At 38.8% G+C, this 51,250-nt stretch overlaps 6 protein-coding genes and 1 long non-coding RNA gene across 10 annotated transcripts; 2 read left to right on the top strand and 5 right to left on the bottom strand.

Moving 5' to 3' along the window:
* Positions 1-6,138: 6,138 nt before the first annotated feature.
* LOC119075327 (carboxypeptidase Q-like) lies at positions 6,139-8,163 on the bottom strand. Its single transcript, XM_037181751.1, has 5 exons — positions 7,768-8,163; positions 7,556-7,703; positions 7,177-7,352; positions 7,040-7,119; positions 6,139-6,977 (listed from the first exon to the last, which is right to left on the bottom strand). The coding sequence occupies exons 1-5, from the start codon at positions 8,091-8,093 to the stop codon at positions 6,193-6,195; spliced, it is 1,515 nt and encodes a 504-aa protein (XP_037037646.1). The 5' UTR covers positions 8,094-8,163; the 3' UTR covers positions 6,139-6,192.
* Positions 8,164-9,712: 1,549 nt separating this feature from the next.
* On the bottom strand, positions 9,713-11,896 carry LOC119075323 (carboxypeptidase Q-like). 2 transcript variants are annotated; one of them, XM_037181746.1, is made up of 6 exons: positions 11,793-11,882; positions 11,383-11,761; positions 11,176-11,323; positions 10,957-11,113; positions 10,800-10,898; positions 9,713-10,737 (listed from the first exon to the last, which is right to left on the bottom strand). In XM_037181746.1, exons 1-6 carry the CDS (start codon positions 11,800-11,802, stop codon positions 9,953-9,955), a joined length of 1,578 nt encoding a protein of 525 aa, XP_037037641.1. In that variant the 5' UTR covers positions 11,803-11,882; the 3' UTR covers positions 9,713-9,952. The 2 variants fall into 2 exon arrangements, with proteins under 2 accessions (XP_037037641.1, XP_037037642.1); XM_037181747.1 differs by having other exon boundaries at positions 11,383-11,896.
* Positions 11,897-15,672: 3,776 nt separating this feature from the next.
* LOC119075353 lies at positions 15,673-16,588 on the top strand. 2 transcript variants are annotated; one of them, XM_037181783.1, is made up of 2 exons: positions 15,673-16,074; positions 16,151-16,588. In XM_037181783.1, exons 1-2 carry the CDS (start codon positions 15,837-15,839, stop codon positions 16,540-16,542), a joined length of 630 nt encoding a protein of 209 aa, XP_037037678.1. In that variant the 5' UTR covers positions 15,673-15,836; the 3' UTR covers positions 16,543-16,588. The 2 variants fall into 2 exon arrangements, with proteins under 2 accessions (XP_037037678.1, XP_037037677.1); XM_037181782.1 differs by having other exon boundaries at positions 15,673-16,086.
* Positions 16,589-21,497: 4,909 nt separating this feature from the next.
* Positions 21,498-22,414, top strand: LOC119075354. Of its 2 annotated transcripts, none has more exons than XM_037181786.1 (2): positions 21,498-21,904; positions 21,981-22,414. In XM_037181786.1, exons 1-2 carry the CDS (start codon positions 21,667-21,669, stop codon positions 22,370-22,372), a joined length of 630 nt encoding a protein of 209 aa, XP_037037681.1. In that variant the 5' UTR covers positions 21,498-21,666; the 3' UTR covers positions 22,373-22,414. The 2 variants fall into 2 exon arrangements, with proteins under 2 accessions (XP_037037681.1, XP_037037679.1); XM_037181784.1 differs by having other exon boundaries at positions 21,498-21,916.
* Positions 22,415-22,853: 439 nt separating this feature from the next.
* Positions 22,854-27,580, bottom strand: LOC119075370. Its single transcript, XR_005087380.1, has 3 exons — positions 27,570-27,580; positions 26,167-26,171; positions 22,854-22,889 (listed from the first exon to the last, which is right to left on the bottom strand). It is a non-coding gene; the product is annotated as an uncharacterized LOC119075370 (long non-coding RNA).
* Positions 26,682-27,541, bottom strand: LOC119075355. Its single transcript, XM_037181787.1, has 2 exons — positions 27,184-27,541; positions 26,682-27,119 (listed from the first exon to the last, which is right to left on the bottom strand). Exons 1-2 carry the CDS (start codon positions 27,419-27,421, stop codon positions 26,728-26,730), a joined length of 630 nt encoding a protein of 209 aa, XP_037037682.1. The 5' UTR covers positions 27,422-27,541; the 3' UTR covers positions 26,682-26,727.
* Positions 27,581-33,047: 5,467 nt separating the features above from the next.
* LOC119075352 lies at positions 33,048-33,945 on the bottom strand. Its single transcript, XM_037181781.1, has 2 exons — positions 33,567-33,945; positions 33,048-33,500 (listed from the first exon to the last, which is right to left on the bottom strand). Exons 1-2 carry the CDS (start codon positions 33,826-33,828, stop codon positions 33,097-33,099), a joined length of 666 nt encoding a protein of 221 aa, XP_037037676.1. The 5' UTR covers positions 33,829-33,945; the 3' UTR covers positions 33,048-33,096.
* Between the last annotated feature and the right edge of the window lie 17,305 nt (positions 33,946-51,250).

Below are 51,250 nucleotides of genomic sequence, written 5' to 3'. Positions count from 1 at the left end.
CACTTGGTGGCAGTGATCAATAGAGAATTTGAATCGGTTTGTCAATCGAGTCAACACACTCCTAGCAATGTACAGTCCATTTCATTGAATGTCGATCATTTACGGGGAATAAAAAAAGAGTAGCCACCAGACAGAACAACATCTAACTCGTTCTGACTCGCTCCACAATTTTTGTAAAATTTTGTAAATTGAACGATAGCAGCGATTTCCACAACAACATTGTTTATCACAACCGTGCCTTAGGAGTCGTTCATAAATTACGTATCGGAGAGAGTTGCGGGAAGGGGTAAAATTTTCTAGAATTTAAATTCTTGAAAATTCTTAAATCTTCGAACTTCAAGTATTTAAAGAACTCCGAGAATTTTCATATTACCTGCGTAACGGTCCATACATTTTTTATTGGAAATTCGCGCACACTTTAAGTGACGATGGGTCTTGAATATCCCAATTTTTGCGTTACGTAATTTAATGAACGACACTTACAAATCCTCCACCTCCTCAATGGTTTAAAACACGACAGAGTTAAGTCAACAGATCAGTGCAGGTCATTTTTAGAAAGTCAACTTAGGAAACTAGTAGAGGAAAAATTGACTCTACAGAACGAAGATGGTACATTTGACGCACATTCGATGTTCGTAGCCAACCCGTTTTAAATTCAAACGTCTTGCTGATCTTGCTACTAAAACAAATTGTCATTTGTAAACATCTGCACTCAATACCCAAATTCAAACTTCGAGTGCATGGAGGACCTCTAAAGTAAGAAGTTTTTAAGAGCTTGGCAGTTATAAGTAGTTGAGAAGTAGGAGTCCTCGAGACTACAATTGTTTGAGACTCTCATGCTGAGAGTTACGTATCCATGTCTTGAATACGGAATACGTAATTGACGAAAGCAAGACCATTTTGAAAGCTTTTCGTAGGTTGTGTTACCGTTCATAAAATAGTGAGTTGGAGTTTACGGTTCTGTAATCTTTTTATGGGAAAGTTATGAACGATGCTACTAAATTGCTAGGGGTGTGTTGCACTAGTTCACAAGACAATCACACTTACTTATTTTGCGAATATATTTCCATCAAATTTACTTAAAAAGAAATAAACACGAAACACTACCAGTGTAGTGCAGTCCATCGAATTTCTTTGAATTTGTCACTTCTTTGCTCACTCATTTCATTTTCGTTTTCATAATTCTTTGTTTTTTGTGTGATTGTCAAATATTTAAGTGACTTAAACGCGTAAATGTTCCTTGACGATCAATTTTTTATTTGATTTTTTGACAAATAATTTATTTTCGTTGTGTGTCAATATAATATGCGAAAACTCGTCATAGTTTAACGTGGATAGACTTAAGGCCGTGCTAAGTGGTGTAAGGAGAAAGCGTAGAAAATGGAACTTATATATGCAAATTTAACCAGTCGACTATTTTGCCATAAATTGAATTAAATTTAAATCGCCATGCGATTGGAATTTTATATCGCTAAACGTTTGATTTGTTCTTTTTTGCGGGAAAATAAAAAATAAAAAACTTTTCGGATGATGTTGCACGCGCAATGTAGTGGACAATTATTATTTTCCGATTCTTTTATTTATTTTATATTAAAAGACAAATTTATTTCTTAGTTCCGTTTGATCGACAGATTTTAGCTGATCATTTGAATTAAATAACAAAAGAAAAGTGAACGCAAAAAACACAAATTGGAGAAAAAGGAATAGTTTTGTTAAAGAAATTACGAAAATAATTTTTATTCTGTAAATATAACAAAAAAAATGAAAGGAAACGACAGTAAAACACAAACAATTTAGATTTAAGTTTTGTAAATACAAACAAAAAATATTTTAGAGAAAAATTATGATTTTAATTAAATTAAATTAAAATAAAGAAGAAAATTTAAAAAAATAGTAACGAAAATTTCTTGTTTTTTTTTTTAAATCAGACCCGCAACCAGTGTGGAGTGTGAGCCAAATCTCATCTGCTATTTAATGTGCCATCTAACTCTACGATAGCCAATGACATAATAGTGGGATAGACAGTAATTGCTATTATGTCTTTGACGATAGCTATTTTCCAGAGAAATGATAGGAAAGGTTGGTACGCTTGTATCCGGATACACTGCGAATTTGAGTGAGAGTTGGGTCGATTGGTAGAGCGTGGACTCAATTTTCTATGAGATTCTCTCGCATTTCTCTCCCATGGAACCCAGAAGTTATTCATATACGCATTCTACCCGAGCACGGGTGTACCAACTTATCATTTCTCTGACGTTCCACTTCAAATCTTCTTCTTCACTTTTTCGATGGTCGATAGATCATAAAAAAATTTCCTAGTCGCTGAATTATTAAAAAATAAATATTTTAATGATGAGACCATTTTTTTGGTGGGACTTTTTTCCTCAATTTATTCTACACGTTCCGTATAGAAACGATAAGTTGCTATACTCATGTAGCAGGGTAGAAAAGACATATGAGTGACAGTCGGGTCCAATGGGAGAGAATGGACCCAATTTGGTATGAGATCCTCTCGCATTCTGTTCCATAGAACTGAGCTGTCAATACGCATTCTGCCCGGCCTTCATAACATGTGCCTTACCGTAGTTTCACACAACGACGTACACGTATCGATTTTCTTTTGTTCTATTTCAAATATGACTTTTAGAACAAAAAAAATTTCCAATAGAAGATGCGTCCAATTTCTGTCTTCTGTTTTTCAGAAGAATCCCTCCGTACGTCGCTGTGTGTACGGCCAGTTAGAATGACTAGTAGTCGAAAAATGTTGAAAAATGATTTCTTTTGAAGCAGATAACTTTTTTCGATTAGCAACTGTAAGAAGAATGGGTATAGTTTAATCCGCCTCTGACCAGTCATTCTCACTTCGAGGACCAATGACTTCGAGGATCTATGGATTTATTTAACCGATTTTAATAAACGTTTTGCCTTGGTTTGTATGACTGATGTTTATTCATGTAACGAGTTTACAATAAGTAAAGTAGGTAAGAAAGCAAGTAAGTACAAATATCACAGTCACAATCCACAGCAATTTTTAATATTCATCTTTAATTCTTCACGAGAGATACTAGCCAAAATATTTCGATGAGAAATTCAGAACCTTTTACTTTGTCAAATTGACCTAATGTGCCTAAATTGAACCATGACAGATGCGACACTGTACCTTAAGTTTACCTTAAGTTACGTTAGCTCAATCAGACATTGTTATCGCGTTCGCACTACTTAGCACAATCTGAACTTTCTACTGACGTGAAAAGGTATTTCACAAAAAAATGTTAGAGTATCTATTTTGGACGATTGATTCTAGGCATTTTCGGAAACAACTCGCAAAATTGCCTAAAATCAATCATCCAAAATAGATACTCTAAAATTTCTTTGTAATATACCGTTTCACGTCAATAGAAAGTTCAGATTGTGCTAAAGTATATAAGGCACACCATTTTTGTGACACAAGTAGAACTTAAGAAACGCTTCTGATATCGACAAAATATTTTCGCAAACAACAAAATATCTGAAGTGTCGTTTTCCTCAGAGTGCCTGAAATGTGTACAGAAGACGGTAGTTTAATATTGGCTCAAGGGTCGTTTACCTTTAACAAACTCCATGAATACTGCATTCCTTTACTTCTTTTGTTTAAAGCGAGGGGGAAACTACTCTTTTTTATTGATGTGATTAACATGATTAACGTGATTAACCAGTGATTAACATGACGATGAGTTGGTGATTTACCAGCATTTGACCGGGGGAATCGTCGCAAAACTACAAATAAACGTGAAATATAGCGGTTAATCGATGTTATTCACCGACTAACCGTTGGGATTCACAAAACTTATGTTTCTGAATAACAGATTAACTGATTAACCATGTTAATCACAAAATAGTGGTTTCCCACTCGGTTTAAAGTATTTCCTAGTTTATGCTGAAAAATCTTTCACTTAATTTGTTATAGCGCAATGAATTATATAAAAAGACACTACGCAGAGTCTGCCGTTTACTTATGTTGTCATTATAAATAACAGATGACCATTTGTTAGAAGAGTTCGCACTGTGTGTCATCGAACAAAGGACACTCCATGTTATCTTTCGTCAATTGCAAATGTTACGGGCGTTTCAACTCCGACACTGCAAAAATGCTCTATTTTATACCTCAGTCGTGCGATCTCACCTAGAATTCGCCTGCCCGGTTTGGTTGCCCCGGCACGATGTTCACATCCAAACGTTTGAAAGCGTACAAAGGCAGTTTGTTTTGTACGCCAACACCGACCGATACATCGCTTCGAGTGATAGAAACCGCCATCTACGTCCATATACGTTGATAGATGCTATGAACTGCACTTACAATCACTAGCAAGACTACGTGTTAACGCAGCAGGTTTCTTCATCCACGATGTGTTGACTGGGAAAGTTAACTCTCAACCACTTCGAGATCGTATTGAGTTGTACAGCGGATCCAGGGCATTACGCAGCCCTCACCGATTCGCTTAGCAACATACAGACGTGAATACCTCCTGACGAACTCTCCGTTTAATTTTGCATGTCGTCTGTTCAACTTTGCTGCCACCTATGTTAGCCCAACATTACCTTCACGAGAGTTTCGCCGAAATTTTATCGAACTTGACGATTCAAAGTTTGGTTCATTTTCATCCTGCTAAATGCTGTTTGCTTCTTTTGACTTGATTCCTGGACGACAAATTTTTCGATTTTTTCATTTGTTCTTTTTGAGGACACCGTTTTGGTGATTTAATTTGGCCAGCTTTAATCGACTCCATCCAGATACACGTGATTAATGTAAGAATTGCTTCAAATAACTTAAACCACTTATTTATGAAGAATGCATAACCATTCCACTCATTCTAAAGGAACGGGCACTAGAAGATAGATAGTAAATTGAAAATTTCGTCGTAGGGTGATCTTGTCGCAAACAAAATGTCGTAACAGATACTTGTTGTAAGGCTAGTATGGCAAGTGTGATCTCATTGTAAAGCTTAGACTGCAGGCTGATCAGGCATTCTTGTTTTGTTGCAGACAGGGTCAACCTGCGTATTACAGATGAGTCCAAGTTTTTCCGAGGATGGTGAAAATATACTTTTTCAAATATCGTACAATTCAGACAAATTTTGTAAAATACGTTCTCGGCGTTTAATAGTGCATGGAATCCTCTACCAATATCGCCATTCAAAGAGTTTCAAACTTTCGTTGTCTTTCATTCAAAGATGTCGAATTTTCGACTTTAGCTGGCTGTAGCTACGTGGTCAAGTTGTCAAGGGAAGCTATTTCAATACGAATTAGCTTAGAATGAGTCTCTCTATCCGTTGCAATAACAATCTGTATTCATATTGACTCGTCCGTCCCGCACGGCCATGAGTGCCGGATCTCTGAAACGGATGGATGGATCCGCGAACTGAATGTGGTTCTGTATAGTACTCGAGTCCCTTAATAAGTACATGCAAAAAAAATCAGAGGCGGTGTCGCGACCCCACCGTGCACCTTTCTGGTGATTCAATTTGATAACTAGGTCATTTGACAGTGCATACCACCTTGGTGGACTTTTGATTGTTATTGATTTTCGTTGCTTGTTTATGTTTCTCCTTATCTTTTTGCTTTGTGATCCTTTTTCTTGCATTTAAATGATTAATTTCTTACGCTTAATTTGATTTATTGAATTTATTTATGTTTATATCTTTGATATACTTATAGCCTTGTACTCGGCTAGCGAATAGTAGAGAATAAAATTATTATTCATTCATTCATTCATTCATTCACTTGATTATTTATTTATCGTATGGTTACATCTCAATCATCGCAAAATTTCTTCTTCATTTCACTCAAAAACCAGAAACATAGAGAAACAGCAAAAAATGTTGAAACTCATTAACAAGAAAAACCACTCGATTGACCCGTCATCCAACCGGTTTAAGTTAGGTAGATGCAATGGTACTCATCTTTAATTTACCGCCCTTATGTGGGCACACCCACAGGTGCATTTGAATAAAGAATTGTCGACCGACCCAAATCACTGTCAAGCACCGAAGCTGTCTTTGACATCACTCAATTAGAAGGCCAAAAACACACCTGTTGACCATTAAAAAAAAAATTGATAGCCATTATGCTTCGGTGCTTGACAGTGCTTTGACCGACCTCTTCGCTAATATTTACGAAACATTTATTGAACGAAAAATGGATCTACACGTCACCTCATGTGTACAGAGCGTATTTCATAAAAGTAACTAAAAGTGAAACAATCGGAAAGATAACCGCTGAAGTTGTAAGATTGGCTGCATTCGGATCTGATGTATCCGCACGACTTATTAAATTTTGACTTAAGTCAGCAATGACATACACACTAGCTGCATAAACGGCCAGACATTGATCCAATTCATCGGTGTCCATTGCAGACATTGTGTCCGATTCGGCATGATGGTACCAAAAATATTTTTCGTTGTCCGTGACGAAGTTAAAGGTTGGTACATTTCGATCGGATAAGTAACTGATATCCGAACCGACTCTGGTGCCTCTCTCAAATCTGGTAAAATTGTATGCGTCAAACAATTTCAAAATCTCTTGGACGATACAGGCACCCAGATCGGTACCAGCAAAATCGTATCCAAGTGGAACGAATAAACCGCTGTCAGATTCGAAAGCTGCGGCAATTTGGCCGGCATTGATTTCGTCCAGATGTTGATCGATGTAACGTTGAATTCCAACGAGTCCATTTTCTTCCGATGTCCATCCCACCGCTTGAATGCTTCGCCTTGGAGTCAGTTCTAAATGTTTCAACAAACTTATTACAAGGGCAGCCATTACGACGGCACCGCCATCATCTTGAGCTCCTTGGCCAACGTCCCAACTGTCAATATGTCCTGAAATGATAACTTTTTCGTCGGGAAAGACGGATCCAGTCAATTGACCGAACGTGTTCCGCGAAACTGTGTTTCCGGGGTGTACGTTTTCCATGTAAAGCCTTAGTCGTATTGGGTTTCCTATTGAAAATTTAAATCGATAAGCAACGGAACCCGTTCGCAATAACTTATTTCGCTCTTGCCTCTTCGGTGCATACGCCCCAACATTCGAGCACTGTCCACACTTATGGATGCCATTGGTATCTTTGGGATGGTTTCATCACTAGAAGATCATTGAACTTATGAACGTCTCGAAACGTTGAACATAACGCGATTTTACCTAGAATACGCCATTCCACCGGTGTGTGGTAAATCCATTGCCGCATTTGAAACGGCCGCTACAAGTACGGCAACAGCACCTCGCTTCGCTGCCTCTATAGCTCCAGAATTTCTGTACAGTGTGCTGTACGAGTAAGTGACAAAGGTGTGGTCATAGACGACTATCTTTCCGCGCACCTGCATGAAATACTGTATGTAGCAACGGGCTCAAAGATGACTGTCCTTACGATCTAATTATATGAAAACTGATTTTGCAACTGATTTTCCACCTCAACTGATTTTCGGACTAACCCGATTTTCGACCTTAACTGATTTTCGACCGTGAACTAAACCGCTAGTTCATTATCACAAAAATTTTTGAAAACAATCTTGATTCATACCTCATCAGCTCGCTGTTCCAACTCAGTGTAGTCTCTAACGACTATAATTTCAGCAGTTAATGGTCCTGACGTTGAAACGGATCTGCCATATCCTAAGATACTAAGCTTTTGATACCTCGGTTCAATCATCTCCAAAGATTCATTGACTCTGAAAATGGTGGTGTCATGAATGCATCTTACCGTTCCGATCTGCCTGGTTAAATTTTATTTACCGTATCCAATTCGGGGTAATAATCTCTTCGCCATGCACATCGTCAAAACCCTGTTGACTCATCCAGTTCAGCATATAATCTATGCCTTTGTCTAAGCCCTGCGATCCAACCACTCTAGACCCAACGGTATCAACGAATTCGGCTGTATCGTTGAAAAGTTTCCCTTTAAAACTTCCGCTGAGGACAGTATCGACGATTCGTCTAACCCTGGCTTCATAGTTTTTGATCTCTTGCACAAGGGGTGCATCTAAGGCGCATTGGGAGTTTGCCGATTGAATAGAGCATCCTGCGAGAAGCAGTGCGAAAATGGCTGAGAAATTCGCCATTTTTATTATACTTTCGGACGAGTAAACCAATCGCAATCGGCGTATTAATGAAACTGATGTTCGTTACTTGTTGGGTTACAAGTGGTTTCAAGTGATCATAAAAGTTTATAACAATTGAACATAGTCGTCTAGTCATTAGGTACATCTCTAACTGACGTCAGAGTAGATAATTTGAAGGACCTGAAGAAAGGTGTTTTTTGTGCTTATCCATTTAATGTTTTACTCGTACGGTCACTGTAAAAATTATGAAAAGAATTCCCACCCACTATCTCACTATCTCATAGAGAAATAATAAGTTGGTGCGCCAATTTAGTAAAGCTAAATTTTTTTTAAGGACCTCGGGCGCCATTTTCTTCTGCTCCACTTCGGGCGCCCCGGGCATTTGCCCATTTGGCCCAATTGTTTTGTAAAAAGTTCCTTGAAAGAAACTAGCCTTAGGACCATTTTGTTGCCAATTCGATTATTCGTGAATTCAGAAGGAGAACCCCTAAAATACCGACAACTCGGGCTACTAGCAAGTTTTCTATTGAACTTGCCGATGATGGAAAATTGACCTACTGTATTAAACAAAGAAAAAACGAAAAAACTTTAATCAAAATTTGCCTGGAAACCTCATTGGTAAGTTCGATTCTTTAATGCCAAATTAGTAATCTTATAATAATTATCATCACACTTCAGTTCGACCTTCTGCAATGATAAAGTGTCGATTCTTGCTAGACAGATTCGATAAAGCCTTTGTGCCCTGATTTCCATTTTAATTGTCATGGAATTAAAATAAAAACTGCTTAGACACTCAGAGAAGCGAAAGCCGGTCAGTCGTTTATTATGGATAATGACAACAAAAATAAACGCTGCGTACAGTGCTTATAGCAAAATGAATGTTAAAATAAATGAAGTAAAAGATTTGGTATGAGAAACAGTGGGCCATACTTTAAACAACAGAAGTAACAGATTATGCAGTGACAGAGTTTACTAGTTGCAATTTTATAAATAAATCAAGAAAGGGTTCAAAATCAATTCGCATAATGAATTGACCTGAATGGAAGGCAACGACGCTAGCGTAGCAAAGTCATTCATAAACCCATAAACTATTTTATCTTGAATTATTAAATGTCCAATAAATGAAGTACCGGCGAACTGTTGTATTGATAGAATGGTAAATAATTTTTTTTATTTTTTTTATTGAAACGCTTCGATATTAAAACTGAATGGAATGTAAGCCCCCAGGGCCATAGCTAGAAGAAAGTCGGAAAGGTGTGTTCAACTGCTATAAATTGTTATAAAAAGCGATTTAGAATTTTTTCGAACAGTTACCGTTTTTTCAGAAAATGTCTTTTTAGGCATGAATAAGGTATGCTAATATAAGAATCTTTTAGGGCTTACAAGATACATAACAGATTATTGTTGATATTACGCTATCAAGACGGCATCAGCCTCCTGACATGAGCCAAAAGAAACTTGATTCTAAAAGAGCATGCAAGATTGCAAGATGCAACAGATTATGGGAATTATTCTAGTCACACCTGAGAAAATCAGTGATGGTACTGCAAGCGAGTCGGTCTTTTGATCTTCTAAATGCAATCATTTGTGATCGAAAAAAATTGAAACGAGCGACTGGCCACTAATTCTCTCCTTTTCGTTTTATTTATTAAAAATCGTCGGCATAGCGTTCTACCATTTGAATAACTTAGTTAGAAAGAGGACATGTCACACCTGCAAATTATAAGAAGAATGAGGTGAAGGATTCCTCAGTCTAACTCCGTTTCGACGAAACGAATGAAATTTCATTTTTCTTATGATTCACTAATGTAGCATGTCCCCATTCTGCATTTAGCTATTCATTTAGAGCTACAGGGCATCTACCCAACGAAAAGACGCAAAAATGCCACAGTAGCTACAATTATGACTGGAAATACAGTTGCAGGTGTGGTCAGAGTACCAGCGTTAGGATTTGGATCCGGAATACTTCTCATCAAATTCTGACTCAAATCAGCGACAACATAAGCACTAGCTGCATAAACGGCCAGACATTCATCCAACTCATCTGCATCCATTGCTGTCATTGTGTCCGACTCGGCATGGTGATACCAGAAATATTTGTCGCCACCAGTTTGGAAATTGAAAGTAGGCACGGACAAATCGGATAAATATGCAACGTCAGATCCGACTCGGTTGCCTCGGCTGAAACGAGTGAAATTTGTGTGCTGGAACAATGTCATAATCTCTTGAACGACGCATGCTCCATGATCGGTTCCCGCAAAACTGTAACCAGTCGGCACAAACAATCCGCCGTCAGATTCAAAGGCTGCAGCAATTTTTCCGGCATTAATTTCCTCGATATGCTGTTCGATGTATCGTTGAACGCCAACCAGTCCATTTTCCTCCGACGTCCATCCCACAGCTTGAATACTTCGCTTGGGAGTCAATCCTAAACTTTTCAGCAAAGTTATGACAAGGGCAGACATTACTACGGCACCACCATCATCTTGAGCTCCTTGACCGACGTCCCAACTGTCAATGTGTCCTGAAACAATAACTTTTTCGTCGGGATAGACGGATCCCGTCAATTGGCCGAATGTATTTCTGGACGTGATATTTCCTGGTAGCACGTCGTCCATGCTGAGCCTTAATACGATGCGACTTCCTAATTTTCGGACGATCGATTAACAACTAATGTACTTTCAGCGGTCATACTAAACTATTCACCTCTTCGCTGCATTCGACCTAACATTTGAGCGCTATCGATACTTATTGATGCCAAAGGTATCCGTGGTATGGTTTCATCGTCGTCATAGCTCATTTGACCTGATGTAATCCAACTGTAATATTGATCGGTTCGGTATCCAAATACAAGTCTACCTACCAGTATGTGGAAGACCCATAGCTATATTCGAAACTGCCGCCACTAGTGCAGCTACGGCCCCTCGTTTCGCAGCTTCAATCGCTCCAGAATATCTGTACATTGTACTGGTTCCATAATTGATGTATTTGTGGTCATAAACGACAATTTTCCCGGGAACCTGGAATCAATGAGAAATTTTGCCGTTTCCGTTTGGCTTACATACACTTCTAAATCACGGACCTCGTCCGAGCGCTGCTCTAATTCAGCATAATCCTTCACAACAATGATTTCTGCCTCGATCGGTTGTTGTGTTCCCACTGATTTTCCGAATCCCAAAATGCTGAGCGATTGATACCGTGGCTGAAGCATTTCTAATTTTTCGTTTCCTCTGCAATTTTGATAAGAAAATTAGTCGGGCGAAGCAAATCGAATTTTTAACAATTTTACCGTATCCAATTTGGCGTAGTAATTGCTTCACCATGAACTTCATTGAACCCCTGTTCAGTCATCCAGTCCAGCATATAATCTATGCCATTGTCTAGACCTGGCGATCCAACCACTCTAGCTCCTACGGTATCGACAAACGCAGCTGTGTCATCGAAAAGTTTCCCTTTGAAGCTGCCACTGACAACAGTGTCAATGATTCGCTTAACAACTGTGTCGTAACTTCTAATCTCTTGTAATAGGGACTCGTCTAGTGAACATTGTTGAGAGTTGACCAGTTGAATGGACCAACCAGCAAAAAGAGCCGCAAAAACGATGGCAAATTTCTTCATTTTACTACAATACCGACACTTGTTCCGTTGCGATAAATTGACGAAATTATGAATTGACACTAAGTGCTAGCTCTGGCGTTTACACACTCATCAGCAACGTTTATTGGCAGATAATGGACAATTAAGCGGCTATCACCTCTTCTGTTTTGAAACATTTATCTCGTGCGATGATTGATTGGTCTCTGGAAATACATTCGCCAAACAGCAACTCTATTCTATAGCACTGAGACAACGTCTCGTTGATATGAATGAATAAACTGATAGCGACTTCTCGATTACCATTGTCCTGATAAAGCTAAGACGCATTGTTTAGCTGCTCACGAAATTTTCTATCTGTCTTGGAGTATCAATATTTGGACGTGCTACACAATCTACTTTATAAATGCAGTCGGTGTCCGAAAACTGTTTTTTTTTTCAGTTATAGACTTAAAGGAAGCGATAACATGCTAGAAATTAGGGTACCCACCCAGACAAACATTTGGAAGTGAAGAAATTTACGTTTTCAGCGTATTTTGTCAATTTTACACAAAATCCACCTCAAAGTTGTTGAAAGATGTTCAAGAAAGTTAAAGGGGTGTTTAATCTCCATTAAAAGATCCCGTCACGCCTGAGGTCTCATTAATTCATTTCCTCAACGTCATCAAACAGTAAGCCTCAGTGACAGTAGTTTTGTCTCTCATAAATAAAATTTCTTTAACATGAGAATTTCACTGCAACTGTTACCCGCTTCATCGAGGCTGTTTAGATTCAATGAATTCGGTTATTAGCTCAATCTTGGTGAGTGCTCGAAGTGAACTCGTTCGAAAATAGAAGGGAACATTTAGCATCAGTGACCTGAATACAACTTTAAATAGAACAATTTTAGTTTTCGTAAAAAGCTTGGATTTTCTGTTTATGAATGGGTAGAAAATTCGTATGTATTTTTGTGTTTTTTCGATAACGTTGTTAATGTGATTGGTGAACAATAGTTTCTTGTCTAAAATAATATCGAGGTACTTAACTTGTGTAACCCAATCTATCTCAGTACCATTCATATTCAGCTTTTGATTGGGTAGGAATTGTGGCTTTCTTCTTCGAGTGAAAAATATGGATTGCGATTTCTCAGGGTTGACCTTCAGTCTACAATTAGTGAAATACGAATGAATTACGTGCAATGCGTGTTGCAGTCGTGATTGTATTAGTGTACGGTTAGTTGATCGGAAGGTCATCTGCGAAAAATGCAATGATAATGTTAGCAATTTCCGGAAAGTCGCTTAGAAACAAGCTGTGACACTGAGAACAGTGTCAATGATTCGCTTAACAACTGTGTCGTAACTTCAAATCTCTTGTAACAGGGACTCGTCTAGTAAACATTGTTGAGAGTTGACCAGTTGAATGGACCAACCAGCAAGAAGAACCGCAGAAACGATGGCAAATTTATTCATTTTACTAATCCCGATCCCGGCAAAAACTCTTTCAGAGCAAAGTTGGACGCAGTCTACAGTCTATATGTGTGATAACTTCTTTGTTTTTGTTGGTTTGTTGACATGGGTGATCGGCATACACAGAAGAAAAACAATTTTTATTTTCGCAATATTTCGCTCATTTAATGGGAGCTTCTTCAGGCTGTAATTGTATAAAATAAAACTTTGAGTTACTCTACAAAAATATCACAAACAACTTCGTTAAATTACTGTTTAAACTACTTAAAAACTAAAGAGAACATGAAAAATATATCACAGAGTCATTGCAAATGATAAACAGATTATTGACACTTCAACTTCTTATTCTTCCAGTCCGATCATTATTGACTAGATTTCATTTCGTCCAGATAATTGCAGCGTTGCCATTAATCACTTTGTATTTGGATGCTTTTTAAAAATATTAGAGTACGATGCGTGAATGTTGTTGCAGTCTCTTCTATAATTAACTGAGTCCGGTTCTTTCAAAATGTGAATAGCCTCTGCAGTTATCCTCTGCCAATATTTGTCGAAGTGTTCTAACACTTCAACGTTTTCCAAGTCGAATTGGTGATTGTTCATGAGAGCGTGTTGTGTTAGCATCGATGATTATTCTAATTTTCCGTTTCTAATGTCCAGGTCGTGCTTGTAAGTTCTATTCTATAGCCTCTGTTTAGTGTGACCAATGTATTTGCCAGGACAATTCTCACATTTAGCTCTGTACACGACTTTCGATTTCTTCGGTGTTGCGATTTTGTACTTTACCCGAGTGAGAACGTTGTTGACTTTGTTGACAGTTTTCGTTGAGAGAATGATGATTGTCCTGAAATTTCGACGACATGAGTATCGGCGACTTCCTGAAGAAACGGCGAGTAGTCGCCGTTTCTTCAGGAAGTCGCTGTTTCTTCAGGAAGTCACCGTTTCTTCAGGAACTCGCCGTTTCTTCTCGTCGTTTCTTCAGAAAGTCACAGTTTCTTCAGGATGTCGCCGTTTTATGTAAAAAGCGGTGACTTTCTGTGAAAACGATGACTTCTTGAACAAACGACGAGAAGAAACGGTGAATTCATAAGAAATAACAAGTTCCTGAAGAAACGGCGACGGAAGGTTCTAATCGTTTTTTCAGGAAATTACCATTTCTTCTCATCGTTTCTTCGGGAAGTCAACGTTTCTTCATAAGGCCAAAAACCAAATTCTATCGTCTCTATACATGAAGTGCAAATTCTATCGTCTCTATACAGAAAGTCGATAATAAGCGATTTGGCGGTATCTTTTTGGCAGTAACTTTTTGGTTGTTGAATAGTATTGCTGTAATAATCTTTCTGTATTGAATACCAACCATAAGGAAGTAATCCCTTTACGAATTTTCATTGTACATAAACAGCGTTTTAACACGCCGAGCGATCCGGCTCATTGCCCCGGAGCGAAGCGGAGGGCCGCAATGCGAGCCGGGCGCCGGAACGGTGTCAGTAACTTAGGAGTTATTTTTTTTTCTCTCGCATCGTGTCATAATTAGTCACATAAAAGTGTTTTAAGACGCCGAGCGATATGTTTCTGTGTTGTACTTGAGTTTTTTGATTTCTCCATATAAAAATGTTTGTAAAATTAAGAAAAAGGCAGTAAAGCACAAAACAGAAAGGGATTACTTCCTTATGGTTGGTATTCAATACAGAAAGATTATTACAGCAATACTATTCAACAACCAAAAAGTTACTGCCAAAAAGATACCGCCAAATCGCTTATTATCGACTTTCTGTATAGAGACGATAGAATTTGCACTTCATGTATAGAGACGATAGAATTTGGTTTTTGGCCTTATGAAGAAACGTTGACTTCCCGAAGAAACGATGAGAAGAAATGGTAATTTCCTGAAAAAACGATTAGAACCTTCCGTCGCCGTTTCTTCAGGAACTTGTTATTTCTTATGAATTCACCGTTTCTTCTCGTCGTTTGTTCAAGAAGTCATCGTTTTCACAGAAAGTCACCGCTTTTTACATAAAACGGCGACATCCTGAAGAAACTGTGACTTTCTGAAGAAACGACGAGAAGAAACGGCGAGTTCCTGAAGAAACGGTGACTTCCTGAAGAAACAGCGACTTCCTGAAGAAACGGCGACTACTCGCCGTTTCTTCAGGAAGTCGCCGATACTCATGTCGTCGAAATTTCAGGACAATGAAAGTTTTGATGTGGTTTGACTCTTATAACAATGTAAACACAGCAATTCCGTCGTACGATAAAAACGAATTTTGACAGGCCGAAAACAGCCGACCGTCATCCACAGAAGCAAACATAACCGCAACTTATAAAAAATTTGTTCGTTAAAACTTCAAAGTGAGATTGTGTTGGCTTCTCTGTGTATGACGAAACCTATATAGCCTTAGTTGCATGTATTTTCGTTTCGCATTGAACTGTCAAGTGTCATAGTTCGGTGACAGATGGAATTCGCCTCTCATGTCAACTTCGAATGTAAAAGTTTTTCTGCTCACTCGAATGTAAACACAGCAATATGGCCGCCTTTCGATGTCTTTTCATTTTCATCCGGTGAACTGTCATAATTCGGCATGTAATCCATTTTGCGACGCTGCTACACGTGAGATACATACTGGTTCCTCTTCATTCATTATCAATTTGGACATCAAAGGAAGAACAACTGTTGAAAACGAAGAAATTTTCGAAATTTTTATCCAAGATGTTTGTAAATGATTCAAATGTATTTGATCGTGACGGTAGTGACAGTGAAATAAGTTGGTTAGGTGAACCCGTTACCAGTAATGAAACAAAAAACTATTTTAAAGTTAATGTTATCAGCAATGGCGACGAGTCAATTTTCATGATTAAAGATTTGAAGCAATTTTCATATCTCCAGACTGAAATATCGCAGCGATATCCTGACCGAAATCAAGAAGACCTTACCGTCAAGTTTTTGGGTAATTTCCCTGGTAATTTCACTCGGACTGCGTCTACTCGAATCAAAATAATTCTTTTCTTTTTTCGAAATTACAGATAAGAATTTCAATTTCGTGCTGATCGAGTGTGAGGAAGACTTCCAAATTTTCATGAGAAAGTGCAATGATCAGAATTTATATGTGTCATGGGTGAAGGAAAATTCGACGCCCATAAATGAACCGGCAAATTCAAACGACATTCCAATGGATATATCATTCATGGCTCTACTCCTCTTCATCCTGTTCTTGGTCATTGCAATATTTTTCGTAGGAGCTCGTAAAGAAACGGCTGAAACTGTTTGTGAAAGTCGAGTGGACCACTGGTCGGGACATAAAAAAATTATTCGAGAATTTTGCGAGCAATATCCTTCAACGGAAGAATGTCAGCACATAATTGTGGAGTTTCTCTCCTTTATGGCTTTAGATTCTTTAATAGGAGCAAGTGTATAAATAACAGATAAATTTGCAAATAAAACGTGCCTGTTCACAGAACGTGACGTCATTTTGTTTTTTCACTTCATTTCATATATTCCCCAGTTTTGTTTCTCCATTTTCCTCCATTGACCTCTCATGAGAGTTGAGTTTGTTTATATGAAATCGCTATGTCCTCTGGTTTGTATGAACAGACCATGCCTGGTTTATACTTTCATTGAGAAAGTTTTGATGTGGTTTGGCTCTTATAACAATGTAAACATAGCCTCCATACAGGCGAATGTTGAAGATGAAGAAAATTCTGAAAATTTTCTTCAAAATGGCTTTTTTGAATTGTGTTGCGGGAAGTGTGACTTCCAATAAATCGATCATATGTTCGGACATATTAACCTTTCAGAAACAGACTTTTATGAGTAATTGTGGTAACTTTTTCAGTAATCGACGACGATGACAAAAATATATGCTCTGAGGGTATTGGCTTGATAATTTGGCAAACTTTCAACTTCTGAGACACTTGGTTTTTTTACAATAAAATCTCACTTGACAATTGAATTTTCATCAAATTAGATTTAAAACCCCGGTGTCCTGATGTCTGTGAAGTACCTGCGAACTTGAACCTGCGAATTCTACATTATAGTCCGGTCGTTACGACGATCATTTTACATGACTTTTTAGTGATTTTAGGAATTGCAAAAAATTCGCAGGTTAGAAACTGCGAAATAAAAAATTCGCAGGTTTGAAACAGCGAAAAAAAATTCGCAGCTTTGAACCTACTAAAAACCATAGTGAAATTGGGAGTTTTGGATAAAAATTCATACGTTCCAAATTCGCAGGTTTGAACCTGCGAAAAAATCGCTCGTTCAAATCTGAGAAAAACAAAAACACAAAATTTGCAGGTTCAAACCTGCGAAAAAAACCAACTCAATTCCTAACTTTCTTCTCCCCGCAAAAGCGTGTTGTTGGTTCCCAGGGAATTCATCCTTTAACGAAATGTAACGTAATGGAGTATAATTCGACCATACAGAAGTCATCTTATTACGAAATGGATGCCAATTTCCATTGCCTATAAAAAGCGTTTTAACATGCCGAGCGATCCGGCCCATTGTCCCGGAGCGAAGCGGAGGGCCGCAATGCGAGCCGGGCGCCGGAACGGTGTCAGTAACTTAGGAGTTATTTTTTTTCTCGCATCGTCTAATAATTAGTCTGTGTCATTTTTAGCCCCGTACGAAGTACTGGGGGCTTATAAGATTAATAGAGAACGTTAGCAAATCACACAATAACGACAAAACCAATAATTTCCAACAATAACGAAAACGATATTGACACGGAAAAATTTTATCATTGTGAATGAGGCGGGATGGGTAAATATGTTCACAAATCATGGTGTGTTATGTGGTGGCAGAATTCAAAATACTTATGAAGTACTTTAACAGAAATTAAATTGAAGTAGAAAAATATAATTTGTGCACCGGACAACTATCTTAAAAGCAGATATTCAGCTTTAAAAAATGTATCTACCTAGGTGAAATAATAGCAGTTTAGCAGTGAAAAAGTGCTATTATTTCGTCTGGGATGAATATACACATGGTTTGAAAGGTCTTTGCCAGTAGACCTCAAAACAGGCATCACACAGTCTCGAGCTACACTTGGTTCCTGGCTGAAGATATCCGAAGATGGAAAAAGGGTGTTTTTAACCTAATTTTTTGGCGATCGTTCCGGGTGAGAGTGGGCTCATTATAAAGCTGAGTTCAACTACTTTCGGGGAATGTCTAGATTCATTAGATTCATTGATAGATGTTGTAAAAAATGTACAACAAAAATTTTCAAAATCTGTGGGAACTTTTGACAGGTCTGGGCTGGTACTGATGACGCTTAATGTGAACCTAATATGCTAGTTATAAGCTTATGATTTGTGAACATATTTACCCATCCCGCCTCATTCACAATGATAAAATTTTTCCATGTCAATATCGTTTTCGTTATTGTTGGAAATTATTGGTTTTGTCGTTATTGTGTGATTTGCTAAAGTTCTCTAATATGCCGTTTGTAACACGTCGAATTGGAAGCAGACAGTAAGGGCAAAGCATTTGGTTATGTTCATAGATGACGAATCCGTAATAAAAAAAATGTCCGTCCGTCCGTCCGTGACCCCTCTAGCTTGAGTAAATCACAACCTTTTTTCAAAATTCTTTTTGTCCCCGATTGATATCGACAAAAGTAAGGTCAAGTTCGAAAATGGGCATGGTAGGGTCGGCCCTTCCAGAGCTAGGGCCCTATAGGTGTTTTTCAGTCTTTCGACGATATCTACCGAAATACGCACGCAATAGCTGCTTGTGATATATCAAATGTATTGACGAGTAGAACAAAAATGCTGAACATTGTTTTTGGGTAAGATGCAACGCGGGCTTGTTGGGAGGGCTCAAAGGTCGTTACTCGGCCCTAAGTGTTTTCTGCGCATAAATCGAGTAAATCTCATCCGATTTTGCTAGATTTTGTTTCATTTGAGAGATAATTGAATGCCTAATAGAATGACGGCAAAAAAAGTTTCAAATTTGGGCCCTTGGACTAAGGCCGCTACTCGGCCCCAAGTGTTTTTTGCACATAAATCGAGTAAATCTCATCCGATTTTGCTAGATTTAGTTTTTTATGGAAGGTAATTGAATACCGAAAAGAACGTGGCGAAAAAAGTTTCAAATTTGGGCCCTTGGACTAAGGCCGCTACTCGGCCCTAAGTGTTTTTTGCACATAAATCGAATAAATCTCATCCGATTTTGCTAGTTTTTGTTTCATTTGAGAGGTAATTGAATACCCAATGGAAAGTTGGCAAAAAATTTTGGGTTTCTAAAATAATGTCGTAAATTGTTGGTTTTATTTGAGAGGTACTTCGTACGGGCTTTCGTAATTGCGCTATGCGCAATTTTAAAAATGAACAGTTTCAGTAAATTTGACAATGCCCAACTTGACTTGCATTTTGGTAACAGACGCATTAGAGGGTTGTAGACGTATTAGGGTTCCGGGCTTATTAGGGCTACGGACGTATTATGGTTGCTGACGAAATACGATTACGGGTTGTACGGGGCTAAGTCGCAGCAAACGCTCCGACTGTTCTGATGCCTTGTTTGTCTTTGGCGTGGACGGCTCCTTACTGTTCGACGGCTGTGTTGTTTTTGAAAGACATCCTTGAAGGTGTGTTCCACTGACAAATCGGAGGCCGAGGTACCACTGTGTTTAAAGTAAAGAAGTCTGCCACACCGTATCTTGGGGCGCATTCGGAGAACTTTTTCGTTGACCTGTCGTTTTAGAAAGACACCCTAGCGGGTTCGGTCCACTGATTCATCGGGTAGTCCTTGGTGCACCGAGGTGACCCGTAGTGCAACGAGGTGAAGCGTGGTGCACCGAGATGAAGCGTGGCGCACCGAGGTGAAGCGTGGTGCACCGAGGTGAAGCGCGGTGCACCGAGGTGAAGCGTGGTGCACCGAGGTGAAGCGTGGTGCACCGAGGTGAAGCGTGGTGCACCGAGGTGAGATGAGAACATTCATAGAATTATGTAGCAATGAAGCTACCAACAAACTCTCCTTTTGGTCTTGCGATTTTTTTTTCGCAGGTTCAAACCTACGAATTTTATTTTTCGTATGTTTTAACTGCGAATTCTTTCAAATGTGTGAACACGTACGAATTTTTTCCGAAGGTTTCAACCTGCGATATTTCATTCAAATCTACCAATTTCCATTTTTAACCTGCGATTTTTTAACTAAACCTTCCAACTTCCCTTTTGGTCTTGCGATGGTTTTTTGGCAGATTTGAAGCTGCGAATTTAAACCTGCGAATTTTTTTCCGCAGGTTGAAACCTACAAATTTTATTTTTCGCAGGTTTGAACCCGCGAATTTTTTTTTGGCAGGTTTGGCATATAAAATGATAGTCACAACGACTGGACTATAATGTAGAATTCGCAGGTTCAAGTTCGCAGGTACTTCACAGACATGGTGAAGAAATTTTGTGAATTTTAGAAGAAACGTCGAGTTCTAGAAGAAAAAAAAACGGCGAGTTTTAGAAGCAATAACAGATTCTAGAAGAAACGATGTATTTTTTACTCATTTTTCGAAAGTAGACGTTTCTTTCAAATTTTGCGGCTTTGAAATTGGCTACTTTTTTGGTAAAAATTCTCTTCCTCTTATACAACTTTTCAACTCCAACCTCAAAGCTAAACCAAATAGAAACTTTCTACCGTGAAGTAACAGTTTTGACATTGACATTTTTGACATCTAAAAAACTTCGTCATAACCTCAACTGAAAACATGAACTGCACACAAACTTGTCTTTAAGCAATTAATTTTGAACAATATTATCGTAAATATTACAATAAGGCTTACTTTAACACTGTACTATTATTCAAAATTAATTGTTTAAGGACAAGTTTTGTGTGCAATTTAGGTTTTCAGTTGAGGTTATGCAAATTTTTAAGATGACAAATATGATAACGTCAAAAATGTCAATGTCAAAACTGTCACTTCACGACAGAAAGTTCAATGAACGTCAACACAAGTTATGGTTGAATGTCAAACTTTGTATGTAGCGGAAGACATTGCGATTTCATATACACAAATACCTGGTTTATACTTTCATTGAGAAAGTTTTGATGTGGTTTGACTCTTATAACAATGTAAACACAGCAATTCCGTCGTACGGTAAAAACGAATTTTGACAGGCCGAAAACAGCCGACCGTCATCCACAGAAGCAAACATAACCGCAACTTATAAAAAATTTGTTCGTTAAAACTTCAAAGTGAGATTGTGTTGGCTTCTCTGTGTATGACGAAACCTATATAGCCTTAGTTGCATGTATTTTCGTTTCGCATTGAACTGTCAAGTGTCATAGTTCGGTGACAGATGGAATTCGCCTCTCATGTCAACTTCGAATGTAAAAGTTTTTCTGCTCACTCGAATGTAAACACAGCAATATGGCCGCCTTTCGATGTCTTTTCATTTTCATCCGGTGAACTGTCATAATTCGGCATGTAATCCATTTTGCGACGCTGCTACACGTGAGATACATACTGGTTCCTCTTCATTCATTATCAATTTGGACATCAAAGGAAGAACAACTGTTGAAAACGAAGAAATTTTCGAAATTTTTATCCAAGATGTTTGTAAATGATTCAAATGTATTTGATCGTGACTGTAGTGACAGTGAAATAAGTTGGTTAGGTGAACCCGTTACCAGTAATGAAACAAAAAAAAATTTTAAAGTTAATGTTATCAGCAATGGCGACGAGTCAATTTTCATGATTAAAGATTTGAAGCAATTTTCATATCTCCAGACTGAAATATCGCAGCGATATCCTGACCGAAATCAAGAAGACCTTACCGTCAAGTTTTTGGGTAATTTCCCTGGTAATTTCACTCGGACTGCGTCTACTCGAATCAAAATAATTCTTTTCTTTTTTCGAAATTACAGATAAGAATTTCAATTTCGTGCTGATCGAGTGTGAGGAAGACTTCCAAATTTTCATGAGAAAGTGCAATGATCAGAATTTATATGTGTCATGGGTGAAGGAAAATTCGACGCCCATAAATGAACCGGCAAATTCAAACGACATTCCAATGGATATATCATTCATGGCTCTACTCCTCTTCATCCTGTTCTTGGTCATTGCAATATTTTTCGTAGGAGCTCGTAAAGAAACGGCTGAAACTGTTTGTGAAAGTCGAGTGGACCACTGGTCGGGACATAAAAAAATTATTCGAGAATTTTGCGAGCAATATCCTTCAACGGAAGAATGTCAGCACATAATTGTGGAGTTTCTCTCCTTTATGGCTTTAGATTCTTTAATAGGAGCAAGTGTATAAATAACAGATAAATTTGCAAATAAAACGTGCCTGTTCACAGAACGTGACGTCATTTTGTTTTTTCACTTCATTTCATATATTCCCCAGTTTTGTTTCTCCATTTTCCTCCATTGACCTCTCATGAGAGTTGAGTTTGTTTATATGAAATCGCTATGTCCTCTGGTTTGTATGAACAGACCATGCCTGGTTTATACTTTCATTGAGAAAGTTTTGATGTGGTTTGGCTCTTATAACAATGTAAACATAGCCTCCATACAGGCGAATGTTGAAGATGAAGAAAATTCTGAAAATTTTCTTCAAAATGGCTTTTTTGAATTGTGTTGCGGGAAGTGTGACTTCCAATAAATCGATCATATGTTCGGACATATTAACCTTTCAGAAACAGACTTTTATGAGTAATTGTGGTAACTTTTTCAGTAATCGACGACGATGACAAAAATATATGCTCTGAGGGTATTGGCTTGATAATTTGGCAAACTTTCAACTTCTGAGACACTTGGTTTTTTTACAATAAAATCTCACTTGACAATTGAATTTTCATCAAATTAGATTTAAAACCCCGGTGTCCTGATGTCTGTGAAGTACCTGCGAACTTGAACCTGCGAATTCTACATTATAGTCCGGTCGTTACGACGATCATTTTACATGACTTTTTAGTGATTTTAGGAATTGCAAAAAATTCGCAGGTTAGAAACTGCGAAATAAAAAATTCGCAGGTTTGAAACAGCGAAAAAAAATTCGCAGCTTTGAACCTACTAAAAACCATAGTGAAATTGGGAGTTTTGGATAAAAATTCATACGTTCCAAATTCGCAGGTTTGAACCTGCGAAAAAATCGCTCGTTCAAATCTGAGAAAAACAAAAACACAAAATTTGCAGGTTCAAACCTGCGAAAAAAACCAACTCAATTCCTAACTTTCTTCTCCCCGCAAAAGCGTGTTGTTGGTTCCCAGGGAATTCATCCTTTAACGAAATGTAACGTAATGGAGTATAATTCGACCATACAGAAGTCATCTTATTACGAAATGGATGCCAATTTCCATTGCCTATAAAAAGCGTTTTAACATGCCGAGCGATCCGGCCCATTGTCCCGGAGCGAAGCGGAGGGCCGCAATGCGAGCCGGGCGCCGGAACGGTGTCAGTAACTTAGGAGTTATTTTTTTTCTCGCATCGTCTAATAATTAGTCTGTGTCATTTTTAGCCCCGTACGAAGTACTGGGGGCTTATAAGATTAATAGAGAACGTTAGCAAATCACACAATAACGACAAAACCAATAATTTCCAACAATAACGAAAACGATATTGACACGGAAAAATTTTATCATTGTGAATGAGGCGGGATGGGTAAATATGTTCACAAATCATGGTGTGTTATGTGGTGGCAGAATTCAAAATACTTATGAAGTACTTTAACAGAAATTAAATTGAAGTAGAAAAATATAATTTGTGCACCGGACAACTATCTTAAAAGCAGATATTCAGCTTTAAAAAATGTATCTACCTAGGTGAAATAATAGCAGTTTAGCAGTGAAAAAGTGCTATTATTTCGTCTGGGATGAATATACGCATGGTTTGAAACGTCTTTGCCAGTAGACCTCAAAACAGGCATCACACAGTCTCGAGCTACACTTGGTTCCTGGCTGAAGATATCCGAAGATGGAAAAAGGGTGTTTTTAACCTAATTTTTTGGCGATCGTTCCGGGTGAGAGTGGGCTCATTATAAAGCTGAGTTCAACTACTTTCGGGGAATGTCTAGATTCATTAGATTCATTGATAGATGTTGTAAAAAATGTACAACAAAAATTTTCAAAATCTGTGGGAACTTTTGACAGGTCTGGGCTGGTACTGATGACGCTTAATGTGAACCTAATATGCTAGTTATAAGCTTATGATTTGTGAACATATTTACCCATCCCGCCTCATTCACAATGATAAAATTTTTCCATGTCAATATCGTTTTCGTTATTGTTGGAAATTATTGGTTTTGTCGTTATTGTGTGATTTGCTAAAGTTCTCTAATATGCCGTTTGTAACACGTCGAATTGGAAGCAGACAGTAAGGGCAAAGCATTTGGTTATGTTCATAGATGACGAATCCGTAATAAAAAAAATGTCCGTCCGTCCGTCCGTGACCCCTCTAGCTTGAGTAAATCACAACCTTTTTTCAAAATTCTTTTTGTCCCCGATTGATATCGACAAAAGTAAGGTCAAGTTCGAAAATGGGCATGGTAGGGTCGGCCCTTCCAGAGCTAGGGCCCTATAGGTGTTTTTCAGTCTTTCGACGATATCTACCGAAATACGCACGCAATAGCTGCTTGTGATATATCAAATGTATTGACGAGTAGAACAAAAATGCTGAACATTGTTTTTGGGTAAGATGCAACGCGGGCTTGTTGGGAGGGCTCAAAGGTCGTTACTCGGCCCTAAGTGTTTTCTGCGCATAAATCGAGTAAATCTCATCGGATTTTGCTAGATTTTGTTTCATTTGAGAGATAATTGAATGCCTAATAGAATGACGGCAAAAAAAGTTTCAAATTTGGGCCCTTGGACTAAGGCCGTTACTTGGCCCTAAGTGTTTTTTGCACATAAATCGAGTAAATCTCATCCGATTTTGCTAGATTTAGTTTTTTATGGAAGGTAATTGAATACCGAAAAGAACGTGTCGAAAAAAGTTTCAAATTTGGGCCCTTGGACTAAGGCCGCTACTCGGCCCTAAGTGTTTTTTGCACATAAATCGAATAAATCTCATCCGATTTTGCTAGTTTTTGTTTCATTTGAGAGGTAATTGAATACCCAATGGAAAGTTGGCAAAAAATTTTGGGTTTCTAAAATAATGTCGTAAATTGTTGGTTTTATTTGAGAGGTACTTCGTACGGGCTTTCGTAATTGCGCTATGCGCAATTTTAAAAATGAACAGTTTCAGTAAATTTGACAATGCCCAACTTGACTTGCATTTTGGTAACAGACGCATTAGAGGGTTGTAGACGTATTAGGGTTCCGGGCTTATTAGGGCTACGGACGTATTATGGTTGCTGACGAAATAGGATTACGGGTTGTACGGGGCTAAGTCGCAGCAAACGCTCCGACTGTTCTGATGCCTTGTTTGTCTTTGGCGTGGACGGCTCCTTACTGTTCGACGGCTGTGTTGTTTTTGAAAGACATCCTTGAAGGTGTGTTCCACTGACAAATCGGAGGCCGAGGTACCACTGTGTTTAAAGTAAAGAAGTCTGCCACACCGTATCTTGGGGCGCATTCGGAGAACTTTTTCGCTGACCCGTCGTTTTAGAAAGACACCCTAGCGGGTTCGGTCCACTGATTCATCGGGTAGTCCTTGGTGCACCGAGGTGACCCGTAGTGCAACGAGGTGAAGCGTGGTGCACCGAGATGAAGCGTGGCGCACCGAGGTGAAGCGTGGTGCACCGAGGTGAAGCGCGGTGCACCGAGGTGAAGCGTGGTGCACCGAGGTGAAGCGTGGTGCACCGAGGTGAAGCGTGGTGCACCGAGGTGAAGCGTGGTGCACCGAGGTGAAGCGTGGTGCACCGAGGTGAAGCGTGGTGCACCGAGGTGAGATGAGAACATTCATAGAATTATGTAGCAATGAAGCTACCAACAAACTCTCCTTTTGGTCTTGCGATTTTTTTTTCGCAGGTTCAAACCTACGAATTTTATTTTTCGTATGTTTTAACTGCGAATTCTTTCAAATGTGTGAACACGTACGAATTTTTTCCGAAGGTTTCAACCTGCGATATTTCAACCAAATCTACCAATTTCCATTTTTAACCTGCGATTTTTTAACTAAACCTTCCAACTTCCCTTTTGGTCTTGCGATGGTTTTTTGGCAGATTTGAAGCTGCGAATTTAAACCTGCGAATTTTTTTCCGCAGGTTGAAACCTACGAATTTTATTTTTCGCAGGTTTGAACCCGCGAATTTTTTTTTGGCAGGTTTGAACCTGCGAATTCTTAGAACTTTCATCAGTAGAAAGCATATAAAATGATAGTCACAACGACTGGACTATAATGTAGAATTCGCAGGTTCAAGTTCGCAGGTACTTCACAGACATGGTGTCCTGGGGCTCGTTCAGGAACTAAAAATTCGTTACCCAAAGAGAGGATTTTGACATATTTTATATGAAAGAAGTGTCAAAATTCTCACCAATGAAACTTTACGAAAAGTTCCTGAACGAGCTTCTCGAATTTTAAAGTTTCGCGAAGTGCCCTCAAAATTCAAAAACAACTTCATCGACTTTAAAGGAAAATGGTGAAACAAAACTGGGGAATATATGAAATGAAGTGAAACAACAAAATGACGTCACAGAGCGTGAACAGGCACGTTTTATTTGCAAATTTATCTGTTATTTATACACTTGCTCCTATTAAAGAATCTAAAGCCATAAAGGAGAGAAACTCCACAATTATGTGCTGACATTCTTCCGTTGAAGGATATTGCTCGCAAAATTCTCGAATAATTTTTTTATGTCCCGACCAGTGGTCCACTCGGCTTTCACAAACAGTTTCAGCCGTTTCTTTACGAGCTCCTACGAAAAATATTGCAATGACCAAGAACAGGATGAAGAGGAGTAGAGCCATGAATGATATAACCATTGGAATGTCGTTTGAATTTGCCGGTTCATTTATGGGCGTCGAATTTTCCTTCGCCCATGACACATAGATTTTCTGATCATTGCGCTTTCTCATGAAAATTTGGAAGTCTTCCTCATCCTCGATCTGTACGAAATTGAAATTCTTATCTGTAATTTCGAAAAAAGAAAAGAATTATTTTGATTCGAGTGGACGCATTCCGAGTGAAATTACCCAAATACTTGATGGTAAGGTCTTCTTGATTTCGGTCAGGATAACGCTCCGATATTTCAGTCTGGAGATATGAAAATTGCTTCAAATCTTCAATCATGAAAATTGACTCGTCGCCATTGTTGATAACATTAACTTTAAAATAGTTTTTTGTTTCATTACTGGTAACGGGTTCACCTAACCAACTTATTTCACTGTCACTACCGTCACGATCAAATACATTTGAATCATTTACAAACATCTTGGATAAAAATTTCGAAAATTTCTTCGTTTTCAACAGTTGTTCTTCCTTTGATGTCCAAATTGATAATGAATGAAGAGGAACCAGTATGTATCTCACGTGTAGCAGCGTCGCAAAATGGATTACATGCCGAATTATGACAGTTCACCAGATGAAAATGAAAAGACATCGAAAAGCGGCCATATTGTTGTGTTTACATTCGAGTGAGCAGAAAAACTTTTACATTCGAAGTTGACATGAGAGCCGTGTACATACTGCAAAATAAAGAGAAATCGGCACACAATGAAACAAGGCATCAGAACAGTCGGAGCGTTTGCTGCGACTTAGCCCCGTACGACCCGTAATCCTATTTCGTCCGTAACCATAATACGTCCGTAGCCGTAATACGCCCGGAACCCTAATACGTCTACAACCCTCTAATGCGTCTGTTACCAAAATGCAAGTCAAGTTGGGCACGGTCCAATTTACTGAAAGTGTTCATTTTTAAAATTGCGCATAAAATTGCCAACCTTACATTGGGTATTCAATTACCTCTCAAATGAAACAAAAACTAGCAAAATCGGAAGAGATTTACTCGATTTATGTGCAAAAAACAATTAGGGCCGAGTAGCGGCCTTAGTCCAAGGGCCCAAATTTGAAAATGTTTTCGCCACGTTCTTTTCGGTATTCAATTACCTTCCATAAAAAACTGAATCTGGCAAAATCGGATGAGATTTACTCGATTTATGTGCAAAAAACACTTAGGGCCTAGTAACGACCTTTGAGCTCTCCCAACAAGCCCACGTTGGATCTTACCCAACAGCTTACCCGTCTGTGACCCCTCTAGCTTGAGTAAATCACAACCTTTTTTGAAAATTCTTTTTTTCCCCGATTGGTATCGACAAAAGTAAGGCCAAGTTCGAAAATGGGCATGGTAGGGTCGGCCCTTCCAGAGCTAGGGCCTTATAGGTGTTTTTCAGTCTTTCGACGATATCTACCGAAATACGCACGCAATAGCTGTTTGTGATATATCAAAAGGTATTGACGAGTAGAACAAAGTTGCTGAACATTGTTTTTGGGTAAGATCCAACGTGGGCTTGTTGGGAGAGCTCAAAGGTCGTTACTAGGCTCTAAGTGTTTTTTGCACATAAATCGAATAAATCTCATCCGATTTTGCCAGATTTAGTTTTTTATGGAAGGTAATTGAATACCGAAAAGAAGTTTCAAATTTGAGCCCTTGGACTAAGGCCGCTACTCGGCCCTAAGTGTTTTTTGCACATAAATCGAGTAAATCTCATCCGATTTTGCTAGATTTAGTTTTTTATGGAAGGTAATTGAATACCGAAAAGAACGTGGCGAAAAAAGTTTCAAATTTGGGCCCTTGGACTAAGGCCGCTACTCGGTCCTAAGTGTTTTTTGCACATAAATCGAGTAAATCTCATCCGATTTTGCTAATTTTTGTTTCATTTGAGAGATAATTGAATGTCGAATAGAATGATGGGAAAAAAAGTTTCAAATTTGGGCCCTTGGATTAAGGCCGCTACTCGGCCCTAAGTGTTTTTTGCACATAAATCGAGTAAATCTCATCCGATTTTGCTAGTTTTTGTTTCATTTGAGAGATAAATGAATGTCGAATAGAATGATGGCAAAACAAGTTTCAAATTTGGGCCCTTGGATTACGGCCGCTACTCGGCCCTAAGTGTTTTTTGCACATAAATCGAGTAAATCTCATCCGATTTTGCTAGTTTTTGTTTCATTTGAGAGATAATTGAATACCGAATAGAATGATGGCGAAAAAAGTTTCAAATTTGGGCCCTTGGACTAAGGCCGCTACTCGGCTCTCAGTGTTTTTTGCACATAAATCGAGCAAATCTCATCCGATTTTGCTAGTTTTTGTTTCATTTGAGAGATAATTGAATGCCGAATAGAATGATGGCAAAAAAAGTTTCAAATTTGGTCCCTTGGACTAAGGCCGCTACTCGGCCCCAAGTATTTTTTGCACATAAATCGAGTAAATCTCATCCGATTTTGCTAGTTTTTGTTTCATTTGAGAGGTAATTGAATACCCAATGGAAGGTTGGCAAAAAATTTTGGGTTTCTAAAATAATGTCGTAAATTGTTGGTTTTATTTGAGAGGTACTTCGTACGGGCTTTCATAATTGCGCTATGCGCAATTTTAAAAATGAACAGTTTCAGTAAATTTGACAATGCCCAACTTGACTTGAATTTTGGTAACAGACGCATTAGAGGGTTGTAGACGTATTAGGGATCCGGGCGTATTACGGCTACGGACGTATTATGGTTACGGACGAAATAGGATTACGGGTCGTACGGGGCTAAGTCGCAGCAAACGCTCCGACTGTTCTGATGCCTTGTTTTAACAATGTTTTTACTAAAGTCATAGTTGTTTTGTATAAACAAAAAAATTGTTAGCATTGCTTAGCAAAAGGCTCGACTTTCTACTAATCCAGCAATGAAAAATTTTCTTTTGCTACTAGTCATCAGGATAGACAGTATTCTTTTTGCCAACATTGAAAGTGTCGACATTTCCTTAGCATAGTTCTTACAAAAAATCGATATTGCCGACCTGCAAGTTATAGTAAATAGTGAATCTCACGGTCGCCCTTATTTTCTGATCTACGTCTAGTCTGTCTGACGTGTTCAAGACTTGAATGTTTTTCGACCATTTCTTCAAAAAAACTTTGATGAGGATTTCAGCCGATACAGCCGCTAACCAAACGTCGGCTAATGGCGGCTGAGAGTGTATCAGCGGCGACTACCGGCTGATCCTAAAATCGGCTGGCGTGGCCGGCGCACAGTTCTACCAGTAACATAAAAATTAGGTCAGCTTGTCAAGTCAGGTTTCAGGTCGATCTGAAAATTTCTAAAAAAATATCGGGGCAACCTGAAACCTCACAGGTTTCAAAAATATAGGTTTAGGGCAAGCTTCTTCACAAAAAAAAAATACTTGACCTGTTCTGAAGTGTACATATCTGTTTACAAATTTCAATTTATTTCAGTAGTCAGATTGGAAACTTCAAGTTTGAATAAGGAAGGGACTAATCGATTTTTTTCGCAATTTTTTGTCAAATATCAGCAGAAACACGAAAAATGAGAAACTGTTACATTGGGCATTTCCAAAATATTGCCAAATTGAAAAAATTTTACAAAAAGAAAATCTATAAAAAAAGCATTTCCCACTCAATTTCACACCCAAATCACATCCACCTTGAACTTAGTCGAATATGGTTTAACGAAGAAAATCGTCGTTAAAGTCGTTAATCGTAACATTAGTATTGTTTTTGAAACGTCAAATTACCAACACACAAATGTAGTGTCGGTTGTGAAAAATGTAATAATTTCTGTGATTTCAATGTGATTTAATACAGATTTTGTGCGTAAATGTGTTTCTTGTGTGGTTTTAACAGTTCACTTAGCGGTTGACTTAAAATATTCGTCAAAGCCACCAAAATGATGAAAAATTTATTTTGACCAATCATGTAAACAAACAAAAACATTTTCGTTTTGTGTGATGTGAGTTGCAGGAACTCGTTCTGGAACTGAAAATTCGTTACCCAAAGTGAAGATTTTGACATATTTTATATGAAAGAAGTGTCAAAATACTCACCAGTGAAACTTAACGAAGATTTTCTGAACGAGCTCCAGAAGAGGTGACCCAGTAGAAATAAAATGTCGGCGGTAATCTTAAAAATTGCGTTTTAGCGGAAACGCTCCAGTTTAAATGTGTGCACGTTTCCGGTAAAATAAATTAGTGCGAAAGCAATCACTTTTGAGGAACTTTACGATAACACCATTAGTTAGGGGTGGGGAACATTCCTTATTCAACCAGGTGGGCAACGAACAACGAATTGTCTTTCAAAAAATGACCTCCTGTTTACTGACTATGTCGTGATTAACGACGCTCAAGCTATCTTCGAAAGTGCGCTAATTGTCTACTACAACCTTATAATAATGTAAACTCAGCAATACAGCCGCCGTTGCATGGATTTTCGTTTCGTATTGAACTGTCAACTGTCATAGTTCGGTGACAGATGATATTTTCCAATTGTGAAACATACTAGGCCCAGCTCTTGGGTGGGTCAGGTCCCTTGACTGACTGACTTTCTCAATCAATTTTTGCGATTGTTACAAAAATATCATAAAACTGTGCATCGACTCTCATGCGATTTCTACCCTAAATATTAGTAACTTGTCAGTTGGTTGAGTGTATAAAATCCCATAAGAACTGTCAAGTTATTTTCTCATACAGTGTTTAAAAAGAGGAAATATAACTGATCTCGGGGTATAGCTGTCACAATAAAGTGAGCTGAAAATTTGAATTTGCGTGGCATTATGTTTTCATGTGAAAACAATTTTCAGTTTTTTTTTTTGTTTTAATTGTATGTAGATGTAGTGTATTTAATCTCAAAACAATTGAATAGTAAACTGTAATCTTTCATTCGGTTGAATTTGTCGTTTCCATATTTTAATTAATTTTTTTTTGGAAAATGCTGCACAAATTCAATTTTTGCCTCCTGTTTTGACAGCTATACCCCGAGATCACTTACACTTAATTGGTCAAAAAACTCTCTGCTTAAACACTGTATACGTCAGAGGGAGCTTTTTTCTCCTTCGTTATGATCTGTCTGTTTTTTTTATTTTGCAATAGGTTTGTTCCAAATAACTGTAAACCCAAACTTTGACAACACGAACGCCGACGATTTCATACACAGTGATGAACATAACCTTAACGTCAACCAATTTCTTTGTAAATTTTTCGTTAAAATTTTCGTCAACGAAAGTTGAGGTTAAGTTGCCTTCTGTGGATGAAATTTGACATTTCGAAATGACCTTGGAACAAACCTATTTAGTATGGAAATGAAAACTAAAATTGAGATATCTTTGCTGTTTTAAGTGGTTTTTATATTTTTTTGGACCAAAATGTTTTAAAGTGTGTTTGGAATCGATTTGCATTTACAGATTATGTGAAAATATTTTTTTTCTATTTTACAATTTTATTCACCCAAAACTAGGGTTCGTTTTTGTGGATTAGCATTACCAATGTAGATGAAGTGTGGATGTAGGTAATACCATTCACACGCGCAGCCTAGCCCATAAGTTCGACACTAGCGACGCCTCTTTTGGAATTACCATCAGTGTTTATTAGGCCTGTTCATTTTAGAGAAATAGTCTCAAATTCATCCGGCATGGTGTCTATCTTGTCCGGAAGGCTAAAATATTGGACCCGTATTTTTTTTTAGAATTTAAAAAAATAGTTTAGATCTGGGCATCGAAGCATTTGTTCAAATGTACGAATGCGTTGGTTAGAAGAGTAAAAAAGATATACACCATCATTCTCCTCTCTTCTAACCAACGCTTTCGTACATTTGAACAAATGCTTCGCTCCCCAGATCTAAACTATTTTTTTAAATTCTAAAAAAAAATACGGGTCCAATATTTTAGCCTTCCGGACCAGATAGACACCATGCCGGATGAATTTGAGACTATTTCTCTAAAATGAACAGGCCTAGTGTTTATATATTTTGGGATTTCTTCCAAGGCTGTAAACTTTGGAAGAGGTGACGCACACCTCCCGTGATGAAATGGAGAAACCAAAATGAGGAATAAATGAAATGAAACAACAAAATGACGTCACGCTCTGTGAACAGGCACGTTTTATTGGCTTTCTATGTTGTTCATATATTTGCTTCTATTAAAGAATCTAAAGCCATAAAGGAGAGAAACTCCACGATTATGTGCTGACATTCTTCAGTTGAAGGGTGTTCCTCGCAAAATTCTCGAATAATTTTTTTATGTTCCGACCAGTGGTCCACTCGAGTTTCACATACCGGTTCAGCCGTTTCTCCACTAAATACTACAAAAGATATTGCAATGACCGCGATCAGGATGAAGATGAGTAAAGCCATTAAAGAGACGTATAAACACATATCCATTTGAACGTTGATCAAATTTATCAATCCACCCATGAATACACATTTTTTGTTTAACCATGACACATAGATCTTCTGATCATTGTGATTTTCCAAGAAAATTTCGAAGTCTTCGTCATCCTCGATCTGTACGAAATTGAAATTCTTATCTGTAAATTCGAAATAAGAAAAAAATTATTTCGATTCGATTGGATGCATTTCAAGTGTAAAATTACCCAAATACTTGATGGTAAGGTCATCTTGATTTCGGTCAGGATAACGCTCCGATATTTTAGTGTGAAGATCTGAAAATTGCTTCAAATCTTCAATCATGAAAATTGACTCGTCGCCATAATTGTTAACATTCACTTTAAAATAGTTTTCCGTTTTATTAGTGGTCACGGTTTCACCTGACCAACTTATTTCACTGTCACTGTCACACACATCTGATTCACTTACGAAACCCATCTTGGATAAAATTTTCAACATTTTCTTCATTTTCAACAGTTGTTCTTCCTTTGATGTCCAAATCGAAATCAATGAATGACGAGTAACCGGTATTATATCACGTGTAGCAGCGTCGCAAAATGGATGATATGCCGAACTATGACAGTTCATCGGATGAAAAAGGAAATGCATGGAACGGAGGCCATATTGCTGTGTTTACATTCGAGTGAGCAAACAAGAACTCACATTCGAAGGTGACATGAGAGCCGTAGATTAAGAGCGAATTATACCGAACGTATTGTTGAAGCGTATATACTAAGCATTGACTACTCGATTTCATTCAACGTGACTCTTTACATCACATAGCAATGTGTATTATAATGCAGCCTTCTTGATCGTTCAAATGAATTTCTGTATACACAAGAACTTTGGAACAAAATGTAGGACATGTTTTGCATTGGAAAGGTGATTATGGCCCGTAATTGCGAAAAACGTTTTATCTACCACGGTAGGTATGCCGGTATTTTTTCGCACACGACGTCTTGTCGACCACGGCTTCGCCTCGTGTCGACAATAGGTGCGAAAAAATACCGTCATCTAATGCTCGGAACAGGTCAGGTTTGACCTGACCTGAACCTGAAATGAACAAACCTGATATATTCAGGTCAGGTTCAGGTCGAACCTGATCTTGACCTGAATTTAATTTTTAAACTTCAGGTTTGACCTGAGCCTGAAATAGCTTAACCTGAATCTGACCTGAACCTGAATGAAAATTTCAGGTTTGACCTGAACCTGACCTGTTTGACCTGAAGTTAACTACAGCGTTTGAGCAAATGAAGTAAAAAAAAAACAAGGCATCAGAACAGTCGGAGCGTTTGCTGCGACTTAGCCCCGTACAACCCGTAATCCTATTTCGTCCGCAACCATAATACGTCCGTAGCCCTAATAAGCCCGGAACCCTAATACGTCTACAACCCTCTAAGGCGTCTGTTACCAAAATGCAAGTCAAGTTGGGCATTGTCAAATTTACTGAAACTGTGATGAACGGCAACACTGGTCCTATCATGCCGTCACGCTTGTTGCGGAAAAATGTTTAACTTCTATCAGTCAGACGAACAAAAAGCTTTATATCAAAGATGGTGAAGAGACACGTTTGTTGCCGTTGTTAATTAAAATTCGATTTTATCCTAAACATCCGTGTCAATATACGCTCAAAAAAGCAATTAAATTAGGGAAACTAATGTGATCGCGTTTACGCCAAGAGATTCGCGATTTCAATGTTGACTTTGTATTAGTTTTCGTAAGTCGTTTGTTTTGACCGTGTGCTCCGTTTCAAGTTTTAATTTTATCCGTTTTTTTTTACAGTCTTTAGACGAGAATTTTGCGAAATAATTTAATCGTATCAATTTTGAAGACTTATAATCGATTATGAACAAGTAAGAAATCATTTGAATTTGAATTTACACTTTGTATTTCAAAACGTGTTTTTGTCAAGGACATCCTGTCCAATTGAGCCACGTAAATCCGTTGATTAACGTAACTTTCTCTTTCTTAAAGGATTCCGAGAATATATACGCGAAGGGTTAACCGAATGTGTTATCGGTTTTAAGGGAGAATACTAGAAGTAAGTTTGTGACTATTTGTGAGGTTATGATGATTCTAATGTAATTTGAATTAAGATTTTGTAGCCTCCTCCTACATGACTCATCAATGAATATATAATTTTGAACGAAACTTCGTCTTGAAATTATTGAAGCTGACAGAAACTAGACATTCCCAAAAGACCCATTCGCCACACTACAAAATTTCTATTTGGCTTGGTCCCGACATCATCAACAGGTGCGGATCTACGAAAGCAAATTGACGTGATCAAGACATCAATGCCTGGTGCGAATCACAACCACAATATCAGTTGTTGCTGACGTCATCACCAGACGTGCAACACAAATATTTCAATCAAACGCCGTCACCTGGCGTAAACCACCGTTACAACCGTTAGATACCGGAAGCTACTGTTGCAACATTTCCCGAGGTCCAAACGCACTAATTAGTACGCCGATTGATCAGACATCATTACCAGGTGCAGAACATCGAAATTCTGCGTACGACACGATTAGTAACTCAACAATACCAGCGTTACCATGACCAACGAAAAACACAACAAAGGGCGAAAGAAGAAGGCGATCTACAAATGTGAAATATGTAACGGTACCCAGAACAAACCAGTCGTCGCCTGCGATAAATGCGACAAGTGGCACCACTTTGCGTGCGTTGGAATCAAATCCATTAAGAGGAAAGACGAATGGATCTGTGATAAGTGCAAAACACCAAATCCACCCGAACCGCCGTCATCTCAACAATCAGTACAAGAAGACGTTGCGACGCCACATTCAAGAAATAATTCACCGGCAAAATCTCGAGTGGATAACTGCGGTGACAAAGACAACGATTATGACTTGACGTACGATACTAGTCATCCGTACTATCGAGCATCACGTAACCTGCTGTCACCACAAAATCATTCCAAAAATCGATCCGTCGAACAGCAACAAAATCGACAGAACGATAATGTCATCAATGTGTCTAGAGCAGATCCGATTATCCGTACAACGAGTAAGCGACAAGAAATGGAGTTAAAGTTGGCTGAAGAGGAGAGGATATTATCGAGCATGCGTGACAATGAATACCTGCGAAAAAAGTATTCTATTTTGATGCCAAAGGAACACCGTCGTGAAAAAGCAATGACTAACGACGATGAAATCCGAAGTATGAGCAATACCAGAGACTGGGTCAAAAAACAGCAATCTGTTAAATCCATGATAAACGTTCCGGTAACCAACAAACCGAACGTATGGGATCAACACGAATTTCTGGAACGATTGGAAGGTCTTCGCTGGGATAACGTCTCGCAAATGGTAACGAAATACCCGACGCCAACGAAGAATCATGATCAACCACGGATACACAGTATCGATAATTTGCTATCCTGCAACGTCTGTCAAATGGTAGGCGAAGAAGAAAACTTTGAAGCTTGTCTGTTATGTTTCAAACAGTGCCACTACGCTTGCATGGATATCATTATGATAGACGAAGATACACGATATGTATGTCCTGACTGCAAACAACAAGATCGTCAACCGTCCCAAACACGAAAATTAAAACCAAGCACGACAACCCAGAGATTTGTTCCCGTGCCGCCAGATTTTGAAAATCGACGTTGCGCCATCTGTCTACACACCCACGAACAAGACCGATTCAGGAAGTGTCATGGCTGTCAAACCATAAATCATTATTATTGTATGGTCCTAGCGACGGTAAACAATGAATCCGTCTGGATGTGTACAAAATGCAAACTGCAACAAAATGATGAAAACAAGAAAGGCGATACAAAACAAACTCATACCATGGGATGTCAACGAAACTCATCGTGTGAACGCTCGGTACGACAATCATCTAATGTGTTGCCTCACGGAAAACAAGATCAAGATCTACAATCGTGTGATACTTGTAAGACAACAAATACTCCGCCAAAGATGAGAACGTGTGACCTATGCGATAATAAGTGCGAATTTCCCCGTCTCATGCTGACATCGATAGACAATGAAATCTTCTGGCTGTGTCCGAAATGTAAACCACCAGAAGACATTCGCAGTGATCAACATGAAACAATTCCAATAACGCAATCGGTTTCATCACACGTAAATACGTCAAATAATGCACCGGATACGCCGATTAATACAGCATCCCCAGCAATACCTCAAGCAACAACACAGACAAGTCAAACACTTACCAGCGCACAGATAGCGTCACGTCATGTCGTATCAAAAGATTTACCGGTCTTCAGTGGACAACCGGAACAGTGGCCAATGTTTTTAAGCCGCTTCGAAAACAGTACCAAACTCTGCGGGTTTTCGGAGTCTGAGAACCTCGATAGACTCCAAAAGTGCCTAAAAGGAAATGCTTTGGACGCAGTACGCAGTCGACTTCTCACAGCGGAATCAGTTCCGGAGATCATTTCAACACTAAAAATGCTCTATGGACGGCCCGAATTAATTGTTGATGCACTGATCAAGAAAATTCGCCAAAAGCCACCACCCAAAGCAGATCAATTGAATACCATGGTTGACTTCGCGTTAGCGGTCAAGAATGTCTGCGCCACATTGGAACAAGCTAAATTGACGTATCATCTTTCCAATCCGGCCCTAATACAAGAATTGGTGAACAAATTACCGACAAATTTCAAGGTTGACTGGGCAAGATATAAAACCACCACAGTCAACGTCACTTTATCAACGTTGGGAGATTTCCTGTTCGAGCTAGCGAAGGTTATTAGTACGGTAACGGAACCTACCATAGAAAACGATGACAGTAAACCGAAGAAGAATTCAAATCAAAAGGATTACAATAACAGAAACAAAGATGCCAGCAGCAACGCTAGAGATTCAAATTCGGGACACGTTTATAATCATCAATCAAAGCCAGACAAGGTCAGAGTCGTATTCGACGGAGCAGCCAAAGTCAATGGCGTGTCGCTCAATTCGCTGCTACTCAAAGGTCCAGATCAAATGGCATCACTGATCGATATTCTACGACGATTTCGAGAAAAATGTGTTGCAGGCGCTGGTGATATCACCGAAATGTTTCCGCAGATAAAAATTCGGGGCGAGGATGTCCATTGTCAGAGATTTTTATGGCGAAACGGCGATATAAACAAGAAACCAGATCAGTACATTCTACAAGTAATGACATTTGGTGCTAACTGTTCACCAACCTCAGCGCAATTCGTGAAAAATCACAACGCATCTGGATTTAAAGACAAAATGCCACGAGCGGTTGAATCAATCATTCACAACCATTACGTGGATGATATGTTAGACTGTCAACATAGCGACACCGAAATGATCCAACTCATAAGAGATGTCAAAAAGATCCATTCACATGGAGGGTTCGAGATACGGAAGTTTTTATCCAATTCAGCTGCCGTAAAGGCTGAATTCAACGATAAAGTCAAGGATTCTGATTCAAACAAGTCTATGGACATGTCGTTTGGTACCGAACGAGTACTTGGGATGTGGTGGAACACGGAGAACGATTCCTTCACGTATTCGCTGAAGTTTACAAAGATTGATTCAGCGATTGTATCGGGCCAACGAGTTCCTACTAAACGAGAAATGCTCAGAATACTGATGACCATATTCGACCCATTGGGGCTTCTATCCCACTACCTCATTCATTTGAAAATCGTCATACAAGACATTTGGCGAAGCAAATTAGGCTGGGATGATGAAATTAAATCGGAAGAAATAAAATCCGCTTGGAACCAGTGGTTCGAACACTTACCGAATGTGGAGAAAGTCGAAATACCGAGACTATATTCAACGAAGTTATCACCTGTAACACCCAAATCGATAGAGCTACACACATTCGTCGATGCCAGTGAGAAAGCATTCTCAGCCGTTAGTTATTTGAGAATTGAAAATGATGAAGGTGACATCGACTGTGTATTGATTGGAGCGAAGGCCAGAGTATCGCCGCTAAAATATATGTCGACTCCAAGGCTGGAGCTACAAGCTGGACTCTTGGGAACGAGATTGCTTTCAAGTATCGAAAACGCTCTAACGCTGAAAATTGATCGTCGACAAATTTGGACGGATTCACGTACCCTGCTGAGCTGGTTACTTTCCGACAGCCGACGATATCATCAGTTTGTGGCGTATCGAGTGGGTGAAATCCTGGAAACCACCAACTTACAAGAATGGAGATGGGTGCCGACAAAACAGAATGTTGCCGACGACGCTACAAAATGGTCGAAGCCTCCCAGTTTCCAAAATTCAAGTCGTTGGTTCTCTGGTCCAGAGTTTCTAAAGTTACCGAGAAACGAGTGGCCTGACGAGATACAAGTACATCCAGATACATTGGAGGAGATGAAGATACATTGTGCACATGCGAATTTGATCATTCCGGTCTTAATAGAAACGAAGAATATTTCGACTTGGAATAAGATGCATCGGGCAGTGGCATATGCAAGAAGGTACGTATTAATTCTTCGAGCAAAAGTGAGAAAAGAAAATGTGCCACACGGTCCATTAACGAGAGACGAATTGGTCACGGCCGAAATCCTTCTGTTTCGACAAGCACAATTTCAAGATTTTACCGAAGAAATGGTAATTTTGATGCGTAATCGAAACCTTCCGAACGACCAACAACAATATGTTCAACCATCGAGTCCGCTATACAAATGTACTCCATACTTGGATGATAATGGGCTCATCAGACTACATGGACGAATCGATTCAGCAAATGACGTCGATTTATGTACTAAGCGACCGATTATATTGCCACGGAATAATCAAATCACTCGTCTACTCATTGCACACGTACACAAGCAGTATCACCATCGCAATCATCGTACAGTTTACAACGAAATTCGTCAGAAATATTACGTGCCTCAACTGCGTGTGGTGTTGAACTCGGTACGCAATGAATGTCAACGATGCAAAAATAAACGAGCGCAGCCACAGCCACCTCAAATGGCGGACCTACCGTCGGCACGATTATCAATTGGGTTTCGAGCTTTTACCAATGTGGGGATCGACTATTTTGGTCCAATGTACGTGGTCATTGGTCGACGAACTGAAAAACGTTGGGGCGTTATGATCACTTGTTTGACTGTGCGTGCCGTTCATGTGGAAATCGCATACAAGCTCGATACGGAATCGTGCATTATGTGCATTCGAAATTTCATCTACTGGAGAGGATGCCCACGCGAGATCTACAGTGATCCAGGAACGAATCTAAAAGGAATGGACAACACGTTACAGAAACTCGTGTCCGAGCTCGATGTTAACTTGATGGCATCGGAATTTACGTCATGCTATACGAAGTGGAATTTCAATCCACCGGCCAGTCCTCACATGGGAGGAGCATGGGAAAGGATGATCCAATCAGTCAAGAATTGCTTATACGATATCCTACCGACAAGACATCCTACCGAAGACATGCTGCGAAATTTATTGCTCGAGGTATGTAACATCATTAACTCGAGACCGCTCACGTATATACCGATTGAAGATGAAAATGACGAGATCCTGACACCCAACCATTTCATTTTGGGATCCTCGAACGGACTTAAGCCTTTCATAGACGTTGAATCCGACGGACCGATATTACGTTCAAAGTGGATGGAAAATCAACGTTTAACAGATGTCTTCTGGTCCAAATTTATCAAAGAATTTTTGCCTGACTTGACTCGCCGAACGAAATGGCACGAACCAGTGCAGCCTATACAGGTGGGAGACATTGTTCTGCTTGTTGATGGAACGAACATCCGTGGTCAATATCCGATGTGCCGGGTGATTGAAACATCTGTTGGAAGCAACAATCAGGTTCGACGAGCGAAGATTGAACGATTTAGCAACGAAGGATCGAAGTTGAAGAAGAGTGTCTACTGGAGACCGGCTACCTCTCTTGCGAAATTGGACGTTCATCCCAAAGAGAGTTCTTCTGTTCCTTATAAGGACAGACGCACGGAGGGGAGTGTGATGAACGGCAACACTGGTCCTATCATGCCGTCACGCTTGTTGCGGAAAAATGTTTAACTTCTATCAGTCAGACGAACAAAAAGCTTTATATCAAAGATGGTGAAGAGACACGTTTGTTGCCGTTGTTAATTAAAATTCGATTTTATCCTAAACATCCGTGTCAATATACGCTCAAAAAAGCAATTAAATTAGGGAAACTAATGTGATCGCGTTTACGCCAAGAGATTCGCGATTTCAATGTTGACTTTGTATTAGTTTTCGTAAGTCGTTTGTTTTGACCGTGTGCTCCGTTTCAAGTTTTAATTTTATCCGTTTTTTTTTACAGTCTTTAGACGAGAATTTTGCGAAATAATTTAATCGTATCAATTTTGAAGACTTATAATCGATTATGAACAAGTAAGAAATCATTTGAATTTGAATTTACACTTTGTATTTCAAAACGTGTTTTTGTCAAGGACATCCTGTCCAATTGAGCCACGTAAATCCGTTGATTAACGTAACTTTCTCTTTCTTAAAGGATTCCGAGAATATATACGCGAAGGGTTAACCGAATGTGTTATCGGTTTTAAGGGAGAATACTAGAAGTAAGTTTGTGACTATTTGTGAGGTTATGATGATTCTAATGTAATTTGAATTAAGATTTTGTAGCCTCCTCCTACATGACTCATCAATGAATATATAATTTTGAACGAAACTTCGTCTTGAAATTATTGAAGCTGACAGAAACTAGACATTCCCAAAAGACCCATTCGCCACAGAAACTGTTCATTTTTAAAATTGCGCATAGCGCAATTACGAAAGCCCGTACGAAGTACCTTTCAAATAAAACCAACAATTTACGACATTATTTTAGAAACCCAAAATTTTTTGCCAACTTTCCATTGGGTATTCAATTACCTCTCAAATGAAACAAAAACTAGCAAAATCGGTTGAGATTTACTCGATTTATGTGCAAAAAGCACTTGCTACTCGGCCGCTTTAGTCCAAGGGCCCAAATTTGAAACTTTTTTCGCCACGTTCTTTTCGGTATTCAATTACCTTCCATAAAAAACTAAATCTAGCAAAATCGGATGAGATTTACTCGATTTATGTGCAAAAAACACTTGGGGCCGAGTAGCGGCCTTAGTCCAAGGGCCCAAATTTGAAACGTTTTTCGCCATCATTTCTATTCGGCATTCAATTATCTCTCAAATGAAACAAAAACTAGCAAAATCGGATGAGATTTACTCGATTTATGTGCAAAAAACACTTAGGGCCGAGTAGCGGCCTTAGTCCAAGGGCCCAAATTTGAAACTTTTTTCGCCATCATTTCTATTCGGCATTCAATTATCTCTCAAATGAAACAAAAACTAGCAAAATCGGATGAGATTTACTCGATTTATGTGCAAAAAACACTTAGGGCCGAGTAGCGGCCTTAGTCCAAGGGCCCAAATTTGAAACTTTTTTCGCCATCATTTCTATTCGGCATTCAATTATCTCTCAAATGAAACAAAAACTAGCAAAATCGGATGAGATTTACTCGATTTATGTGCAAAAAACACTTAGGGCCGAGTAGCGGCCTTAGTCCAAGGGCCCAAATTTGAAACGTTTTTCGCCATCATTTCTATTCGGCATTCTATTATCTCTCAAATGAAACAAAAACTAGCAAAATCGGATGAGATTTACTCGATTTATGTGCAAAAAACACTTAGGGCCGAGTAACGACCTTTGAGCCCTCCCAACAAGCCCACGTTGCATCTTACCTAAAAACAATGTTCAGCAACTTGGTTCTACTCGTCAATACCTTTCATTTGATATATCACAAGCAGCTATTGCGTGCGTATTTCGGTAGATATCGTCGAAAGACTGAAAAACACCTATAGGGCCCTAGCTCTGGAGGGGCCGACCCTACCATGCCCATTTTCGAACTTGACCTTACTTTTGTCGATACCAATCGGGGAAAAAAAGAATTTTGAAAACAGATTGTGATTTACTCAAGCTAGAGGGGTCACGGACGGACGGACAATGTATTGACGAGTAGAACAAAGTTGTTGAACATTGTTTTTGGGTAAGATGCAACGCGGGCTTGTTGGGAGGGCTCAAAGGTCGTTACTCGGCCCTAAGTGTTTTTTGCACATAAATCGAGCAAATCTCATCCGATTTTGCCAGATTTAGTTTTTTATGGAAGGGAATTGAATATCGAAAATAACGTGGCAAAAAAAGTTTCAAATTTGGGCCCTTGGACTAAGGCCGCCACTCAGCCCTAAGTGTTTTTTGCACACAAATCGAGTAAATCTCATCCGATTTTGCTAGATTTAGTTTTTTATGGAAGGTAATTGAATACCGAAAAGAACGTGGAGAAAAAAGTTTCAAATTTGGGCCCTTGGACTAAGGCCGCTACTCGGCCCTAAGTGTTCTTTGCACATAAATCGAGTAAATCTCATCCGATTTTGCTAGTTTTTGTTTCATTTGAGAGATAATTGAATACCTAATAGAAAGTTGTCAAAAAATGTTGGGTTTCTAAAAAAAATATCGTAAATTGTTAGTTTTATTTGAGAGGTACTTCGTACGGGCTTTCGTAATTGCGCTATGCGCAATTTTAAAAATGAACACTTTCAGTAAATTTGACCATGCCCAACTTGACTTGCATTTTGGTAACACACGCATTAGAGGGTCGTATTAGGGTTCCGGGCGTATTATGGCTACGGACGTATTATGGTTACGGACGAAATAGGATTACGGGTCGTACGGGGCTAAGTCGCAGCAAACGCTCCGACTGTTCTGATGCCTTGTTTTATTGCGGATTCGTCATCTATGAACATAACCAAATGCTTTGCCCTTACTGTCTGCTTCCAATTCGACGTGTTACAAACGGCATATTAATCTTATAAGCCCCCAGTACTTCGTACGGGGCTAAAAACAGGAGAATTTTCGAATCAGTTCTTTATTCCGTACAATTTTGGTTCGGTTAATCTTCAAAGTCAGTGAGATAAAAAAAAAACGTGGAAAATGTAGTCAATAATATGTTTTTGGTTAGAGTAAATACCACGACTTCAGTGACATACAGGCGCGGATGGTTGACTTCAACAAAGCGCATCTGTTTGGTGTATCAAGTTTACTACCTTTTGAAAAATTTCTCTCAACACACGTAGATGCCGCTTGGGCCCGTAAAATATATCGGACCATCATACTTAGACGAGGAAATTGTTGGACCTGTCATTTCCAGTACTCCAACGGCCGCGTTTTTCGGTTAGCTAACGGTAGGCCAAATATTTCATGAGCTCAGAAGATGTTCTTTCTATGCGAGAGCGCTTAAACATATGAGCATGAAGCTCGTCACCGGAAGATTGTGCTTCCTCATCATTGTCCTCGTGATTTTCATAATTGTTCGTGAAGTAATCAGACACGGCTTTTTTAATTTCTCGAATGTCTGCTGCATGGTATCCACTTTCCTTAAAATAATTAAGCTTCAACGAGGGATGTAGCACCGTAGCAACGAAAGGAATAATGGACTTATCGACTTTCGTTTCATACTTTTTCAACTTCGATAGAGCATCCAGGGCAGCGTAATGTAACGCTACCGTTTGTCGTTTAGCAAAATCAGTAACCGATTCGATTATCCAATTAAGGGTTGGTATGTACGAGGGTATCGTAGCATGTCTCTCCATGCTCATAAACTTCATTGCTCGTTCAAATTTTTGGAGCAATTCCTCGACCAGGTCTAAATATGACCACTCTTCGTCCGAAAGTTGCAATGTAGTGAACGATTTTTCGTGCAAGTACAAGGCGCGTAGGGCAACTTTCAACTCTTTTGCCCGTATAACCATATAATATGTCGAATTCTAACGAGTCTTCACATCGATAATTGGAACTCGGTATTCGATTGCGTAAATGATACAGCACTTCTTCAACTTTCGTCGTAACTTTACCGACTTTCGAATCTTTTTGACGATATTTCGTAGCTTATCGATGATGATGGTGTCATCAATGGGTGCATCGATTTCCGCTTCTTCGTCGAAACCGTTTCGTTCATATCAATATCCTCCAGTAGCTACGAAAAAGCAGAGAAGATATGGGATATTCACAAAATGGCTATTGTAGCGTTAACTTCGTTACCTCGTTCTCAAACTCGTGATCCTCCGCATCAACTTCATCATCGTCTGGTGGAGGTAGTTTTAATAACCTCAATAAATCCTGAACAGCCAAATTGAATATGTGGCAAAGGCAGCGTAGTTGATTTTCGACGCTTGACAGTCCGTGTTCCTCCAACCAATCAAAAAACGTATCATTGTTGCTTGCATTGTCGCCCGTAACTCCTAGTATTTTGGTTATTGGAATACTCAGCCGTTTCAAACAGTCTCGGAAGATGCAACTGTGTTTCCAGCCACTATGTTTTCCATGAATGTACAGGAAGTCTAACAACATCGAGTTGTAGTTCCAGTCATCGTCCAACCAATGTCCACGAATAGCCAGAAATGGTAGGACGTTTCGTGAAGTCCATCCGTCCTAAAGATTTTCCGACGATGTTGCACAAAAAATTCTGATATCCACGTAAAATTCTTCAAAAAAAACTTGATTTCTTCATCTTTAAATTTTTTTATTGACCACCCTGTATTTTCTACAGTGTGACTTTTGAGGGCACTTCTGTCCGAAATTATCTAACGAACAGTCGAAGAAACAATATTTTTAGACCCGTACGAAGTACTGGGGTCTTATAGGTTTACGCATACGTTTGTAACACGTTGAATTGGACTCCCTGAGTAAGGGGAAACCTATTGTGGTTGTCCAGAGATGCCAAATCAGCAAGAAGAAAAATGTCCGTCTGTCCGTCCGTCCGTCCGTGCGTCCGTCCGTCTGTCTGTCTGCACGATAACTTGAGTAAAACGCATCCGATTTTGAAAATTCTTTTTTTCCCCGTTTGGTAATGTCAAAAGACAGGCTAAGTTCGAAGATGAGTGATTTTGGATCGACCCCTCCCGAGCTGTGGCCCAATAAGTGCTTTACGGTTTTTCGAAGATATCTCCGGACATTTAAACATTAAACTTGTAAGTGATACGTCAAATAAAAGGTATTTACAATACCGATCGACAAAAAAAAAGTTTATGGAAATCGGATGACCGACTTGTGAGTTAGACCCTTGGTGTGAAACAGGCACAGGGCGGCAAGCAGTTTTTGCTTGTAGGTCGGCCAAATTTGAACATATTTCGTTCGTTTTAGCTTTATTAGATAGGTATTGACCGTACCAATCAGGGAAAAAAAAGTTTATGAAATTATGTTCTCCGGAGCGTGAGCTAGGTCTCTTGGAGTGAGCTCTCATCTGGCTACTCGGCCGTACAGTGAACGTGGAGTATTTTGTCAATATCTCGAGTAAATTTTGACCGAATTTCATGAATTTTTTTTTTGTTTGAAAGGTATTAACGAATGTAAAGCGTCGGTACTATTTCCGGTCTCCTAACAAAATGGCTGCCGGCGGCCATATTGGATTTTATTAAAAGTGATATAAAGTGGGAAAAATGATGCTTAGAGAGTTTCTGTTAACATGGAAATAATGTGTTAAGTGTGAGGGGTATATGGACATCTATATATACCTATATACAGCTATATTGAGCTATATACAGGCATATAGAGCTATATAATAGCATATTCCTCTGTGAAATGTTTATTTACAGTGAAATATAGGTAAATATAGCGGTATATAGCTGTTTAAATAGGAATTTATGAAATTTGACTTCGTACGGGGCTGTCTATATTGCCTCCGGCAATTTAATTGTATATGATAACAAGGCAAAGAGTGGATAATGTAAGTGATTTAAAAGGAAGAATAGTTTTTCAGCAGAGAAGAAAATGAAGTAAGAGAAATGAAGAGTTTCACATTAAAGGCTTTTGATACGAATAGGTGTTTCGTACGTGTCGGCGTTAGCTATGTTTTCATTGATATCTGAGGTATAAATGCTAAAATCTGCGTAAAAATGAGAAAAAACCGATTTTTTACAATTTCGGGGCATCGTACACTGTATTTTCTGCGAATTAACTTGTATGGAGACTTTTGTGCAGAATTCATTACTCTGACGAATTTCCGAAGAAACTATAATTTAATTTTTAGTACTTTCCGCTCTGTGATGTCAAATATGTGAAAAACCACAATTTTTGAGGTTAGGATGCCCATAACCCGAGAATGACCAAAAATCAAGCCTATCACCCAAACTATATTTCATCAGTGACCCATTTACCATCAATTCCAGCAATAACATGCTGTCGACCTACTCGTTCCCGCGCCTTGTTCCATAGCGCCTGTATTAACTATATTAGCTTCTCTCTAAAATTTATATTTTATTTTGATGTGGAATATTATTGTAAGCGTTTTTATATTCTATCATACATCAAAATTTTGCTTATTTATCCTTTAGTTGTAAAAAGTATTGGTAAAATTAACGAATTACCAAAGATCGTCAACATGCGACCAGCGCGCCATCTTAATTATTCACTAGAAGCTGTTACAATTCACATGTAAAAGTATCGGGATCTTTCTCAGAGAGGCGAACCAAATCTCCTTTATATTTTAGAATTTGAGCCTTCAAATTTTGTTATTTAAATCAACTTTATAAAAAAACAACACATTTTTTTGGCATAGTGTAGAATAATTTTTAGTTGCTATTTGTGTATGGAATTGAAATAAATTCATATGCGAGAACCTAATTGAGCTACTTTTCTACTACAACCTTGTTCCAATGTAAACACAGTGATATGGCCGCTGTTGCATGTGTTTTCGTTTCGCATTGAACTGTCAACTGTCATAGTTCGGTGACAGATGGTAATCGTCGTTTTATCTTCCATTTTGCGACACTGACTCACGTGATACACTGACAACATCATTTACATTCTTGGCCTCCTCCATACGAGCAAATGTTGAAGATGACGAAAATTATGAAAATTTTATCCAAAATTTGTTTTCGGAATGATGTTAATCTGTTATCGACAATGATGACAAAAATAAGCGATATGCTCTGAACAGTATCGTCTTGTATAGCAAAATATATAGCTGACAAAAGATTCGACATCAAACTCTAGTAATATTAAACAAAAGAAGTAGCACATTTAAAATGGTCATATGGCGATACGCAGAGACTTACCTAAGAAACATAGCACATAGGAATTGTCCCATGTGCGAATTCAAAATTTCTCACGATCCTAATCAAAATTTCCGGCAATAAGAATGTTGCAAAGTATGGGGTTCGGGGTCTCTGTCTCATCAGCAAGTGTGGCCACCGTATGTGTTGTTGGACGGCTTTTGAAAAACACATACGGTGGCCACCGAGGGGTGACTCACTTCATTAAATCCCAATTTAATCCATTAAATCCATTTAATCCATTTAATCCATTTAATCCATTTAATCCATTAAATCCATTAAATCCATTTAATCCATTTAATCCATTTAATCCATTTAATCCATTTAATCCATTTATTCCGTACAATATCAAAGTCTTTTACGTTAGCATTTATTGTCAACCATTACATTTTCTTAAGGATTTAGCATCGTAATTAAACCTCGACCAGTTACCATATATATCACCGTGTTTCAGACTATAAATAAGTGAAGTCATGTCAAAGAGTCTAGTGATACATCTATTACCGAGTCGTTATCTCGTTTTCAGACCTTTCCAGTAATACGATGCGATAAACATTAAAACGCTTCATACACATCAGGGAGGACTTATGTTTATTAATATTTCACTTAAATTCACTTAAGGTCGTTCAATTTGAGTACAATTTCACGATCTATTTGTAACATTTTTTTGCAATACGTAGGCTTCGGTATCGTTTGTCGATAATTTTCAATTTTAATAAAAGAATGAGACGTCGATTTTCGGGTTAAGTAACCGTTTGTATCCCACGAATACCATATCCCCAGGACACCAATAGATGCAGACACTGCACTGGTTAATTGTGCAACCGGCTTTGTATACTGCCTTGCTTTTAGTGTCTTACCACCAATATAACAAAAGCTCAATACCATGCCAGCCAATAGTTGGGAGTCTACATTGAAAACACACCATTCTCCAATACCAATTTCATTATTTTGAGCTAAATCCAATATATGACTTCGATTTACTGCTCCTGTTGGTTCGAGAAAAGAAAACAAACAATTATTCTTCCCTGCCTGCACAATGTCGCATAATAAATAATGATCGAATAAAATGGCCTCAACTTAATTGCAAACGTTTTGATTTTACATTTCACATCATTAATCAGGGCGACAGAATTTTCGACTTACCGCAGTTCTGATAATCCTTCTCCATAACTCTTTGAAGTCGATCGTTACTTAATTTGTACTTGTCTTTTGAGAGAAGCCAGCAAATAGAGGATTTTCTGACAACTTTTTCTACTCCGGTCGAATCCACCACAACTGCGTAAGGGCTGTTTTCGTCTACTTTTATGTTGGCTGTCGAATAATCCCGCATCATTAGTTCGCCTGTTAAGCCAGCTATTTCGCGAAGGTCTTTTTCCAATTCTTCCAGTTCAATCGCTTCTTCATCGTCGACCTCTTCATCGTTCGATTCAAATTCGTTGTCTTCGTCGAAATCGTCATCTTCATCCGTTGCATCGATGTCTTCGTAGTGAAACTCGGAATGAAAATTAGTTGGCTGAACTTGGCACTTGAAGTTGAGTTGACTTGTATCGATATCGAGGCGTGACATGTCCGTGATTAAATCCGACTTCGATTTTTCTATCAACGAAATTATTTCATGTTTGCTCGGCAGCAATTGTGTGATGCCATCTTGTATCTTCTTCTGTTCCAGTCTCGGAAATTTAATTATTCCTTCACAATCATGCATAATCTCCGATTGAAGCTGGATTCTCCTCATTCGACGAGTGATATCAATCATAGAGCAATTTACCACCGTGGAAAAAGTGGACGACATGGAACGAACTTGTCGGAAAATTGCTTCACAAGGCTGACTTCCTTGTTTGTATGGCATAAATTCATAAGTTGTGTCATCTCGAGCCTTTAGAATTTGTTTTACTAGCGTGTGACCGTTGAGTTCAATGCAAGTGTAACAGTTGGCGCTAATGAAACTCTCTTTCAATGTGTAGTGTTTGCTTTGTAACAGCCAAGATCGCCATCCCCGGTAAAAAAAAATGGCGTACCATATTTGATACACCCTTTCAGCTGGAGTCATTGATGTATCGAGAAACGAGTAAATGGAATAATTAAGCGCCTTTAAAAATATAGCTGTTCCATCTGAATCTGGAACGTAGTCGATGAGGCACGCAATTACTTTGGGGGAGCAGATTTTCTCAACAGAGAGAAAGTTCTGCCTATCTTTTGGGTTGACTGTATGTGGGGTCAGGAGATGCCGATCTTTTGAAACATTGTCAATTAAATAGTTTAAATGTGAAACTGAAATTAATTTCGATCCGATTGGTGTCAGCCTGGAGGCTTTAGTCAGTCGATTTCTGGTCTTTGTTCCAATGTGATGAGCATCTTGAGTGTAAGTCGTGATGTATGAACTGCCGCAGCTAAACCATTCGCAACTAAGAAAAGAATTATCATTGATACCGAGATTGCTTTTGAATTTCATGACTTTCAAACTTCTTGGATCACCATCACTTGCAAAGTTGTCGATCGTTAAACCCTGCTGTGCACAGTAGTTCAATGTGTAATTCCATCGACTTAAAATTTTTTCCGCTGTGTATTTGTTGTCGGTTAGGTGCATATTTACGCAGAATGCTGGAACATTCAAAGATTGCGGTTGGGCCATTTGCACAATAATGTTCGACGAAATGTGGTTAGCATTATTCGTAAAGTGGTTTTGAATCTGCTGAGCATGTTTGGCCTCGAAAGACATAGGTACAGGCATTCCATTATCATCCAACGGTAGAGCAAATCCAATCAATTGATTTGTAACTGAATCGTATGCAACCTTTGGTGTAATTCTTGTTGCATCTTCGG

The sequence above is a fragment of the Bradysia coprophila genome, unplaced genomic scaffold, assembly GCF_014529535.1.
Source record: "Bradysia coprophila strain Holo2 unplaced genomic scaffold, BU_Bcop_v1 contig_200, whole genome shotgun sequence".
NCBI classification, from domain to species: Eukaryota; Metazoa; Arthropoda; class Insecta; order Diptera; family Sciaridae; genus Bradysia; species Bradysia coprophila.
Note: the sequence above shows the minus strand (reverse complement) of the source record. Positions and strands in the feature narration are given on the sequence as shown.

Excerpts from the sequence above, each read along its gene's own strand:
- LOC119075352 (XM_037181781.1), bottom strand. The coding sequence starts at position 33,828 with ATGAAGAAAATGTTGAAAATTTTATCCAAGATGGGTTTCGTAAGTGAA. Across the intron at positions 33,501-33,566 it reads CCTTACCATCAAGTATTTGG|ATAAGAATTTCAATTTCGTA; the intron begins GTAATTTTACAC and ends TCGAATTTACAG.
- LOC119075355 (XM_037181787.1), bottom strand. The coding sequence starts at position 27,421 with ATGTTTGTAAATGATTCAAATGTATTTGATCGTGACGGTAGTGACAGT. Across the intron at positions 27,120-27,183 it reads CCTTACCATCAAGTATTTGG|ATAAGAATTTCAATTTCGTA; the intron begins GTAATTTCACTC and ends TCGAAATTACAG.
- LOC119075353 (XM_037181782.1), top strand. The coding sequence starts at position 15,837 with ATGTTTGTAAATGATTCAAATGTATTTGATCGTGACGGTAGTGACAGT. Across the intron at positions 16,087-16,150 it reads GTTTTTGGGTAATTTCCCTG|ATAAGAATTTCAATTTCGTG; the intron begins GTAATTTCACTC and ends TCGAAATTACAG.
- LOC119075323 (XM_037181746.1), bottom strand. Across the intron at positions 10,899-10,956 it reads TATGGGTCTTCCACATACTG|GTCAAATGAGCTATGACGAC; the intron begins GTAGGTAGACTT and ends GGATTACATCAG. Across the intron at positions 10,738-10,799 it reads AGGTCGAATGCAGCGAAGAG|GAAGTCGCATCGTATTAAGG; the intron begins GTGAATAGTTTA and ends TCCGAAAATTAG.
- LOC119075327 (XM_037181751.1), bottom strand. The coding sequence starts at position 8,093 with ATGGCGAATTTCTCAGCCATTTTCGCACTGCTTCTCGCAGGATGCTCT. Across the intron at positions 7,353-7,555 it reads TGGAACAGCGAGCTGATGAG|GTGCGCGGAAAGATAGTCGT; the intron begins GTATGAATCAAG and ends TATTTCATGCAG. Across the intron at positions 6,978-7,039 it reads GGGGCGTATGCACCGAAGAG|GAAACCCAATACGACTAAGG; the intron begins GCAAGAGCGAAA and ends AATTTTCAATAG.
- LOC119075354 (XM_037181784.1), top strand. The coding sequence starts at position 21,667 with ATGTTTGTAAATGATTCAAATGTATTTGATCGTGACTGTAGTGACAGT. Across the intron at positions 21,917-21,980 it reads GTTTTTGGGTAATTTCCCTG|ATAAGAATTTCAATTTCGTG; the intron begins GTAATTTCACTC and ends TCGAAATTACAG.